At 41.7% G+C, this 72,089-nt stretch overlaps 1 protein-coding gene across 1 annotated transcript; it reads left to right on the forward strand.

The window, feature by feature from the left end:
• Positions 1-8,256: 8,256 nt before the first annotated feature.
• On the forward strand, positions 8,257-57,556 carry adck1 (aarF domain containing kinase 1). The gene is made up of 11 exons (XM_086128206.1): positions 8,257-8,325; positions 12,316-12,455; positions 13,759-13,842; positions 28,853-29,056; positions 33,620-33,778; positions 37,754-37,912; positions 40,662-40,778; positions 42,869-43,018; positions 45,686-45,883; positions 53,232-53,425; positions 55,906-57,556. Exons 2-11 carry the CDS (start codon positions 12,324-12,326, stop codon positions 56,063-56,065), a joined length of 1,557 nt encoding a protein of 518 aa, XP_085984332.1. The 5' UTR covers positions 8,257-8,325; positions 12,316-12,323; the 3' UTR covers positions 56,066-57,556.
• Positions 57,557-72,089: the final 14,533 nt, after the last annotated feature.

Raw genomic sequence — 72,089 nt, forward strand, 5'->3', positions numbered from 1 at the left:
ACATAATTTCTGTGAAAATAATTTTTGTTGAGTGCCTTTAACTCCATTGGATAGTATATTTTTTTTTAGGATAAAAGTGACGCAAAGGTTATACTGTAGACCTCCACGACAAAATTGGTAAAAATGGTAAGTGGTAAGACCCATTTTGCAGGCACAGAACATTTGACAAGTGTTTTGACAGTCATTTTTTTTTCCTTTAAGTGTTATGTTGGTTCGTATTTGTGTGTCCAGATTGCAAACAGGTGGGACCTGCTATTTCGACTGATTGACAACGTGGGCTTGGTCGGAGGAAGGATTCGGGGTTTTTGGTTTTTTTTTTTTTAAAATAAACCCATCAAGTGTTGGCAGTTGTCAGGCGTTTGTCTTTGATTTATATTTTTGTTTCTATTCACAATGTAGGGGTTAATAGATGTGTTGTCTTATTTCTCACTCTGGTGGCTGAAAAAAAAAACGCACTATCTATAATTATGAGTGGTCGAACTGGAGGAGAATTTAATTTAAAGTTACCTTGGGTTCACCTAGACCAGGAACATAGCAACTGGGTACATTGCATGCTTATATATTTTGGAGCCAAGGCAGTTGCTACACATTTTAATTATATACTTTCTGCACTCTGATAGAATATTATTGATTTGGCCTGTCTGTCTTGATAAATAGGTGTTTGAACAAAGGTATGTCATTTGTCATAAATAAATTAAAATTGATAACGTAATTTCCCACGGCACACCTTTTACGCAACACTAATTTGCCCCGGCACTCTGGGTGAGAATTACCGGATCAAACAAAGGTATTTAATACCTATTATACAGTCAAAGCCAGACATGCAAATCAAAATTAGTACCGATGTAAATTATAAATCTTCATACAACACAAACTGAGTAATCCAGGGTGCTGTGTACTTCTCTTTTTGTATGATAGTTTGTTTGTTTATTTATTCAACATATAAAACACAATCCAACAACAAATGACAAAAGTGAAAACAAGCAAAAATTGTAAAAAGAAAAAAACAGTCATCACAATTCTATGTTCAAAGGAGTAGGAAGAAGAAAGAAACGTATCTAGTCCTACCCCTTGTTATGTAGCAACATATAAGTTGATCCTTTTTCAATACAAAAATAAAGGAAAAATCAACATATCATCAATGCTTTTAACCTTATGTGTACTGTACTTATCTCTCTATAGAGCTCTCGGTTTGGGTATACATATTCACTCTTGCATATTTTTATATAAATTTTCTCATATTCATAATAAATACTACATTTCATTAATACATTTAATAAGTTGATCAATGTAATTCTGATGTTTTACTATATGTTATATCCATCCATCCATTTTCCGAACCGCTTGATCCTCACTAGGGTCACGGGGGGGTGCTGGAGCCTATCCCAGCCGTCTCGACACCCTGAATCAGTTGCCAGCCAATCGCAGGGCACACAGAGACGAACAACCATCCACGCCCACACTCACACCGAGGGACAATTTAGAGCATCCAATCAGCCTGCCATGCATGTTTTTGGAATGTGGGAGGAAACCGGAGCACCCGGAGAAAACCCACGCAGGCCCGGGGAGAACATGCAAACTCCACACAGGGAGGCCGGAGCTGGAATCGAACCCGGTACCTCTGCACTGTGAAGCCGACGTGCTAACCACTGGACTACTGGGCCGCCACTATATGTTATAGATATATCTAATTTATCATCTTAACTCTGATTTGTGTAGTTTTTTTGTACTAATCTTTTGAATTTGTTTTTGAACTCAATAAGCCATTTACTCATTTTCAGGTCCGTTTCGAAATTATTCCACAGATTGACACCTATGACTGATACACTCCTTTGCTTGATGTTTGTTCTTGTTTTGGATTTTTTGTATAGGTTAGTACCCCTTAAATTATAACAACTTTCTATAATTTCAAAATGCTTCTGGTTGGATAGCTATTAATGAGCACACAAGAAATAATTGCACATATTCAGAATGCAAATCAGTGGTGATGTGCATCTGTTGCCACCATATCTACCGTTTGGGGTTGACATCGATAGTGTATGGCTACCTGAAGGGACAAACTTAAACAAAACTACCACATAAAGTGTTAAAACGTGTGTAATATCACAGATTAGAAACAAAAAGTGTCAGGAATAGGCTAACAACTGCATGTACTACTATGTACAACATAGCATGAAAATGAAAGCGAGAGAGCTTTCAGACCAAGACTTGCTAGATGTTTAAATTTGTCCGGTTCAGACAAAAACGAATAATGTTTGAGGATTAAAAAATTTAAAAAATTGCAGACTGAGACAAAGAGCCATTACAAAAATATCTATTAAAGAAAATCACACCGACAAAGTACAAACTGAAATCACTGGTCAGAAGAAGCCAGGGGGGAAAAAAAACAAGGCATGAAACAAAAAGTGCTTGCAAATAGAACACCGAGAGTACACAAACGAAATATTCAAAAGTCCAATAACACAAAAACAAAGAGCAATAATAGAAAAACAAAAACACTGACAAACAAAGCTCTCTGAACAAAACAAGAGCAACCATCAATTGTGTCAAGATGTCTAAAATATCACGTCGGCTTCACAGTGCAGAGGTACCGGGTTCGATTCCAGCTCCGGCCTCCCTGTGTGGAGTTTGCATGTTCTCCCCGGGCTTGCGTGGGTTTTCTCCAGGTGCTCCGGTTTCCTCCCACATTCCAAAAACATGCATGGCAGGCTGATTGGACGCTCTAAATTGTCCCAAGGTGTGAGTGTGGGTGTGGATGGTTGTTCGTCTCTGTGCCCTGCGATTGGCTGGCAACTGATTCAGGGTGTCCCCCGCCTACTGCCCGAAGACGGCTGGGATAGGCTCCAGCACCCCCCGCGACCCTAGTGAGGATCAAGCGGTTCGGAAAATGGATGGATGGAAGCACAACAGTGAGCAAGGTCAATAATCCGACAAGGGCCAGCCAGCCTGTCAGCCCAGAAATACGGAGCCGTGCTTGATGGGGAAACGTGGCACAGATGCACTTGCTGGAGGGAATAACCCTCCACTCCAGCTGGAGCTGAAACACAATCAAGACAGAACATGACTGTATTCTACTGCGCATAGTTTCTTTGAAGCCATTTACAAACTATCCAAACAATAGATATAAACAATAATACATTTAAAATGTACCTGTATGTTAAAATACCATTGCTAAGCTTACAATTTTTGTCGCCAAAATGTACTGAGCAGGTCGCACCGGGCATCAGTGAATGGGAGCCATCAGTTCAAGATGATGGTTGTGAATATGACACAGTACACATGCAGAATCAAACATTTATTTATTGTATTCAAGCCATTCTTTCAGGGAAGAATTTAACCTGATCTGCAAAGAATCTACAATGCTGTAAAACGTCTTGATCAATTTAAATGGCTAAATTATGGTTGGCGAGGCTGATTACATTTACTCTAAAGTCCTGCTTTTTTTGGTCTGTGTGTGCAATTTTGTCACTTGGACAGTGACGTCCCTTCTGACACACATTTGTAGCTCTTTTGATGCATGCCCCCAAAGCCCCAATGAAGGTATTGAGTAATTTCTGCTGACTAAATATCATGGTACCGGTATCTGGTGCAACAATAGTCGCCAAGTCGGGACCCACTTTTATGTCCATTAAGACATTCGCGGGCCATATAAAATGATGTGGCAGACCAGATCTGGCCCCCGGGCCTTGTGTTTGACTCAGGTGATCTATGGTGTACCCAGCAGCATATGTCCCTGAAGGGCAAGAAGTCTCCTTACTACTCTTTTCGTCAGGAAAAAAAAAAAAAAAAAACGAAATCCACAATGCTGCGAGTCCAGACTAATTCCATGGTTTGGTTTGTCTTTTCGGAAGGAAAAAGAATATGGAGGCCATATCAAGACAGAGGACAGCACATGAGACAAAGTCATAAATCGGATGACACGGCAACTAAATCTATCATCAAACTGCATCCTCGGGTCTCATGGTGCCAAGTGCACATATGGACCCTTATGTTTACGCGTGTTGTTCATTATGGACAATCCGTGATGAGTACAGAAGTCCAGTAACAGAACACCACTCGGGTTCTGATTGGGCGTTCCTCCCAATCACGCCATTCCAGGCCTCACTCTTATTGCCCGCGTGAGCATTGAAGTCCCTCAGCAGAATGAGGGAGTCCATATGGGAGTGCTGTCCAGCATGCCCTTGTGTGCAGAGCTGGCATGCAATAATTAATGACACACTTAAACATATTTGTCGTTTTCAAGAGGAAACCAGTCTTTAACTTTTCCTAGTTAAAAAGTTATGAACCTTTTTTCACATTAAACTATGCTGAAATCCAAATGTATTCGTTTCCGACTGTTATAAGGCCTTGATTAACTGTCCATCTGAACAATATGCAGATAACAAATTGGGAAGAAATTGACAATAAGAGATAGTGTGGCTTCTGGATATTTTATACCGCCCCCCCCCCTCCCATGTTTACAGTCAACAGAGGCTTTCCAGTCTAATGGGATTTTATCCCATTGGATACTGTCTGATTGGAGAGGCGATTAATTGTCACAGCTGCACAGAAGAGTTGATGATAATACAAACTGCTTGTTGGGAGTGAGGGAGGGAATATTGATTGCATTCAGGAAAATACATATTACACACAAATCATCATTTCCTGCCCAGGAAGGGAAAAATACCCCCAAACATTCCTCTTTAATATTCAAGCCACAACACTACTGTGTCCTTCAACACATCCAAAATAGACAATTTACTTCCTATCTTAATTCCAGTGATTTTTCTGAAAAAAGCTGTGGATGTTTTATACGACTCCCTCCTCCAACTGATTCAAATGATCAGGATTATTGTACAGCTTCTGCAGAGCTTGCTCAAGGGCATATCAAACATGCAGGATCCTGGCCCTCGAGCACAGGAATCACCCTTACCTGCTGTTGACAAATTACATTGAAGTGGCGCAATTATGATTGCATGTGGTTCTGTTTGGGTATTGTTTTACTATGATAAAATGTTCAAGACCCTTAGGGCAAAAAAAAAAAAAAGTTTTAAATTAGACCTATTACAAGAGAAGTGTGTTGATAACAACCCTGCCAAGTGTTTTTTTTATGTATAATGGAAGTATGTATAATGGCATTAAAAAAATGTACAAACCTAATTGAATACACTACAAAGACAAGCTATTTAATGTTCGAACTCATAAATGTTATTGGTTTTAGCAAATAATCATTAACTTAGAATTTTATGACTGCAACACGTTCCAATAAAGCTGGGACAGGGTCATGTTTACCACTGTGTTACATCACCTTTTCTTTTTAACAACATTCAATAAATGTTTGGGGAGTTGAGCACACTCATTGTTGAAACTTTGTTGGTGGCATCATTTTCTCTTCCAATTTTCAAATCCCATTTTAAAACCCAGATTGTGTACTCCATTTAAATGACATATCTTCTTTTTTTTTTTTTACTGTGTGTAGTTTTAGCTGTGTTTTTATTGTGTTGTTCTGAGTTGTAAAGTGTTCTTGAGTGTTTTGAAAGGCGCTTATAATAAAATGTATTATTATTGTTATGATTATTATTATTATTATTCCCATTCTTGCTTGATCATAATCAGATTCATGAGCCAACTACAGGTATGTAAAACACACAAGAAATTTACCTTCCCAGTTACGACCTGTCCAGAGAAACATAAAAACAATGACAAAGAGAGAGAGAGACAGAGTGGGAAGCTTGTTCAGCGCCCCCGTATTTTAGATGTGAAAGGAAGACAATAGGGGTAACAGACAGAGCATGGCTTGAGCCTGAGGAAAAAAACCTCTGCACATGCAGCGTACATTTAAAAGACATGTACAACACATTTTGAGAGTTTACATGAATGGGGAAGATGGAAGGGGGTAGAGGGGAACACGAGGCAACCAGTGTGACGAGCAGCTCATTCCGTTCAATGGCTCCACAGGTCAGGTTTTATCTCGAGGAGCTATTTTGCCACTGTCAGGTTGGGGACCAAACCAAATAATTAGGATTCCAAAATGCAGGCTCAGTATGATTTGAAAAATAAAGAAAAATTACACCGACAAAGTATAAACTAAAATCCTTGGTCACAAAGTGCCAGGAAGAACAATGCATAAACATAAAGTGCTTGCAAAAAGTGTTCGACGGTCTTTACTTTATGATGTTGACCTAAATTGGGTCTGCTTTTCAAGCTAAGGCTCCAGGGGGGAAAAAAATCACCTCATTTCGTTTATACACCAGCAATAAGAGGCAGATGCTTTAAAAAAACAAAACAAAACAAAAAAAAAACAAAAAACAAAAAACAGGTCTCTAGTTTCTAATGCGTCTTCATTTTTTTCTGCCATTCCTGTTGGGAGGCAGACGGGAGGGCTGTGGGGTGGAGGGATAATTGATTGTTTGATTTTATCAATATTGTATTTATTTATTATTTTAATGTTCCTCTGAAGGAATGGTCTCTCAAAGTTATTTTTAAATTCATTTTATCTTTTAATAATGATAAATAATATACACATTGGTCTCTCAAAGTTATTTTTAAATTCATTTTATCTTTTAATAATGATAAATAATAACGAACTTTTTATATCAAAGTCTATTGTTTTAATTACACTAATGTATGCGGTAAAATAATATCTCCAACCCGACAAAGAAAGCCGTTTGAAATCTGTGAAGCCAATCTACACTGTCAATGTCTGGGCTCCATTGACTGGAATTGAATGAGTGATCCAGCAACTCTGTCCCAAGATGGCCACCCTATGGCGACAACACCTCGCCTCGGCTCACAGCGCGCATGTGCCATCTAGTGGCTGTAATTGTCGATGGCCGCATAAGATTAGGTCCTCGGAAGGACGCGTTCTCGGTTGTCTACGTCACTTCCTGCGCGACTCAACCGAGCGGAGCTCCACCATTCAAGTCAACTCTGTCTAAATTCGCAACGGTTTATGCGGTCCTCTTCAGGCTCCATGAAGAAGAGCCTTTGAAACGTCAATCCCGCCTGCGATTTTTTTTTCTAGAATTTGGAAACCACGTGAGGTCTGGTCGAGCTACAGAAGGGACGTCTAGCGGCCTTCTTAGGACGCAATCTATGCACTGTGAGATACCCTCTGATTGCAATGCGTTTCAATATGGCGGCGGGAGAACAACTTCCGGGACGCGGTCGACGGTTGAGATGTGTGTAAAAGACATCATTGCCGCCAGCATCGACTTGCGAGACAAACGGAACGTACCATGAGAAGACATCCTATATGTCTGCTCCTTGCTGGACAAAAATTGTTCGAGCAGACGTTAAAAGGAGTGGGTTGCAAGTCAAATGAGAAGATGCTTTTATAATCATAGGAAAACAATTCTTCGTATTCAATTATTCTGGAACTCTCAGTTAACCATTAAATTGGCATAAAACATGACTTGTGTCGTTTATTTATTTTTTGGAACAAAGTAAGAGAAATATATCAAAAAATATTAACATGAATGATATATTTAAATAGTTGTTTAATTACATGACAAATTTTGAATGACTGTTCAAGAAAGTAACTTTTCTGTGATGGCCTCTCAAGTGGCACGTTCTGGTAAAATGTAAAGAAATCCATCTTTCAAAAGACTGGTCATATGAATATCAAAGTTAATAAACAAAACAAACCACTATCACTTGTATTGCTAATTCATTGATGGTTTTATCCTGATATTCACACATCTATGCTTTATAATAAACAATTATTTATAAGGTATTTGAATTGATTGTTCTACGGAATCTCTTACATTTGTAGACAATAAGAAAGGCAAAACGTTTGTTGACAGATACACTGAGTCAAGGCTCACAGGGCACCACCAACGTGGTGGCTGCGGCACCAGGTAGCCCTCAAAGACCACATGAGTAACCTGCAGTTTTTTTGGGAAAAGCAGCTCACCGGTGATGGAACATTTTCGAGGAATGTACTTGGAGTGATCATTTCAAAATGTGAACACTGACTGATATTATTATTATTTTTTTATTTTAGAAATAGTGTTGCCTGTCGATACTTAGCTGTTTCCTAATTATTCGAAGTAATTATTAGACATCAACAGTGTTTCCCCAATCATTAATACAATTTATGCTCAATAATAATCAAAAACAATTCTAAAACGTAATTTGGGCGCAGCACCCACTGGCCCCGTGTAGTGCCACACCTGCAACCAGAAGGTGTCAGGAGAGCATAGAGGAAAGTACCACACGAAGAAGAAAAACGAGAACTACAGTAACCAGAGGTCTTTGCGAACGCATGTCGGAAGCCGGTGATGAGGTCAAAAACAAAACCGGCCGGCAAGTGGTAACCAGTCCACGCGTGGAGACCTGCTGAAGGTAGAATGTAATCTTTTTATTGACACTTTTGTTGAGTTTAGTAGCGCTTGCGGAGTCTCGCTTGTTGAGCTCCTGTTCTATTTTATTACAAAATTCGTTGCGTAACCATCGTGCACGTTTCTAGTGTTCTGAAGTAACAACCATTGAATTACGTATTCCAAGAAACGTAAACACTAAGAAATTAAATCGGCTTTTCCTTGCACGAAAGTGCAAATAAAGACATTAATTTCGTAAGTAATTAATGTTATCACCTTTCTGTTTAATTAAACTTATTGCCAGACGAAAGGTGATATTGAAACTACAGTCTGTCGGTCTAATTTTAAAAATGTATCTGCTTTTAGAGGAATTTACAAATCGGCGCACCTATTAGTGATCTATTTGATAAATATCGGCCTTAACTGATTTAGTGAACTCTAATGAAACATTAATTTTCTCTTCTATTCTGCAAACTGCACCAGGCTCTTCCCTCCTTAAAAATTTGCAACAGCGCCTCGATTATTGGAAGACAAATATTACCTATCAGTTTTGTATTTCAATGACAGTGACAGGCAGTATGGTTGGTGACTGGTTAGCACGTCGGCCTCGCAGCGCAGAGGTGCAGGGTTCGATTTTTGCTACAGCCTTCCTGTGTGGAGTTTGCATGTTCTCCCTGTGCCTTTGTGGGTTTTCTCCGGGTACTCCAGTTTCTTCCCACATTCCAAAAACATTCATGGCAGGTTAATGGAACACTCTAATTTGTCCCTAGGTGCTAGTGTGATCGCAAATGATTGTTTGTCTGTGTGTGCCCAGCAATTGGCTGGCAATTGCCTACTGCCTGTTGACAGCTGGGATTGGCTCCGTCATGCCTGTGACCATGGCGAGGATAAATGGATTGGGATTATTTTTACATGAAATCTACCAAATGAAAGAATGGACTCTCTTCATTCATCAGAATTTTTTTCCCTCTTTCCATTCTGTGGCAATCAGGAGTAGAACATTTCTGTAATTCAGCCACCCAAAATCCAAAGAGGTGTTACAAAAGCAAAAATGTTCACATCAAAGGCCACCTTTTTGCTTTAGTAACACCTCTAACATCTGAACAGTGGGTTCACTCTATAAAATTGGCTAATTCACCATGCTAAAATGGCTTTTTATTGCAACATAATGGTTTGTTTAGTGAAATACAGGGGCTCTGAATTACGGCAATTCACCAGAAGGCAGTGATCATTTTACAGTTTACCCCCAGCGAGTCCGAGGGACTCGCTAATCAGAAAAGTATGAGTCCCATTATGCATTTAGAGAGTCCCAAATTTCGAATTCTGAAATGGTCTACTTATTCAATTGCATATGATAATAACACAAACAACAACAATATACATTGATCCATCCATTCATTTCCTGAATCGCTTCAAGCTCACAAGGGTCGCGGGGCGTGCTGGAGCCTATCCCAGCCGTCTTCGGGCAGTAGGCGGGGGAAACCCTGAACCGGTCGCCAGCCAATCGCAGGGCACACAGAGACGAACAACCATCCGCGCTCACACTCACAGTTTGGGGCAATTTGACAGTCCAATCAGTCCGCCATGCAAGTTTTAGGAATGTGGGAGGAAACCGGAGGACCCTGAGAAAACCCACGCAGGCCTGGGGAGAACATGCAAACTCCACACAGAGAGGCAGGAGCCGGGATCGAACCCACGACCTCTGCACTGTGACGCACTAACCACTGGACCACCGGGCCGCCCATATACATTGATAATAGCTTTATTTCTTAGTAACAACTGCTGCAAAAATGTAAATTATTCAGGCATACAAGATTAACAATGAACATCGGCAGCTGTGTACTCCAGGTTTATTTAACAAAATAAATGGATCAAAATATGGTGTACTCATATGGCATCATGAATACAACATACCACAAAATCAGAGTATTTTTTCCAGTCTCACACTGCAAAGATTAATTTACTGGTAATCATTAATACAGGTAAGTATTGATGTGGCTTGACATCCTCTTCCCAAGACGATGCACGTGTAATCTATCAATTTGACGAAAGAATCTAACACACATCATCGTTAGTTCTACTGACAGTTAACATAACATTACTACACCTTGTGACGAATGGTTTATTCATAAAGTTACCCTGCTACAACCAGAAAATTATAGGATAACCAATACTGTTTCATAATATTTTTCATAGCGATTAGCCTAGAGATCTAATGACCAACTTGCCTCGTAATCGTGCCTCCCGTCGTATCTCGCTCTCGTGTTTTGTGCATACATCATAGGTGAGTTTAGTGATACGCCCTTCGGACGATTCATACGAAAAATCAGACTGGCATTCCCATTTCTTAAATGTCGTAATTAGTAGACCTTTGTGGGGGGGGGGGGGGCTATCTCAAACTGTCATCCGCGCGATTCCTCAGTTTCCACATAACGTTATCTGTTCCCCCCCCGCCAACACTGAAAACAAAACAAAATGAAAGTAAATTAGAAGAAACACACTCACACACCACACCACAAACACACATACAGGCACAGTGAAATCGCGAGAGATTCGATCGCGTACAGTCAACTCGTATGTGTTGACTTTTATGGGAAACCATTTTTCGGGACCGTCAAAATGACGCCACGGAAACGACATGCTAACCGGTAACGATCGTTACCGTGAAATCCTCAGGCTTGCCAAAGTTTTTTTTTTTTTTTTGACCGAGAAATTTCCTTGCGTCCCAAAAACGCACGTTATTTGGAACTGTGCGTCCCGCGGGAAAATTATGCGTCTCGGACGCGGGACGCAGAGGTAACGAGATGGCTGAGAAGGCCTCGTCATCCGTTAGTGGTTGTTCACAGGACGACCTCGTTATATTTCCAACATAGTTGTCATTTTTTTCAATCATGACCACACACACACACACACACACACACACACACACACACACACACACATACGTTTCCAACTCTCACAAGATATGTTCCCTGTTGGAATGTATGCTTTACATTGTCCGACAACAAGTCTGTTATACCAACACAGTGAATAAACACGTGCCCCGATTCTCACCAGAGATTTTCTATCTATGTATGATTGTACCTTGCTACCCTCTGCTGGCTCGTTGGCTCATTACCACTTCTCAAATAAAGGGCCAGCATGTCAGAACTTACATCAGAGTCTGATGTAAGTCTGATGATCAGACCAATTTTATGGTGGCTGACATGGGCAAACGGCCGAATGCTGCAAACAGAAGAATGCTCGAAACAAACAAACCAAAAAGGCAAGACGTTTGGCCGTTTGCAGCATTTCTTATTTGCAGCGTTTTTGATTTGGAGTTGTTATGTGTGGTTTTTAGTTTGTGTTTGTGTTTTTCTGTTTGAATCTTTTTTTGTCTGGAGCATTCTTGTGTTTGCAGCATTCGGCCGTTCGCAGTGTGGTTCCCCGTGTCAGCCACAGTACAATATGACCCCCCCCCGTATAAAATAACATAACATCGCCCTGTCATTGACTAGTTAAATGCAAATGGTTTTTTTTGAAGTCGCTTTTGGCATTTAATGGCTTAAGAGTATAATAGTGATTTGATCCAACTATTGTCTCTTTGTAAAATATTTATGTATGTATGAATGTATTTATTTATTTAATTTTGGGCATTTAATGAATTAACAGTCTGTATGTATGTTTGTACTTGTTTATTTATTTGACATTAATGTTGTTGGAAGACAGTTCATATATACAGTATATATACTGTGTGTGTGTATATATATATATATATATATATATATATATATATACAGTATATATATTAATAGTGTTCATTTTAATATGTTTTTTGGTGTTTTTCAAAACAAAATGCAATAATAACAATACTGTTTAAGTGCTGAGTTGATAAGGAGTGTCCTAAGAGTAGTAGTGTCATTAAAATCTTAACAATACCGATTCCAAGTGAGGATTGCACTGAAATCTGTGAACAGTATTGTCATGATCAAAAATGAAACGGCTTACATACATTTTTTTCCCCCCAATCTCACAGTGCCACGAATGGCTCTCCAGCTGCTCAAAGTCCCCACTCTGGCAACAGCAGTGTTTGCCTCTTCTGGATTTTACCTCTACAATAGACGACTTGATTTCAATGATCTAAGTTTGATCCGCTTTGGACGAGCTGCTGCAACTGTAAGATATTGCATTTATTGAGTGTGTTTTGGAAACATGAAATGAATTTCAACCGCTCAGTGAATAACTTTTAATTGTATGCATGTTATAATGAAAATGGCTTGTTGTATGTTTTAATCTAGTTGTATGTTAGCTTAGCCTGGAGTATTTAGCCTGACATTTTGTCGACAGATAAGTAAATTTTTACTGATTTTGGAAATATAATTCAGGAAAGCTGTGTACCAGAGCTTATCAGTCCGCACGTTGCTGGGTTCATTCATTTCAATGGACCCATTCAAGGAATGATCTGGTGACGTACGCGCTGCTCGCGAACATTTTCACCACAAACTTCACTATTACATCCATTGTAATTTGGTACTTATGAAATTTTAAGTATGGTTATGTGTTGTTGTAAAACACTAAATGCGTACTGTGTGTACTATAACTAGGCGGCGACAGCCGGCGGGTGGCTCTATCCCGCTTAAAACCAGGAAATGGACACGTGAGATGGAGTTTATTGCTGCATCGCTTCAAGAAACACCTACGTCTATTGACCAATCGGATGACAGTGATATCTCAGCCCTCCTCAATCTGTGTTCTAGAACCAGGTTGGAACGGGTTCTGAGGAACGGTTTCATTGAAACCGTTCGGCCTCGAAAAAGTGTCATGCAAAAGCGACCACACAGGGCGGAACCAGGCTATTTGGGATCGAGCCAGTACAATAGAAAATTGGCTCAGGATGATTGAAAATGTGCTCTTTCATTTCTGAAAAATAAACAGCACTGGTGGACACTTTGTAGCAGATGATAAATTAGAACATGCTTCATGTTGGCATTTTCTCGAATGATTCTCCAAATTAGGGGCGGCCTGGTAGTCCAGTGGTTAGCACGTCGACTTCGCAGTGCAGAGGTACCGGGTTCAATTCCAGCTCCAGCCTCCCTGTGTGGAGTTTGCATGTTCTCCCCGGGCCTGCGTGGGTTTTCTCCGGGTACTCTGGTTTCCTCCCACATTCCAAAAACATGCATGGCAGGCTGATTGAACGCTCTAAATTGTCCCTAGGTGTGAATGTGAGCGTGGATGGTTGTTCGTCTGTGTGTGCCCTGCGATTGGCTGGCAACCGATTCGGGGTGTCCCCCGCCTACTGCCCGAAGACAGCTGGGATAGGCTCCAGCACCCCCCGCGACCCTAGTGAGGATCAAGCGGTTCGGAAAATGGATGGATGGATGGATGGATTCTCCAAATTACTGATATAAACCCTACTAAAATTGTGTGTATCCTACTAATTTCTTTACAAGTTTACACGTTTTTTTTTGTTTTTCTGCAGACTGCTGTCATCAGCTATGACTATCTGACTGCTTTCAAATATGTGGAATATGGCACAGAGGAATATTGGGCCCTCAAGTCCAAGGTACAGTAGATACATTAACAACATTTTGCATTTGACCAGTAATGAAGTGTGATCATGAAAAGAGCCAAGCTGAACAATAAGCTTAAAAATGTCAGACCGGTACCGGGTCACGGCCAATCTGTTACTGGGCTGCACAGAAACAGACCTGTGAGCTGTCATCTTTTAGACGTGGTGGAAATGTGCACGACTCTAGCCAATCAGAGTGTTTCTTCTAACATTGGTTTGCAAGTCTTTGGGCCCACTGGTGGCAAAACAAGTGTTGGAAGAAACCTGACACCAAACAGATAGCGATAGGCCCAGGGAAGGGGGCATGTAGCACGGCAGACACTAGAGGGAAGTGTGAAAACCCACGTGGAAAGCTGAAATGCTGCGGGCAGGAGAGAGGATGCAATCCTGCAGCTGAAGCACACAGCGATTAACAAGGCAAGCCTGCTGGGGAAAGTCGGCAGTAGAAAAGGAGACAGAGGTACGTGACACCCTAAACTAGGAGAAGGGGCGAAAACCGCAGCCATCACTAGCAGAGGCCCAACATGACAGACTGCCCTGCAAAAACGGTAATGGTAGTTGTTACGCTACATCAAGGCAACATGCCGGCGAAAACATGGCAGCGCTATCCTTTATGACTCAGCAACAGGGCTGGGAGGACATGAGGATGACGCAAGCGAACGTGTGCAGAAAACCACATAGCATCTCTGCCAGAGAAAAGCCAACGGCGGCGGTGGAGCCCATTGCCGGACGGCGTTAGCAAGCACGCAAATCCACACTGTGACATGCAGCAAACAAAAGTGAGATGAGATCATCGAACCAGCACCTCACCTTGTGAAATCCCGTCGCACAGAGCAATGAACATACAGAAGTTCACCTCGGCGAACACAAACAAAGCCGTCGCAACTGTAGGACGGTGGGAAAACACATCTTCAACTCCAACCAACGTTTTCTGATGGCTGCAATGTACAAAAAAGCCAAAGAGAAGAAGCAACTGTGGTCCGGAGGAAAAAGGGAAACCCAGTGGCACGCAAGCCAACTCGTGAGAAAGTTCTGAGCGACTGTCTTCCAGTGCCACAAGCTTTCATCCACACCCTGAATCACCCGGGTCATTCAAGATGTTTCTTGATATTCATTCTCATTTTGCGCCTGCGCGAAGATGAATTCACTGCTTTCGGCACTGCCCCTAGTGGTCTGGAAGGACTTGGTTTTCAGAACGTTTTTGTTTGTTTGCAGCATTTCGCCGTTAGCAGCACGTTGGCCCCTGTCGGCCACCGGTCAGTTTATGTTGTAAAACACAATATATGGGTACGGTATGTACTTGATGGCACTTGGCTGTGTCTCACAAGTCTCACTAACGTGGAAGTGGATTTCTTCGCCGCATGCGTCTCCCTCCTTCATTCTCTCTCCCTCCGCAAGATGATTGCCGTCGGCTGGCTTTAGCTGTTCACCGACACCGACCTCACACATTGGTTAGCACTAGCGCTAGCGCTGGGCAATGTATCATTATCGTATCATCGAGATATGAACATGGTGGCGCGGGCACCTGCAGCGGCTCCTCTTGTTGTCTGTTGTCTGTTTAAGAGGGAGGAAATTTCATCTGTGCTGACACAGTACATTTGACAATAAAGTTGTTCTTGATACTTGATTCAACATGTTAATATTGAAATGAAGGAGAAAAATACTATGAAAGAAAAGTCTGGAAAAAGTCTCCCTTATTCCCAGGTAGTCTTTTATTACAGCGCATTCATTTTTAGATGATTTATCATATCATTTTAATATCATACAAATCCGGCATTTGAAGAGGTGTATGTAAATGTTTTCATATCCACCATATGCACACGCATACGCACATTCATGCGCGCGCACACGCCTAAGAGGGCATATCTCAAGCTTTATGAAGAGAGACGAGATCCACTTTTTCTTCAAAGCATATGCTTATTTCAGCGGGAGGGCGAGAGGGCGAGTCAGCGGCATTGGGGGACAAATAGATACTGATGTCTAATGAGCCCTTTGCTTCCTCAGCTGCATAAGAAAACGGCGAGCGTGAGCGCACAGGCAGTTCGGCGGGGGGAAGCGGCCATTTTGTAAAGTGTCCTTTCATTACAAGGGAGAACAAGATGCCGATTCACTCTGTGCATCTGCACGGTATCATGCAAATTTTCTTGCGACGGTCCCCCAAGATTGAATATAGACAAGTCGTCTTCATCAGGGATATTCACATATGTTGAAATTGTACTGAATGAAACGGTGATCGAAAGGCATGGTGGGAAAAGGTTTCAAAGCCTGTGAGGATGGTGATTAGTCCCTCATTAGTGTGTTCTCTGTTGATACAATCTTCACGGCATCGGCTCATGCGTACATGTGTGCTATTTTAAATAAACGGCACATTGTTTAGCAGATGTACGGGTTTGTATTTAGATCAAGCCTCAGATGATTTGCTTCCTTTAATGACATTGGCGGGTCTTGTAAATTCACGATTTTCTTTTGACGATGATGAATTCTGGATAGCTTTTGTGTTTTGGTTTTGCCTCCTGACAAGAAGAAAACATTTTCAATAAATAACTGTAAATAACATGGTGACTTGGCGGGCTACAAGAACTTAACTCTTGAGTTGCCACCGGTAGCGATGCCGCTGTTACTTTTAATCCATCTATTTTTTATTAAAAAGATAATTGTAAAGGCTATAAAGAAGTTATCCCAATATAACAATTATTCCTTAAAATGTTTCTCTTATCTTTTTTCATTCATAAAATACATATTTGTATAAAACACACAGTAATGTGAATTTAAATAAATACAAAAAGAAAAAGTACCAACAGCATGTACAACTTATTTTCAGGGAATACTGTGACATGCAAAGATTTACATTTAATTCAAGAGTGTCTTAAGTAACATCTCGGAGTTTATTTCAACTGTGGTGTCTCATTTTAAACACTGGGAGGAAATGACATACTGTACATGATTCAAACAGAAAAAGAGGAAGGAGGAACGAAGAAGTCTGACATTAGGTACTGCAAATGAAGTAAATTTAAAAAAAAAAGACTAATTGCTCAGGATACGACACACTGTCCAGTACATGTGTTACTTATGTCACAACAGAGACCCTTGATAATCCACTTTTATTTATTTTTTAATGGCTGCTGATTTTATTGCATATCCTCTTAGAATCCGTTTTAATCGATCAATTGGGGGATAAAAAAAAAAAGAAATTCCTTCAGTTAAGAAGTCTGATTTTGTTGTCCCTCTCCTAAAAGGTCGTCAACAGTTTTAACGAACGACAGGTCAATATGAAATGTGTGCGTTTTATCAAAAGTTCTTGAATCGCTTGTGTGTGATCAACTTTTTAAAAAAAAATCTATCCTCAAATTACCTTCTTTCAAAACTGCAATCAGGCTTAAAGAGAAAGCGCAGTACACAGTTCGGTGCTGATACAGAAGTGACATCATCAGGGGTGTCGTGGGCGTGGTACGCGGGGGTACGCCGTCCACCCACTTCTCCCGACGCCACATTCAATTTTTATTTCGGTTTTAGCCCTAATGCGAGTTATGCTTAATAACGTTGGCCTGTGATTATTTTGGTGTAGTAAAACATTACATTTAATGTTAGTTCAACTGGTGTTGTAGCCTATGATTGATGTTCTGTATGTATATATAGAACATCCCAGAATCGCGTACACCCACTTAAAAAATCCCCACTACACCACTGGACATCATCCAGATACTTGTTGCTCTTGATAAAAAGCAACTATCGTGCTGTTACACTTTTTCGTTTATCTGTAAGAGGCTTTAACACTGTGGACCGGACAGTTTTTAAAGTGCAGCATTATCCGTTTTGGTTTGTCACATCATGCGGTCTCCTGGTTTACAAATCATTTGAGTGACAGGACCCAACGTCTTGATTTTGTACACACACTTGTGCAGCTTAAACTAGTCCTTAGAATGAAGCTGTTGTTTTCAAATTCCAGCAAGGGTCTGCAAGTATTTCTCACAGTGTCCACTCTTGAGAGAAATTAAAACTTTTTTTTTTTCAGAAATAAATTGTCTTGCTTTTTGATATTAAATAGCGACTTGTCACTGCTATTTAAAAAAAATATTATCGATTACGGACACCTGTTATATACAAAGCTTGACTCTGTGTAGCATACTCCTCTGAGGTTTATTACTAAATGTTGGTCCTTAACCCATCGCTGTGAACTATACTTCAAAGTGGGATGGCATTCTTTGTCCACCACTGGTCCACTTTTATTTCCGAGGCCATTCTTGGCCATCTTATATTTGTAAATTAGTCAAAAGGAAAAGCGTTACTTCTTACAGTTTGCACTCAAATAACTTTTTTTTGCGAACTGTCTGCCCGCACTGAGTTTTTTTTGGGGGGGGGGGGGTCTTCTGTCTTCTCTACCCTTTCTACGGGAAAGTTGTTACAAAAGGAAGGGAAATTAATGATGGAACTTGATGATTTTAAATCCACACAAAGAACACTTGAGACAAACTCTTTAACCTGTAACTGTTTCATCAAATGTATGCAATTTTAAACTTTGTTGAAACTGAAACTTGACCAGGACTCCCTTGAAAAAGGCTTTTAATCTCACATTTCTGATAAAATAAAGTTTTTAAACAAAATTAAGGGCATGCGGGATAATTGACATGGATACACTTCACTTACAAGTCCAAAAACATTGTCAGCCATGCATGCTTTTTAGATGCTGCTAGTAAAACGGCCACTAGGGGGCGGCCTATAACAGTATCGACCTCTATAAGAAGTACAGTACCTGATACAAGGAAATAATAATAATAATAATAATAGATTTTATTTATAAGCGCCTTTCAAGACACCCAAGGACACTTTGCAATAACAAAAAACACAAAACAATACGGGTTGAGCAGCGGCAGCCAAAACGCGCCAGCGTTCACTCAACCCGAAAGTCAGAAAGAAACAATAAGGGTGGTATTGGCCTGAAACTGATATTACTCGTCCATCCCTAGTGATTTGCTTGGATGTTACTTACTTATGTTACTTACTTACTTACTTATGTTACTTAGATGTTACTTACTGATCTGACAATACAAATAGAAGGTGTTGGGTGAAGATGATGAGCACAGTAATTGATGATGCACAGTCCTGAGCAGTGCTTTGGCTTGATTGATGGGCCTATGGTGTACATAAAATGAAATGACTAATTGTGAATAATCAAAAATGCAACCCTGCAACCACTATCAAGAGCCCTCCTACATTTAAAACCAGTAGATTGTGATCACACTATACAATACAATACATGCTGATTTATATAGCGCTTTCACAACAGCGACAGCTGTAACAAAGCGCTTCACAAAACAGTTAACATAAAGTAAAATAATAAACACAACACATAACATAAAACACGGACAGTCGTGCAGTCCTAACCACTTTTCCGTCACACGCTTTGTTGTTTGAAGCAGTTTGAGATGAAAGAGGAGAGAATCAGAGTGTCCTTTAACCAGTGGATCAGAGACGTCATGCTCAAAATGTGCACACGTCGGCTACAAGCTAAGTTTCAAAGTCAACAAGAAGCTGTAGCATCCATTGAGGAAAAAAGAGATTGGTTCACTTCTCCTGTCCCATGGAAATCCATTTCAATTCCAAGCGGCGACTCTCAGTTCCAAATACGCATCGGCGCTCTGCGCCGACGCTCCTCTCTCCTCATCCTCAACTTCAGCAGCCATCCATCCAGCCGCACTAACGCCGACTGTCCAACAGCGCCGACATAGCCACTGAACAAAACGGGGTTGTGAAAAATGCTGCCCATTACAGGCGCGAAAAACACAAGCACCCCAGGTCTGTCCAGCACCGACAGTCAATGGCGCCCACATTCCTCCCAATCAACATCCGTGCTGCTACAGGCGTGCTGCCGAGAAGGCGCAACCACCAAGCACAGATACTTCTCCTTTGACGAATGTCGTGGCCAAAAAGCGCTGAAAACAGTGTTTTACCCAGGAAGATGATGTTATTTGCCAAGAAAAGATAACATACCTTATGTAAGTCACGCATTGAATTTCTGCTTGTAACAAGTAACCTGACCTCAATTGAGCAAAAGCATAACGTGCCTGATTGCCCTCCGTTGTTGTGAACATTGTACTCTCCAACCAGCAGATGCCAGCATTTACTGATTCCTGACAAGCTCAGCAGTGCAGTTCTGCCACCAGACGGATGAGCGTGCTTAGCCTAGATAAAGGAGCCGTCTTCACTTCTTTGCTCCTTTGAGGGGAAGATGTACAAAGAAGGGTGGCGCATGATAAATGCTGACAGTCGTGTGCTGCAGTTTAACAGTCAAACGAGTCTGAGGCGAGGAAATCCTTGAGGGATATGGCGGGATGTGGAATACATTTCACTTTGGCTTCCAAGCAGCTGTGACAGGGAGATCATTATTGAAAAGCTGATTGCAGCAGCAGCTGCTGCAGTACTTGCTTTTTGTGTGTCATTGATGTGATAGCCGGTGGTGGTAGACTCTGCGTTGTATTTGAAGAATGCACATCAGGATTTCTTCAGGTTTGAGACGGGTTTAATTTCCGATGAAGTTTGCACAAAAAAAGAAATCCGCCAGTCAAATGTGGTCTTGTCAAGTGCCTTTCTACTGAGGAGAGCAGCAGTAAAAGGGTGCAGGATGTATTATAGATTACAGAAAACATATTAACAACCACATATAGCATATCTGACAAAGAAAAATATTAAAATTTAGTCAAATAACATGCCTCTACATCAGGGGTAGGGAACTCCGGCTCCTCGAGAGCCATATCGCGCCTGTTTTGGAACTCTCCCTACCCCACGCACCTGATTCAATTGATGATTGTTTCAGGCTTTGACAAAGCGAGCTGATGAGCTAATCGTATGAATCGGGTGTGTGGCTCTTGAGGGACCAGAGTGCCCTACCCCTGCTCTACATAGATGAAAAAGACACTAACATTACTAAGTATAAGGAGAGAAGTAGAGATGAAGTCGGGAGACACACTGGACATAATGTCCCACATATGGACCCTGGAGGCGACATTCAGGAAACCTGTAAGGTTGTTATTATTCCGAGTTACACAGATTTCATATAATTTAATGCATCAACTATGTACAATGCAGCGAGGAGGTTTAAATACAGTCAACAACCCTTTCAAAACTCAAATATTAGCAATATTACGTAGTCTCTCCAGCGCGTTCCTTCTTTCTGATGTTTCCATCACTTGGGACCGCTACATCCACTACAACGGCTTTCCTCTGCCCTTTATCTTTGATCACGATATCTGGTTGGTTCGCCATTACCATCTTGTCAGTCTGGATCTGGAAGTCCCACAGGATCTTCGCTCTGTCATTCTCCACCACCTTCAGAGGTGTTTCCCATTTTGACCTTGGGGTTTCCAGTCCATACTCCGCACAGATGTTTCGGTAGACTATGCCAGCCACCTGGTTATGGCGTTCCATGTAGGCTTTCCCTGCCAGCATCTTACACCCATCCATGTGTCCACTTATCTTAGCCGCAATGATGCCTGACATGAGCTTCCATGTTGTGGAGAGACAGGTTATTGGCCGATAGTTGGATGGGACTGCACCCTTTGAGGGATCCTTCATGATCAGGATCGTTTGCCCTTTGGTTAGCCATCCTGGGTGAGTCCCATCCCTCAGCAGCTGGTTCATTTGTGCTGCTAGGCGCTCATGGAGTGCTGTGAGTTTCTTTAGCCAGTAGGTGTGGACCATGTCCGGGCCTGGTGCTGTCCAGTTCTTCATATCTGAGACTCTTTCCTGTATGTCTGCCACTGTTATGGTAACTGGGTTCTGTTCAGGGAGGTTGCTGTGCTCCTCTCTCAGGGTCACCAGCCATTGTGCACTGCTGTTATGTGCAACCTCCTTCTCCCATATGCCTTTCCAGTACCTTTCAGTTTCCAGTCTTGGTGGGTCAGCTCTGTTGTTAGGACCCTGCCACTGAGCGTACACTTTCGCAGGTTGTGTTGCGAACAGCCTGTTTATTCGTCTGGCCTCATTCTCTTTCGTGTACCGCTTTAGGCGGCTGGACAAGGCTTGGAGCCTTTGTTTGGCAGTTTCGAGTGCTTCATCTGGTCATCTGGATGTGCCTCTCGGGTATCGGCCTTTTCATCACACCTCTCTGGGCCTCCGTCAATTGACTCACATCTTTCCGAGCCGCCTTGATCTTAGCCTCCAACCGTCTTTTCCATGGTGGGTAACGTATCTCATGGCTTCCATGGTTGCTCTTATAGCCAAGCATCTCAAGGATCACTGATGCTGAAGCGTATATCAGCTCATTGGTTTCCGTGATCGTTACGGTAGGGATCGCCCTCAGTGCTGCATTCACACTTTCCATGAGACTTTCAGGTGGTACTTCACATAGCCGTTGTAATCGGTTTCTAGGTTGCCCAGCTTTATATATACATATATATATATATATATATATATATATGTATATGTATTTATTTATGTTATACATGTATGTGTATATGTGTATATATATATAAATTATATGTATATATACTGTAAATATAATATATATACAGCATGTATATATATATATATATGTATATGTGGTTCTATTTTTTTTTCCACTATCAACGAATTCTAGCGAATGTAATCTACCCCATTTTAGCACCGCTGGTAAACTGTATTGCTATAGGACTTAGAAACATGCGCACAAACACTAAGCATGCGTGCCATTCCCCACCCCCTTTTTTTGTGCTTGGCAGTCCGACTTGCCTCAGTGAGCCGAAAAATGACCTAATCATGGGCACCCTAATCATAAAATGGGGCTTGTTCACCGTCTTCTAATCCTCGCCATTAAATCCCGGTGTTGCAACAGAAATCATTTACTGCAGCTGTGCTCTCAATATAGGAACAGCTGCCCAAACAGCATACAATGAGCTCACCTTTGACTCTTTTTCAAGAAGTCAGTACTGAATATCCATTGTTGTCTCCTCTATTTGCTGCACACACTGTTTAACATCCAGGAGCCACCCTCTCTCTTGCAAAATGATTCTTTTTAAACAGGATGTAATTATTTTTGCCTGTTCTGTTATTAATTGTTGTTGACTGTTCTTTGAATTGTGATTCATTCACAATTGGTTTACCACAGTTACTAAGATGTCACCAGCGAATACATTTATATTTTTTAGATATTTTAGAAACCCACTTTTATTTCTTTGCTTTACTTTTAAATGTTTTTAAAGTTTTCTGTTGATGTGTTTCAATGTCAACCAATGTACGTTCTAATATTTTTTGTAAGCTACTTTTCTCTGCTTTGCTTTTGAATGTCGTTCACTGTTCCTTGTCAATGCTTGTAGTTGTTTTGGCTCTGCTTGTGTGACGCACATACAGTACATTTGACAATAAAGCTTATCCAATCCAATCCACATTGAGTTGACTTGTGTTTGAAATGTGCCATATAATTAAAAATGCCTTGCGTTGCATTGCCTTGCTTTGCCTCCCAGCGAATATAGGCCTAGATTCTCAACTCGACTCAACTGTATTTATAGAGCACTTTCAAACAGCCATTGCTGCATACAAAGTGCTGTACATGGAGCAACTAACATACAGTATGTACAGCAATAAATCAATTACAAAGATGGTAGAAGGCACCAAACAGTAAAACTAAGATCAAATCTGAGTCATGCTGAGTCAAATGCCAAAGAATACAAGTGAGTTTTGAGGCGGGTTTTAAAGATGGGCAGCAAGAAGGGTTGCCGAATGTTCAGTGGGAGGTCATTCCAGAGAGAGAGACCAGCAACGGAAAAGGCTTGATCCCCTCTGAGCCTCCGTTTAGTTCTTGGTACTTCTAGTAATAATAATAATAATGTCTGGTCCGCAGACCTGAGGCGTGGGGCAGTTGTGTAGGGGCGGATGAGCTCAGAAAGGTAAGGTGGTGCAAGGTCATTTAAAGATTTGAAAACAAATAGGATCTTGAAAACAACTCCAAAATGTATAGGGAGCCAGTGAAGGGATGCCAGAGTAGGAGTTATGTGCTCCATCTTACGAGTACCAGTCAAGAGGCGAGCAGCAGCGTTCTGGTTTTGAAACCAACATTTACTGAATGGGCTATTCATGATCATTTACATGTAACTGTTTGGCGTCTGGAATTGAAATTGTTTTCATGATTTATAAATTGTCTCATAACTTCAGGGTTACCGCTGGATTCCTCGTTCCCTGTGAGTCCCTAAAATAAGAATGTTTTTAAAAGATGTGTCTTAAATATCCCATGTATATACTTCATGTTGTTTTGTGTTTAGTTTTACAATAAAATCCAACGGAGATTTCATTGAACCGCTGAACACACTCTCAAGGAGGGCAGAGTAATTGTTGCAAGCAAAGTGCTTGGTGCATGAAAGGTGCTTTCACAACACTGCGACTTTTGTAAACACACACTTTGACTTTCAGCACATACATTATATTCCTTAATGCTTTTTGTGAGTGTGAAAAACTAAAATCTAAAACACTGTTAAATGTTGTTATTTTGCACAGTGCTAAGTTACAGTCCTCTCTATTGTTTGTTTTCATGCTTGTCATTCCACAAATGTATCCAGTCTGCTTTATTTGTTTACCAGTTTGAGGATTCTATGATGCATGAATTTTTGGTGCGTGGTGGCTAGCGTCAGCCTATGCCAGAAAAGAGTCATTTCAAGCTTTCAGAAAACATTATTTCCATGGTGATGTCATTATTGAGCTGTGAGCCGGCCTCTGTGGAACAAAACATACTGATTGCTTGGAAGAGAGGAGTGATGATGAATCAAATGATTAGGCTCCAAGCAGGAGGAAAAGCGATGTCAGCCTTGCTTCCAGATTGCTTTCAGACGATATTATGCCAGAAATAGAGACTTGACTGAGTCGAGTGACATGTCCGTTCAAAGACAGACGGGAACTGTTTTATTATATTATTGCAATCGTGTGTGAATGCTCAAAACTAAGCACAAAGTTGCACAATGGGAAAAAAAAACATCCATACTGTACATGTATTTGTGTTCCGTTAAAATGAACAATTTTTCTCATGAATCTTTCACTTTCTGTTTTGGTGTTGACTGAAGAACATGCAGAATGTCAATGTGGTGGGTTGCAACGGTTCACCGGAGCCAATTTCACGGCTTTTTATTTGCTCTTGTCTCAGGAGAGGAGCTCTCCATAATCATTATCAGATGGTCAGTCAGACTGGGGGGCACCATATATATTATCTGTCTCTCAATGTACTTTGTGATAGACCAATATACAGGTATATATATACTGTATGTGTATATATATATATATATCCATTTTCAGAACTGCTTGATCCTCACTAGGGTCGCGGGGGGTGCTGGAGCCTATCCCAGCCGTCTTCGGGCAGTAGGCGGGGGACACCCTGAATCAGTTGCCAGCCAATCGCAGATATATATATATATATACAGTATATATACTGTATATGTGTGTGTGTGTGTGTGTGTATATGTATGTATATATATATATATGTACTGTATGTATATATATATGTATATGTATATGTGTATATATGTATATATGTACCTGTATATGTGTGTGTGTGTATGTATGTATATATATATGTATATGTGTATATATACTGTATGTATGTACAGTATGTATGTGTATACATATGTGTATGTATGTATGTGTACATATGTGCATGTATGTATATATATACAGTATATAAAATGTGTGTGTACTGTTTTTAAAAAAAGAAATACGGCTGATCCTGACACTGATTATTCGTAGTCAAGGAGGCTGATAGCCTATATTTGGAGGCGATATTCATTTGCAATACAGTGGACTCTTGTATACTCGCCGCTCAGAACGCGGGGATTCGTATACTGGCAGACTTTTTTTCAAAAATGTGATTTAAAAAAATATATACTGTATATATATATATATATCTTTCAGTATATTTTTTTGGGGTGGCGTTTGTGTTTTGGGCGTTTCTGCCATTCCCATTTTTAATAGAAAAGGAAAAAAACGTTTGGGTTTTTATCTTTTTTGTTTTGTTTTTTCTTAATTTGGGGGTTTAACTTACCCCACCTCAAACAACAACAAATTTATACATAGTTTGTCTTCCGCGCTCAGGCTTCTTGTTTGTCTAAAAGCGCTGCTCAAATCAACTGCACTCATTGTAAGAATGGCGGAAGTGGAATATTTAAAATATATGAAATTAATTAATTTTATAATATATAAAATTTTGGGTGGGGGCGTGATTTGATTTCCAATCTTCCCTTCCGACTTTGTGGTTCCATTATTGTGGCTTCAGTCTTTTGTGGGGTTTTCATTTGTGAGCACAACATCATCTGGGGTTTTTTTTTGGGGGGGGGCTGTGTTGCCTCTTAACATTTCATCTTCAACATCTCTCTCTCTCTCTCTCAGTACAATACAAGTACAATCATTTGGTAGTGTGTTTGTATGTTGCCTGATAAAGCAAAATATTATGTAATGGTTTAATAGGTGCAATAATTTGTAACATTCAAAAAGTCAACCTCTACTCTGCAGAAATTCACACATTATCGGGGGAGGGGGGGGGGGGGGTCATGGAACATACTGTGTCTCATTAGCTCAAAATTAGTAAATTGCTATTCAATTGAAGTCATTGATTAGCAAAATTGTTCCCCATCAAAAAATGTAAATATATATTTCTCGCCTTGTGCTGTAATGTTCCTGGCAGTATTTTAAACGTGATCATTCAAATAAATTGTTCAGGAAGTTCAGGCAGCTATTTATATTTACATAATTCTATCACTCTAACCCAGTGATTATCAACCACTGTGCCGCGGCACACTAGTGTGCCGTGAGAGATCGTCAGGTGTGCCGTGATAAATTATCGAATGTCACTTTTTTTAAAATTTAAAATTTTATGAAACATTGATTAATCATTTTATGCAAATATTATGTCATTGTCCGGTGTCCGTGCTGTAAAGACAGGGCGGGTAATTTAATATTCGTCCGTGTGGCCACACGTAGCTGATTGCCTCGTTCCTCCAAGAGACTTAATGATGCACGTGAGAGGTCGTGGTGACAGTCATGGATACGTTTTTAAAAAGGACAACTGCAAACTCCGAATTAGGCTCTGTACAAGATTCTGCCCCGGATGAAGGCCCTAGTGTGAGTGGTGGGAAAAAGAAAGCAAAGACAGTGAGCTCAAGGCAATATAGTGAAAGCTATCTTTCGTATGGATTTACTTTCACCCGGGATGAGACGACACCGACGCCATTATGCCTGGTGTGTGGCGAGAAGCTATCCAACAGCGCCATGGTGCCCAGCAAGCTTAAACGCCATCTCCAAACGAGACACCCGTCGCTTCAAAACAAGCCGGCAGACAATTTTGTTCGCCTGTGTGTAAATACAGACAAACAGGCAACCTTTATGAGAAAAACCACAAAGGTAAATGAAAAAGCGCTAAAAGCTAGTTACCTAGGAGCCGAACCCGTTGCTAAATCAAAAAAGCCGCACACTGTGGCAGAGACATTAATACTACCTGCCTGTATAGCCATTGTCAATGAGATGCTCGGCCCCGACGCAGTTAAAGAGATAGTTAAAGTCCCGCTCTCTGATAACACAATTGCCAGACGTATTGATGACATGTCTGCAGACATCGAAAGCCATGTTTTGGAGAAGATACGCATCAGTAGGAAATTTCCGTTGCAAGTTGATGAGTCTACGGATATTAGTGGCCATTCTCATCTCTTGGCTAATGTTCGTTTTGTGGATGGAGATGCCATTAGAGAAAACTTCCTATTTTGCAAGGCACTGCCAGAAAAAAACAACCGGTGAAGAAATGTTTCGGGTCACATTGCAATATCTGGACCAGGGAGGACTTACATGGCAAAACTGCACAAGTGTTTGCACTGATGGAGCTGCAGCCATGGTCGGGCGCACCAAAGGCTTTGTGAGCAGAGTGAAGGAAAGAAACCCAGACCTGATTGTTACGCACTGTTTTTTGCACCGTGAAGCCCTCATTGCTAAGACTTTACCAGCAGAACTGGTTCCTGTGTTGGACGATGTGGAGTTTGTGAACTTTGTGAAGACATGACCTCCGAAAAGCCGTATATTCGCATCTCTGTGTGAGGAAATGGGAGCGGAGCATAAGGCCTTATTGCTCCATACGGAGATCCGATGGTTGTCGCGCGGTAAGATGCTGGCCCGTGTGTATGAGCTGCGAGAGGAACTTAAAATGTTTCTGACAAATGAGAGGTCTGATTACTCAAATCAGTTTTCAAGTGATGAGTGGTGCGCAAAGATGGCATACCTGGCTGATATATTTCATCATCTGAATGAACTTAACACAAAAATGCAGGGCCGAAATGAAAAGATGTTCCCACTCACAGAGAAATGGCAAAGTCCCACTGCTGCACTGTGTGAGGTAATATGTAAACATTTGAAAAGTCCTGAGGAGACGCTGTCATTTTATTTCTCTTCAGCCTCCACTGAATGCTTTGACTGGGTTCGGGACCCATACAGCTCAGCATCAGCTGTTGGAAAGGACATGACTTTACAAGAGCAGGAGGAACTAACCGAACTGAAACAGGATCGGGGTTTAAAACTAAGATTTGCTGATCTTCCTTTGGACAGTTTTTGGTTGACTGCTGCCAAGGAGATCCCCATTCTGGCCAACAAAGCTGTTCTGACATTACTCCCATTTTCCACAATATATCTGTGTGAGCTGAGCTTTTCAAGCTTAACTTCTATAAAAACTAAAAACAGAGAGTCTGAGAGCTGTTAAAGAAGAGCTTCGTTTGTGTCTTTCTTCTATTCCTGCCAGGATATCGGTTTTGTGTTCATCTAAACAGGCCCAGGTTTCACACTGATTGAGTATAAATACACTGAGAAATTGTATTTTAATTAAATATACTGTTCAGAGTGTCATTTTATAGCATTTTTGGTTAGTGGTGTGACACAAAATGTTTTTAATGTAAAAAAAAACGTGCCCTGGCTCAAAAAATTTTGAAAAACTCTAACCATCCATCCACAAAAATACATATTTTAAATACATGCATATTAAATACATAAATACATACTCTGTTTTCCTCACCACTTATAGGTACATCGACGTTCAGCAGAGCGTCTTCGAGATCTGTGCTGTGCAAATCGTGGTACCTTTATCAAGGTCGGACAGCACCTTGGTGCACTGGATTATCTCCTTCCGGAAGAGTACACATCCACGCTGAAAGTACTCCATAGTCAAGCTCCTCAAAGCAGCATGGAAGAGATCGAGCAGGTCATCAGAGAGGACCTTGGCAAAGAGGTACAAAAGAAGAAAGTTGTAAGGCAGGGATAACCAACAATGTGCCTGCGACCACATGAGTAATGCACGGACCAAAAATAGCCCACCTGTGATGGGACATTTTATACAAGCAGGTTGTAGAAATCATCTAGAGTGTTGCATATGGTACTTATTTTCTTATCGTGTGAAATCATTCATATGATCGTTGTTTTCACATACATTGATATAATTGATGAATAAGACGATAATGGTAATTTTGGCATATGTCTTATATCATAAGTGTGTATCAAACTGGTATCCTTTTGTTGCTGACGCCTGTTTTAATTTTTGAACACAACTTAGTTGGGGGTACCGGGTCTTCACCAAAGGTAAACCTTTGACCTGTCTGTTGCAGTAATTTCCCTCATCTTATATGAATCAGCATTTCCATTGCTAAATATAACAAGTCCAACAAGTCCCTCAAACTTCCTGGCCTCTAGTAGAGGACCCGAGCTGAATGGGGGACAGACACCACCCGAGGGGTGAGACGAGGATTTTTTTTTTCATATATGCATATACCATATTGGCCCGAATATAAGACGGCCCTGATTATAAGACGACCCCCTCTTTTACAAGACTCAAGTTTGAAAAGAGACTTTTTGAACACCAAATTAATTTTTATACAGAAAATAATTACAGTACATCTGAAGCAAATGATTATAACAATCTATTTGAGAGAAAAAGCATGTTATTTTGCCTCATTCAAATCTTAATATCTGAACATTTAAATATGTAAATTAAGGTGCAATCACATTTCTAAATGAATGGCTTCTGGTTTTTGAAATGGAAATGACATCATAACTTCTCCTCAGCTGCCCGTTAACCTGGCCGATCATATAAACATAAACACTAAACACTATCCCAAATAAAATAAGCTTGTGTTCATCCTAGGTCTACTTCTCTCTTTTGATCTAACTGCAGGAAATCAAGAATATTTGTCTGTTTCGAAAAAGAATTTGTGGCGAAACCTCTTATTTTCATCCCTTGATTGCACCTCGTGTTGCAGTGTCGTGATTTATGGCTTCCTCCAGCTGGGGCTGTGGTGAGCAGCCAAAATGGCTATCTTGGAATGCTGACACAGACGCCCAAGTGTTGCCATCCAACTGTGAAGCATCAGGAGCCATTTTATTTGTGCCATAACTCATTTCAGTGAGCCTATTCAATGAGCGCATGTTGTTGCGGTTATGCCTTTTGGGAACAGAGTCCCGATGAATATATTACCATATTTAGTACCGTTAACAGCGAGAATTTCCATTAGCAGTGACCATGTACAAGTAGAGTATTTGAACCAGAGGCTAGAAAGCAGTCCCTCATGACACAAGCTTCAGGAAGAAGTTGTTGCTATACATCATTTTGCATTAGCCTCTCAAATGACACAACATTGTTGTTGTTTTTTTTAATTGTTTATTTTAAATTCCATTGGGACAGTGCACATTAATCAACATAAGAATAAACAGTGTGACATGCGCTGGACTTAGCATAAATGCTAGTTTTCAGCCATAGTCCCAAGGCAGGTTTCTAAAATGGCACAGTGAGACACAAAACTTTCAGACCACAACGGCAGAAATAAATACATCATAGCTCAAAACCTTTGTGACCAGTTGTTGAATTTCGATTTGGTCAGATTTCAAAAGGACATTTTTATTTATAGTAATGAAATACATTAATTACAGCTCCTCTCTGTTTCTCGACATAAAAGCTCTCTTCTTCTCCTTCAGGAGGGCCTTTATGTCGGGATTAATCCATGGTTTGTTGTTGGAAAAACACCGCACAGTTCTGGTGGGTACGGTGTTCTCCTCACAGAAGTTTATGTAGTCCGTGATGGTGTCAGTGAGTGCATCAATGTCCTCCCCATGAACCTCGCTGAAGAGTCCCCACCTGGTTGTGTCGAAGCAGTCCCACAGAGCATCTTCAGCTTCCGTGGACCATTTCCTGACCATTCTGGTCACAGTTGGCTGTCTGTGCACCAGGGGTTTGTACACAGGCTCGAGAAATACCAAGTTGTGGTCTGCTCTTCCAAGAGGGGGGAGGGGGAGGAGTTTATATGCCTCCTTGGTATTGGCATAAAACAAGTCCAAAATTTTATTGTCTCTAGTGGCACAGGTTACATATTGCGTAAACACACACACACACTCCATCCGTTTTCCGATCCGCTTATCCTCAAGGGTCGTGGGGGGTGCTGAAGCCTATCCCAGCTGTCTTCGGGCAGTAGGCGGGGGACACCCTGAACCGGTTGCCAGCCAATCGCAGGGCACACACAGACGAACAACCATCCATGCTCACACTCACACCTAGGCACAATTTTAGAGTGTTCAATCAGCCTGCCCTGCATGTTTTTGGAATGTGGGAGGAAACTGGAGTACCCGGAGAAAACCCACACAGGCCCGGGGAGAACATGCAAACTCCACACAAGGAGGCCGGAGCTGGAATTGAACCCTGTACCTCTGCACTGTGAGGTCGACGAGCTAGCCACAGGATCACCGGGTCGTCAATATAATATAATATAGTATAATATAATATATATATATATATATATATATATATATATATGCAAGGAACATATAAGAAAAGAACATGATATAGGGATGCTTTGGAAAAAGACCTATTTTCAAAGTTGACTCCAGGGGGGAAATCAATCAGCAGTTGGAAAAGAGAAACTTTGTCAAGGTGAAGGTTTAATTTAGTTTGACCCGGGGTTGTATCTGGAGCTGTTTATCAAAGAACTGTGTCGAAAGAGAACTGAGTAGTGAAAAATAAAGAAATCAAATTATCTTTTTAGATTTTCCTTCGACGATATGTTGAAAGGTTGAGTCATCAAATTTGTAGCTACAGTATTTGTCATGTACTACAAAAGACGCATTTATAGACAGAGTTGTCAACTGTTACGGAATGTCCGTATTTTGTTCGGGAAATCACTGAATGATTACTTATTATGTTGAACGTTCTGGATATCTAAAAAAAAAAAATCATGGATCAGAGTGCTCAAACAAGTTGAAAACAAGCAAAAAAAAATCTGAGTAGATAATTGTTAGGTATGTATCAAACCTCACCCCTCCCTTTGTTTGTGTCCCCCAATGATCCTGGGAGCTAAGTTGTCAGGGCACAATTCCTCGGTGCAGAAACAAACAAAGCACGTCATAAAAGACCCCATATGACAGGGGTGCCCATTGCCTCGTTCGCAATCAACCAGAAGCTTGCGAAGGGGGATGCCGGTCGATCGCGTGGCATTAACTCGATCACTATCAGCCCTCCCAGTTTATGCTATCGATGTAGCTGCCTGTCAATGGCAGTGAATGGGTTAAAAACAAGAAAAAAAAAGACTTCCTCCTGTCATCCACTGTGAAATTTGTCACTTGATTGACATACAGGGTAGTTGCACATGAGCACACGAGGGCGCTAACTGGCAAAATTAGCCGTTTCCATATTGTTTCGTCTGCTCTAAAGTTAATTTTAAAGCCTAAAAATAATCAGGGTTCCAAGTAAGCCAAGTATTTCCACACAGTGAGGGAAGGATTTTTGTTTTGTGACCGGATCTGTGATGGGGTGTCTCGGACGACATGCAAGCAGGCAATGCACTTGGGCCAGTGTTGGGCATGCTCCGGTCAAAAAGCATTTCGTTATAATGTAGTTCCAAATTTCTTCTTCCTAAAAGTAATTGAGTTACAAATTTGGTTATGAATGCGAGTGCCTGATCGCCGGGCCTGCACCCATGGGGCCAGGCTGGACTCAGCCCAAAAAGACAATGGGCTCACCATTTGTGGGACGGACCATAGGGGTCAGGTGCAATGGGAGCTGTCTGGCAGCCATAGGAAGAAATCTTGGCGGCCTGATCTCCGGCTAGTGGTCCAATGCCCAAATCACCTCTCTGACAGGGAAGGGGCCCGAGCTGGTGTGCGAGGTCAAGAAGTTTAGAAAAGGCCCTTTCAATCTTCCCCCATTTATCCTTATTTGTCTTTGTACATTTGTTCTCAATTTTATCGCAAAGTTGAATGATAGTTTGTTTCCCTCAAATCTTATTTTGAATTTGTTTCTTGATTGTGATTTCACACAATAAGTCAGTTAAAATCTCCCCAGAAAAGGTAGATCATTTGTTCATTCTTTTTTTTTCCAAAACAAAACAAAATTGAAACTAACAGCGAGAGCAATTAAAGGCCCTCACAGACCAGGCCACTTTGGGGTACTTTGACTTTTGGAGACTGGCACATTGGGATTGTTTTTTTTTGTTTTTTTTTTTTTTACAATGGCACAATAAAATGACAGTATATTAATATTTTTTTCATCAGACCTGAGTTTTTATCTTCAGTCTGTAATTGGGGGTTTGAATCAGAGCAGGTCACCAGTTTCTCAAGTGGGGGCGTGTGAAGACTCGTTGGTAAAGGCTATACAAATAAAATTACTTGACTTAACGGGAAATGACGTCAACAGCCCTCCTCGTTAGGATTCCCGCCAGCGCTCAGAGAGTTACTCGCTGACTGTACACCTCACTTTCATGGTATCATACCCTCAGTGACTCTTTTTCTTTTCATCCCTACTATTGTCTTCCAGCTGTCCGAGCTGTTTGCTTTCTTTGATGAGACGCCTCAGGGAGCTGCCTCTTTAGCCCAGGTCCATAAAGCAGTGCTGCATGATGGGAGGACGGTGGCTGTTAAGGTCCAACACCCCAAAGTCCAACAACAAAGTTCCAAAGACATATTGGTGATGGAGGTGAGTTGTAATGCTCCATAAACATAGCACAAAAAAGTAAGATTGAAATGAAGTTGGGATGTTGAGTAAAATGTCAAGAAAAGCAAAATACGATGATTTGCAAATTATTTTCGGAACTACTCAATTGAATACACTACAAAGCCAATCTTTAATGTTCAAACTGATAAACATTTTTTTGTTTATTTATTGATGTATTTGTTCGTTTTGTCAAATTTTCTCTCATTTTGAATTTGGTGAAACCTGCTACATATTCCAAAAAAGCTGGGAAAAGGTTGTTTTATGTTGTCTTGAGAGGGAAGAAAAATCATCTATGCTGCACATCCAGCACATTTGACAATAAAGTTGTACTTGACTTGACTTGACTTGGATGTCTAAAGAGGTGCAGAACCTGCCCCGGGAGAGGAAGGTCGCCTTCAGGTTTTGTGATGGGGTGCTGTACAGTGCTGCTAGAGCCAACCTAAAGAAAGGCACCAGAGAGGCCATGGCTGCCTATAAGAGGAAGATCGAGGACTGCCTCCAGAACAATGATTCCAGTCAGGTTTGGTATGGCAGGGTGCCCAGCACATCACAAACTACAGACTCAGCTGCCTGACAAGTGGACCGCAGAGCGCCTCATTAGGAAAGAAGCTCAACACGTTCTTTGCTCACTTTGAGCTGCAGCCACCAGAGACCGATATCCTACACCTACCAGTCCACAGCAGCTGCATACTGACATTGAAGGAGCAGCATGTGAGGCATGTACTGAGGACAGAAAACCTAAGAAAGGCCACAGGTCCTGACAGCATTTCAAGACAGATGCTGAGTGACTGCTGAACAGCTGGCTGGGGTCTTCACCACCTTGTTCAACTGGTCCTTAAACTGGGCTACTGTTCCTCCCTGCCTGAAGTCCATTATCGGCCCCAAGAAAAACACCATCACTGGACTGAATGACTATCGCCCAGTGGCATTGACAAAAACTAGTCCGGGGCCACATCGGTTCCTGTCCCTGCAAGTTTGCTTATCAAGCTAACAGGTCCACTGAGGATGCTGTGGCTGTGGAGAGCTCTACTCAGCTGTGTCCGACCTGGAACAGTCAGGGAACCAAACCTGGCTGCTCTTTGTGGAGTTAAGCGCAACATTAAACACCATTCTCTTCAACTGGTTGGTAAATAAACAGTCATACCTGGGAGTGTCTCAATTGATCTGACTGATTTTGGAGTTCCTGATGGACTGCTCCCAGAGGGTGAAAGTAGGCCACCCTCTTCTCCGTGCCTATTAGCCTGAGCACCGAATCCCCACAGGGCTGTGGACTGAGCCCTCTGCTGTTCACCCTCTATACTCAGAAAACAACCAAAACAAATTGGACTATCGAAGGAAGAAGACAGATATTCACCCACTGCTCATCCGTGGGGACTCTGTGGAGAGGGTTTCTGAGGTTTGCTTCTTAGGTGTACAAATTACAGATAACCTGACTTGGATCACAAACACAACAACCATTGTGAAGAAGGCACAGCAGAGACTGCACTGAGGGTGTGGTTCTTCAGCAAAGCTGCCACAGACCATCACACTGCCACCAATGTGTTTCGCTGTTGGGATGATGTTCTTTTTACCAAATGCTGTGCCATTTTTATCCCAGATGTAACGGGCTGCACATCTTCCCAAAAGTTCTATTTTTGACTCATCTCTCCAAACAAGGTTTTTCCAAAAGTCTTGAGGATCATCACGGTGTGTTTTGGCAAATGTGAGACTAGCCTTTGTGTTCTTTTTGGACAGCAGTGGTTTTCGCCTGGGAAGTCTCCCATGAATGCTACTTTTGACCAGTGTCTTTCTTATGATAGAGTCGTGAACTGACACGAACTAAGGCCAGCAAGGTCTGGAGTTCTTCGGCAGTTGTTGAAGGTTATTTTGCAACCTCCTGTATGAGTCGTTGCACTCTTGGAGTAATTTTAGCTTGCTTACCACTCCTGGGAATGCTTGCCACTGTTGCCAGTTTTATCCATTTGTGGATAATGGCTTTGACAGTCCTTTGCTGAAGCCCAGAGTCTTGGAAATGGCTTTGTATCCTTTGCTATACTGATTATTTTCTAATTTCTTCTTAAATTTCTTCGAATTGTGGCATGATGTGTTTCTTTCTTGAGATCTTGTAGCCTACTTCACTTTGTCTGACAGATTTTATTCATGTGGTTTCTTGATTCAACAAATGGGGTGCTTGGGTTTTGCCGATGAAATTGAACTCTGCTTAACTGTCATTAGTCACAGTTACTTTGTGATTTAACAACGGGGTGTGGGGGACAATTACTTTTTTACATAGGGGCAGGTGGTTTTCGATTTTTCTTTGCGCCTTAATAAATTAAACTGGCATTTAGAAACTGCATTTTGTATTTTCTTGGGTAGTCTCTCTGTGATATTAAAATTGGTTCGATGAACTGAAAACGTTCAATGTGATAAATATGCAAAGAACACAGAAATCAGGAAGGGGGCAAATACTATTTTATAGCACTGTATGTGTATCTATGTTTGTGTATTTGTTATTGACAAATGCTTTGAGAGACTGTGATTTTGCACTGTAAAAATCAATAAGCTTTCATTTTAAAACATTTCTTATGTAATCATTTTACATAATGAGTTCACAGTTCCTCAGCATTATGCTAAATTATACTAGTTATTCTGCTGTCTCGTTTGCAGCACTTGGTGGGCATTGGCGGCAGTGCTCTTGAGTGGTTTAGGTCCTATTTAGCTGACAGAACCTTCTGTGTCAGCCTTGGCTGCTCTGAGTCACGCACTGCTCCCCTGTCATGTGGTGTTCCACAGGGCTCAATTCTGGGGCCTCTGCTGTTCTCGCTGTATCTGCTCCCATTGGGTTCCATCTTAAGGAAACATGGTATTCCCTTCCACTGCTATGCAGATGACTGCCAGATCTATGTCCCACTGAGCAAGAAAGACGCCTTCTCATTAAGGCCACTCCTATCCTGTCTGGAAGAAATCAAAACCTGGATGGCACAAAATTTCTTGAGATTCAATGAAAAGAAGACAGAGGTGATATTGTTTGGTCCCAGTGGCCCTTGTACATTCCATCCTGTAGACTTGGGCCCCCTGTCTCCTTATCTTAAGTCAACAGTCTCAAACTTGGGCCTTAAACTGGACAGTGATTTCAAACTCGATCGGCAAATTGGTGCCGTTGTTAAATCCAGCTTCTTTCACCTTAGACAGCTGGCCAAAATAAAACCTCTCCTCTCACATGAACACTTTGAGATGGTAATTCATGCCTTTGTCACATCCCGGCTCGATTACTGCAATGCCCTTTACTTTGGAGTCAGCCAGTCCTCCATTAAGCGCCTTCAGCTGGTCCAGAATGCCGCCGCTCGCCTCTTGACTGGTACTCGTAAGAGGGAGCACATAACTCCTACTCTGGCATCCCTTCACTGGCTCCCCATTCATTTTAGAGTTATTTTCAAGATCCTCTTATTTGTTTTCAAATCTCTGAATAATCTCGCGCCACCTTACCTCTCTGAGCTCATCCGCCCCTACACACCTGCCCGGCGCCTCAGGTCTGTGGACCAGACTTTATTAGAAGTACCAAGAACTAAACTGAGGCTCAGAGGGGATCGAGCCTTTTCTGTTGCTGGTCCCTCTCTCTGGAATGACCTCCCACTAAACATTCGGCAAGCCTCCTCGCTGCCCATCTTCAAAACCCTCCTCAAAACTCACTTGTATTCTTTGGCATTCGACTCAGCATGACTTAGATTTGTTCTTGGTTTTACTGTTTGGTGCTTTCTACCGCCTTTATTACCGATTTGTCTTACTGTTTATTGTGCATGTTAAATTGCTCCATGTACAGCACTTTGTATGCAGCGATGGCTGTTTGAAAGTGCTCTATAAATACTGTTGACTTGACTTGACTTGACTTGACTAGTTAATATCAGGACAAAAACATCTACTAACTACCCTTGTTTTCCCAGTAATGTATACTGATTTTAGTTCTGCTCTACTTTTAAGATGTTGGTCAGAGGAGTCCATTGGCTTTTCCCTGACTTTGCCTTTATGTGGTTGGTAGAAGAGGCGAAGAAAAACATGCCACTGGAGCTGAACTTCCTTAATGAAGGACACAATTCAGAAATTGTTTCAAACAAGCTGGCCCACTTGACCTTTCTCAAGGTAAACACATTTGATTTTCCTTTTTCTCATTTGTGGATCATGGCTATGGGGTTATTTTTAATACTTATCTGGTATGTAACCATGTTCTCTTTACGGGAATAGGTGATTGCAAACTGGAAAGGTGTGTTTGAATTTAAGACCATTGTACTTAATATTTTACCGGTATTTTTTAATAGTGTCTAATAATGTTAAATGTCTTCAACATGCAGTACTTGTGTTGATTTCCTTCCCCCCCCCCCCCACACACATTTATAATTTGATTGAGTGCACAGAAATAACTAACGAAAAACTATTCCATGTCCATTATTATTTAATTTCACAGTGTATCGTGCCTGTTTGAGATAGGCCATTTACCAAATTGTCATAACGTCCGCGATAACAGTATTTTTTCAAATATTATCAAAACTATTATGCTGTGATATTAAAGGTTACTGATGGAACTCTAGTTCTCACATCTACAATAGTAACTACCGTATTTTCCACTCTAAATGGCGCACTTAAAAGCTCACAGCGCGCCTTAAAATCCGATGCGCCTTGTGTATAGTCATTACGGTAATATGTCAACCCCAAAATGGCTCCTTGCTAGAGACATGCTTACAACGCAGAGTTCAAACTTAAGGTGATCGGTTTTGCAGTTGAACACGGAAATCGAGCAGCGGCAAGAGAGTTCAGCGTTAACGAGTCAATGTTGTAACTTGCTGTTGGTTAAGTGAACGGTGTTGCTGCTTTATTAAATAAGTTTGACTGGCATCTGATCATCGCTATATAAATCAGGGTGCAGTGTTCTGTTGGCATTTCCTTGAGTGTAGTTCCATCTAGTGGATGCATCGTAGATTGCGTCTGATAATGCGGTGCGTCCAATATATGAAAAAAATTACAAAATAGGCCATTCATTGAAGGTGTGTCTCACAATCCAGTGTGCCTTTCAGTGTGGAAATACGGTAGTCATAATATATATATATATATATATATATGCATTTTCTTCACTGTCAATTTGAAATAACGCCATGTTTTTGTGTAATAAAGGGATGTAAATCTTTGTAGAATTTTTTCAATCAAATTCATCAATTCATTTTGAATTCATTTTTAAAAGAATCTGTAGTGAGAATTTGATATCTAACAGTGCTAAAATGTATCTTATAACTGTTTGTACCATTAAATGCTGACCAGTTATTTGCAGATAAGCAAAGTTGCTTGCTCATGCACTCGACTTCGTTGTTATCTGAAGGAGTCGCTGTCCATGGTGCTGATTGCGCTCTCCTCCCAAGAAGAGTATAAAAAAAGAATGTCCGACTGAGGGGGGGACTCCGTTGACAGTTTTGTGAATGGTGTCTCTCCATGTTTTTTTTTTTTTGTAGCTGAAATGAATATCATTATTTTTTACAAATACTTTCATTGTCTTGGCTTCCCTGGACAAAACAAATTGTTGGTGAGCAACTCTGAAATTGAAAAATGTGCAGCTAATCTATGTGAGCATCATCATCATCGTTGGCCATTCTCTCTTGGATGATTTTATCGAAATCAGCAACAATTATTCCTTGGTGGTAGCCATTTTGCAAAGCAACTCAAAAATCCCAATCCCCTTGCGATTGGATTGATTAGTCACATGACTCTGAGTGTTTATCGCTCATCCCACACCAAATAAAAAGATCGGCAGCTTGTTCACTCCCAATTCACTTGCTCCCATCTGCTGAATTTTGCGATAGATCAGTAAACCACCACATCCAAAAAGCAGGATACCAGTGTTCAGAATTCCAATAGTGTACATGTCCTCCACATCCATAACAGACAGAATTGATAGCCATAATTTTCCACTTATTCCAGGAATCGTGAGTGTACTGAGCAGCAATGTTCTTGAGAGGCAAGACGGCTCCCTTCTGCCTGCTCTTCTCGTCAAGAGAATGTTGACAATGGTGTAGAGAGTCCACCTGACCAATTCTATGGTTAGATTTTCAGAGCAGAAATACAGTAGGATGCTAAGTGGGGCCGCAAAGAACTTAAAGTAAAGAAAGTGTCATGATACCTTGTTAATAATTTGAATTGAAAAATGCTTGGAGCAAGTGACATGCTCTTACAGGAAAACGGTCTGCTGAAAAATAAATTGGCAGACAAAGAACACACATATGGTGCTGGGATTTCAGATATTTATTACATCCATCCATTTTCTGTACCTCTTAAACTGAGTAGGGACACGTGAGATGGATCCTATCGCAGCTGCCTTTGGGCGAAAGGAGGATGAAACCATGAACTACATAGAAACAAATACTCATTCACACTTTTGGGTAATTTTGAGTCTTCAGTAAAAGACATGTTTTTGGGAAGTGGGACAAAGCCGGAGTATCCGAAGAAACCCCACGCAAGCATGGAGAGAACATGCAAACTCTCTGCAGGAAAGCCGAAGCCCTGGTTCAAACTACAAACCTCAGAACTGTGAGATGGACGTCAAGCTGTTTTGTTTTAGTTACATTTTAGTTTATGCAGTGTTGGACTGATGGGCTAAAAAAAAATGTGGATTGTAGAAACAACATTTGTACCAGTGGATTTAAGCTTCTTGGGGCTGTGGCCTCAAATCTGGGTGAGTTGTTCAAGCAGAATCAACAAACATCCTCGACACTCATGCAGGATAGCGTAATCCTGGAACTGGTCGGGGACTTGAAGAAAGAAACGGAACACCACCCGAATGGATCTTGATTGATTCATCTATTTCCATATCCCCTTTAATAATAAATCAGTTTGCCGTTCTTTTTAGGTTCCTTTAATCCACTGGGACTTGTCCACGAAGAGGGTTCTGACCATGGAATTTGCTGACGGAGGGCAAGTCAATGACAGGGAGTACATGAAGGCGCATGGCATCAATGTCAATGAGGTAACGCAAGCAGTGGTACAGATCACCGTGAGACTGAGAATGCTGGAAGAGTTAGTTTGGGCGATTTTTCAAGAGCAGATAGACATCAAGTGAAACTAATTACTGAGTTACTCTAACACGGCGGTCTCCAACCCAAAATGTTGAAAGAGCCATATTGGACCAAAAAAAAATAAATAAAAAAAAATGTCTGGAACCGCAAAAAATTTAAAGCCTTATAATGAAGGCAACACATGCCGTATGTATCTATACGAGCTAAATTAGCCTCCTATCAAAATGACTAAGTTGGCTACAAATACACAATGGGCCTTCATGTTAAAATGTTTTTTTCCCCCCCGTAGCGCAGGGGTGCCCAACCTTTTTTAACGGAAGATCTACTTTTCGATCAACCAGCCTCCCGAGATCGACGCGTGACAACACACGCGTGCCATAATGAGCAACGGCCATAACGGCCCCTAAGATAAACGAGGCATGGGACGCACTTTTGCAGCGTGTTAACTATCATAGCTGGTGTGTACCGTTGCAATGCTTCTCTCGGCCCTCCACATTCCCATTCTTTGCCAGGACCTCGGGTGAATTGTACGTGAACCACTTTTTTTGGGGTTCTTTTTACAACAGCCACCTGCATCCCGTCCTGCTAAACGTGTGTCACAAACTAAGATGCTAATCCTCGTTGACCCAAATGTTGAAATTTAACATTTGTTCGACACATTTTTACAGCATTGGAAAACGTTAAGAATATTTGTGTCATGTTTGTCCTCCTACAGAAACCACATTAAAACAAAAAATATATTTCCCTGCCCCATCTTCTTCCATTTTCAAACATTTTTAAAAAAGCTTCAGGGAACCACTCGCGTGGCGCAAAAGCGACGCATGCGGTTGCCGATCCCCTCGCTAACATAACAGGCTGGATGTTTGTACAGGAGTGCGGGACTTTTGTCATTGATTTTAATGTTAATTTGTACATTTTATGCGCTGCTCGTTCAAGTCTCGAATGTGAAATGGCCGTACGTGCTGTCAATAACATTTTAAAGTGAAAGCAGACAATTGAGATGAGATCTACTCAAATGTTTAAGCTATTGTGGTGACTGCAAAAGTCCATCCATCTATTTTCTTCATCCTATTAGAGATTAGGTGAGCTGGATTTTCAGACTATTTTGGATGAGTGCAGCGTTCAACTCTGGACACACTGTTAGTCACTTAAGGGCGTGCATTGTACAGACAGACAATTTACACATCCACTTACATTTGTAATGAGTGTATCCAAGCATGCTTGTTTAGGAATGTGTGGGGCACCATCATTTGCACAGAAAATTCACACAAGCAGGGGAGACTGCCAGCTTCACACAGAAAAGTCAGAACTGGGATTCAAACCAAAGACCTTTGACTGTGAGGCAGATGTGCTAACCATATGCTGCCCCGTTTAGGAAAAATCTTCGATGTTTAACTCCTTAAACCGAGGGCAACTTTGCCGAAAACGCCTGCGGAAAGGTGCACCCAAAGTCAAATTTTAGCTATTCTTGAACCATTTGGAGTCTCGGCATAGTTTTGGTCACTTTTTTAAATATTCAAAATGTCACATTATGAATATTTCTCCCCTACAGTAAGAATTTGTGTAAGTGCTCCTGTCACCGAACTATGGATGTTTGAAAACAGAAGAAAAGGGCAAATCTTATGTTCGTCTAATTTATTTTCACAATATCTACCTTGGATTTAGAATGTTGATTAGGACTTGAAAACACTACAGGATCAAAGATTAAGTCTCCCCAAGCTCCGGTTCAAATTTGACAATTCAAATCTCAAGAAACTCCGCTTTTAAAAGATGGATAACATCTTCACACATTTACTGGGCTGACGACGTAAATCATCAATTTGTATTGACAGATGATGGAGGGCCCTTCGGCGGGCCCTCCTAGCTTTACTGTATTTTAACATGCAAAAGGCAGGAAAAACAAAGTGGGTGCAACAAGCTGTGGGAACAGCAGATTGTGCTTGCGATTGTGTTTGGGTTTGTTTGTTTTTTTTTGATACGTCGAAAGGTCTTTCAATTTTGTTCGGCAAAAACCTTTCTTTTGCAATGTGTTTTTCAACAGATTTCAGAAAACCTGGGCAAAATGTACAGTGAAATGATTTTCATCCACGGCTTTGTTCACTGTGACCCCCACCCTGGCAATGTGTTGGTTCGAAAGTGTCAAAAAAGCAAGAAGACCGAGATCATCCTACTCGATCATGGCCTTTATCAGGTTAGAAATCTTGAAGCGTCACAAAGCACACATAACAGAAAAACGTTTCAATTTTGTTGTCCATTTTTCATGTGCTGACTGGGGCCTTGGCGTAAAAAAGAATTATCAGCAAACACACATACGTTCACTGTGGGATGCACGTAAAAATCTGTTGCTGTCGCACACACTTACGCGCCGGCCGAGAGACAGACAGACAGACACGTTTATTGGAGCCCCAACAGACTAAAAGCTTTTTGATAAACAACTCCTTTGATGTGTTCTTTAGCAGAGCTGCTGTGTTCAAATTGGACACAACCGCTGTGTGCTCTTAAGACACGCAATGCACAAATGCTTTTAAATTGACAGCATTCATTAACAAAAAAAAGAAGCATGCAATCAGAATTTGTTCTTGGAGAACAGACGTGACCATTGTGTGGCTTTGTGTCTCACAGTGTGATTGATTCAAAATGTTGCGGTCAGAATACCAGTACGGACAGTTTGTTTGTTGCCCTTACGTCACGACTAGCTTCTACCTGCGATATCAAACTATGGATTTAACCAGTAATTAAGACTTTGCCAGACAAACACATTTGTGAGAAATTTTGAATTTTAAAGATGCAATTATGTATTCTGGCGCACCAGTCCCTCCAAATTGCCAGAAGCATAATATAAAATGTTTGTATATACAGTGAATTTCCCAATTCTGCACAGTTTCAAAGAATGTAAAGATTAGACATCTTGCCGGCCACAGAGCAGAAATGCCGAAGTAAAATTTCAACATTTTTGGAAAACAAGAAAAAGCGCCATTTTTAGACCATGCCTTGGGGTTTTTTTTTTGTTGTTTTTTTGATTGATACAGGTTTTGTAACAAAACACTCAACCAGATGTGTGAACAAGTTAGCAAAAAGAAAAAGACCCTTCGTTAATTGCTTAACAAATAAAAGTGATTTTGGCCGTTTTTTTCCTCCGACATAAGCAAACAGCATAACCAATGTTGGATCACTCGACTAAATATGACAAAGTGTAACTTGTCAAGACTTAACCAAGGTCTTTCTTCATGTTTAACCGCTGTTGTCCTTTCCCACCGTTAGAGGGACACATGATTGGGCAGAACATTGGCACCTATATAAGAGGTCTATGTAAAAATTATTTCGGCATTAAAATTACCGCAATTTTCCACACTATAAGGCGCTCCGGAGGCGCAGCTTCAATGAATGTCCTGTTTTAGCACAGTTTTCAGATATAGGCTGCACTGCATTATAAGGCACATAGAATAGAAGCTACAATCGTGGCTGCAGTTGCGTTATGGATCCTCTAGATGGAGCTACGCCAAAGTGAATACAATACAATTCAGCTTTATTTATATAGAGTCCTGGCTGCGGTTGTTATGCATCCACTAGATGGCGCTACGCTAAAGGGAATACAATACAATGCAGCTTTATTTATATCGAGCCTTCACAATCGCTGCAGCTGGAAGAAGCGCTTTTCAGAACATTTAAAATACTACCTCTAAGAAATCAGAATATTGATCCATATGTAGCTCCCTCAGGATGTAGCATGAAGAACGACACGGAGTCCATAAAAATAAAGGGTTTATTTAGTGGTGTTAGCTCCTTTTCTGCAGGTGGCGAAAAACTTTATATTTTCATTAAATATCTGAAAACTCCAAACAATCACCACCAAAATTGATCTGCACATTCCTCATCCGGTTCACTTCAACCTGTAAAAATATTAAAACGATCAACACAGTACAATAGGGGCCGCAGGTCGCGGTCGCCCTCCCACGGGACCTCCGTGTCAGGGACGCCACTCAGGCAGCCGAGGAGCTCCACCGTGTTCCCATCGTTCATGCCCCCATAGAACGTTGTCATTCTCTCTTAAGTTACCAATGGAGATGCTAATCATTTGTGATATTTTCAGAGGCTGAAGTGGGCGTAAGTAGATATGTCCACATACATTTTGTTGCCATTTGAACGCAATTTTTGGACATTATTTACAATGTATGTCTAACAATGTTGAATGGCTAAATTGTGTCTGGTTCCTCCGCTGAAAATGCAAGCTCATATCATTTTCCCGATAGAGGCTTTGAGTGAAAAACGGGCCATCCCAGCTGGATGATCCCAGTGTTTACTTGTCGTTGCTAGCTACTTGCTAGCAAAAAATGCAAAAATTATGGTTTACAGTTTAAATACATAGTTAATAATCCAATTAATGGACTGAAATTACATTTAGTGTCTGTTTGAAGTGTCTGTCTTTTTTGAAATCTGAACTCTTAGCATATGAAAGCGAATCAAAGACAAGCACTAATGCTTCACTCGCTATTAGAGTAAAGCTCAAATCCTTTTTACGATGTTCACCTAATTCCGCAAACTCCAATAAGTAATAAAATCCAAGCAGTGATTCAAGAAAATGTGAAAAAATAAAGACACATTTTGTGTCTTATATGTTGTGTTGTATTAATTTGTCATTTTATGTTTACTGTTCTTTTGATGGCGGCGCGGGCACCCGCAGCGGCTCCTCTTGTTGTTTTGTCCGGTTGAGAGGGAAGAACTTTCATCTGTGCTGTATGTTGCACATACGGCGCATTTGACAATAAAGTTGACTTGACTTGGTTGCAATGCAATATATACTGTACTATGTATTTTATTTAACAAGCAATTGCCACTTTGAATACTTTTTTGTACCCAGGTCTTACAACCAGACTTCAGAGTAAACTACTGCCGGCTCTGGCAGTCTCTGATTCAACAGGACATGCCTGGGGTGGAGCGTTACAGTCGCAAACTGGGAGCTGGTGACCTATATCCACTGTTTGCTTGTGTACTCACCGCTCGTTCCTGGACTGCCGTCAACTCTGGTATCAGTTCTGTGCCTGTCACACTCTCAGAGGTAGGATTTCTATTGGTTGGACAGATTTCCAACAGGCAAGAGGTTTCGAAGACTGAAACCGCTCAACTGAGTTTTAATTATATAACATTTTATACAGGACTTGGCTCTTGGCACAAATTCTGGTTACTTCCCACTTTTTTTTTTTTCGCTCACTATCTCAGGTGGACAGCATTCGACTGGTTACATTTGATTGCACAGCATATTTCTCGGTTGCTCTTAAAATGAGGCACTCTTGCTCCGTCATTGGGTCTTATAACGATGCCAGGAGATTAAAAAGATCAATGTTTCTTTTGGATTCCAAAGATAATTATGCACCAGGGCCGGGAGATATTCACAGCATGGTTACTGTAAGTGCAATAGAGCCAAGCATTTTTCTCACTCTTAACTTAAACAGCTTCTTCGGAAATGTTTTCTGACATCACTAGAGCGCTGCTATAAATGTTATTATTCAAGCTGATTTGCCATCGTGGTAGACATCTGAGTCGTACAGAGACCCTCAGTGCCACTCAGCAACGCTCCATTCCATGGTCACCTCCCTTCACCACCTACACAATGAATGGGGTTGACAATAGGGGTGTTCACACGGCATCGGTGCTGCACCGATGTATTTTGTTGCGATATATCTTAAACCGGTGTAAATTTTTTGGAGTGTTCACACGTATAAAGCCGCTTACTAAAGAGAAGTGCGTTAACCCCGGTGCAGCCGGCAGTTTCTCCGGCCGCGCAATAGTAATAATACGGAAATGAAACATGCGCATGCGTAAAGTGGACTTCCTTTTCCCCGCCTTGTTTGTGACATATTGAAAAACCATGGTCTGTACGTTTCCAAAAAAAATCAACGCTGCGGTCTATCAGACACCGTAAAGGGATGAGAGAGAGAGAAACAACAACAAAGGAACAAACTACACAAACAACTCCATGACAGTCCAGTCTCCTACAAAAGGAAAGATGACGGACGTACAACAGAGCACGAAAGCAACGCCTTCTACCCGTATGTGATCAACTCTTCTCACGCGTAGCGAGTCTGCCCCTGTAGCGTTCACACACCCCATTTTATATATCGGTGCTGCCCCGCAAACTAGCATTTACTCCGGAGTAAATTTTTAAACCACCTCCTGAGCAGGGTTAAATTTGCTCCGGTTTAAACTGTTTTCAGAGTCTACACTGGTATAACTTTGTACATGTGAACGCTCTACGGAGGGCAGCCCCGGTGCCACACTGGAGTCAAAGTTGCCGTGTGAACACCCCTAAAGGCGCGCTAAGTTCAGAATTTAAAGGGTTCTAAGAGTGTGCACTAACGAGACAAAAGTTTTTGGAAGGTGTATATCTTGTTACAATTGGAGTTAATGTTACACCCCATTTCAGAAAAAGAACAGCATACCAAAAATCTAACATTGTGCTGGTTGTGTGGCTGCTTTGTAAAGGGCAAAATTCAGTCATCAGTACATCACTTCGAGTGGAAGTGCACCTGGCTTATGCAGCAGGACAATGATCGGAAATACACTACAACGTTGACTTCCAAATGTCTTAAAAACAAATTGTCGCTGTCTTAATAAAAGCGTGTCTGTCCATTTTTGTCACTTTTACTGGAATGGGGCGTGAGCATTTCGAACATGCCATTAACGTAAACATCCATCCATCCGTTTTCCGAACCGCTTAATCCTCACTAGGGTCGCGGGGGGTGCTGGGGCCTATCCCAGCCGTCTTTGGGCAGTAGGTGGGGGACACCCTGAACCGGTTGCCAGCCAATCGCAGGGCACACAGAGACGAACAAGCATGTGCGCTCACACTCACACCGAGGGACAATTTAGTGTGTTCAATCAGCCTGCCATGCATGTTTTTGGAACGTGGGAGGAAACCGGAGTACCCGGAGAAAACCCACGCAGGCCCGGGGAGAACATGTAAACTCCACACAGGGAGGCCGGAGCTGGAATTGAACCCGGTACCCCTGCACTGTGAAGTCGACGTCCGCCCTTAATGTAAACATTTTTTTTAAATGACAGAAATGGACATACGTGCTTTTCACAGTACAGTGACAAAACCAAGGTTTAGGTGTCACCTAGTTCAAGGACAGACTTGAATCCGATTGAAATGCTGTGGCATAACCCCAAAAAACCCTCCAGGGTTGCTGAATTAAAAAAATATTTCCACACGGATGTGAGTCATTCATCGTGAGTTAGAGAAAATGCTTGATCTCAGTTGGCGCTGCTGAGGTTGGCCCAACCAATTTTTAGGTGTAGGGGTCAATTACTTTTTCACATAGAGCCAGGTACCTGCAGCTTTGAATATTTTTTCTCCTTTCATAAAACTATCCATTGAAAACTGCAGTTTGTGTTTACTTGGTTGATCTTTATCTGATATATACAGTACTGTGAAACAGTATTTACCCCTTTCTCATTTCTGTTCTTGGCATATTTTTCACCTATAAGGGTTTCAGTTCATCAAATCAATTTTAATATCACACAGCGACTCCGCGGACGGCCCAGTGGCCAACTGGGTAGCGCCGGCCTCACAGTGCAGAGGTGCAGGATTTGATTCCGGCTTCGACCTTCCTCTGTGGAGTTTGCATGTTCTTCCCGTGCCTGCGTGGATTTTCTCCGGGGACTCCGATTTCCTCCCACATTCCAAAAACCTGCGTGGCAGGCTGATTGAACACTCAAGATTGTCCCCAGGTGTGGGTCTGAGCGCAGATGGTTGTTCGTGTCTGTGTGCCCTTCGATGGGCTGGCAGCCGGTTCAGGGTGTTCCCCGCCTTCTACCTGAAGACGGCTGGGATAGGCTCCAGCGCTCCCCATGACCCTTGTGAGGATAAAGCGATTCAGAAAATAGATGGATGGATGGATCTTAAGTGAGGTACCTAATATTGATAAGGTTTTACCTGGAAAATGTTCTTTTCTGAGATTGCTGTTTCCCAACAAAAGTGCTGAGAACCATTTTGTGATAAAAGCAAATTACTTTTTCAGACATTTTACTCGCTCAGGCCACCACTACCCCACGTCTCTTGCATAAAATAACTTGGATCTATCCATTAGAGAGGAAAACCTGAAATTGCTCGCACCAATTTCCCCTCCTGCTGGCTGCGTTCCCTTTGTCTTGTGCACTTCCTATTATTGCTGCACTTGCTATGAAATTCCTTATTGTCGCTTTGCAGATGCAAATGAGAACAGTTCTCTCAGTCCCACTGACAGCTGTGAGGCTTGCTATATTTCCTCCCATAATTGCGACTAATTGTTATTCTTCAAGCAGAGCACAAACTGCTGCTGTTGTGACTGTGGTGACTGTTTATCACGCGCTTAGGATGGCATGTTGTCTTTTGATCCTGATGTGTATCCTGCATGTTTTTCTATAGTGGCGGGGAATGCCTGTTTACTCAATTGCAGCGATGACCAGGCGTAAGTTGAAGGCCTTTATTTAATGCATGTTTATAATGCCAATAAGTCATGTTTGATAGTTTATTAGTTGATATCTGTGGAGAAGAGTCTCTAAATCACAAATTGGTGACGAATTGTGAAAAAGTGCATCATCCGTCCTTGGGTGTCTTGAAAGGCGCTTATAAATAAAATCTATTATAATTATTATTATTATCTAAATGATTCATCCATCCATTTTCCAATCCACTTATCCTCACAGGGGTCGCGGGGCATGCTGGAGACTATGCCAGCCGTATTCGAGCAGCAGGCGGGTACACCCTGAACCGGTTGCCAGCCAATCGCAGGGCACACACAGACGAACAACCATCCGTGCTCACACGCACACCTTGAGACAATTTAGAGTGTTAACCTGCCATGCATGTTTTTGGAATGTGGGGGGAAACCGGAGTACCCGGAGAAAACCCACGGAAGCACAGGGAGAACATGCAATCTCCACACAAGAAGGCTGAAGCCGGAATCGAACCCTGCACCTCGACACTGTGAGGCCAACGCGCGAACCATTCAACCACCGATGTATGATTGATTATATTCTTGATATATTATTAATCTTACATATTGTGAAATGAATATGAATTATTAGCCTATAGTATCTATGACAGTAATTAATAACCAGGGTGTCATCAACAAAAGAATAGATAATTGAAACACGTCAGCAACAACTTTCATTATTATGTCAGTCAGCCGCTGCGTCGTGCTTTTGTCGTCACGTCACGGAGCTCACTTGAGTTGAGCAGGCTACAGAAATCCTACTTTATTCTGTTTTGAAGTGAGACAATGTAACACTCTCTCTTGGTGCTGCTGTGTATTCATTATCCAGTTTAACAAACATCAAAACGTGAAGCGTTAGATAGTTTGCCGAGCTGGACAAAAGACACATTTTTGGATTCACTTGTTGTTGTTTTTTTGCCTTTTCAACTGTTTATTATGTGGTCATGTATGTAGTATGGCATTTGTGCCATATTGTTGATCATGGAATATATTGTGTTGTCGAGCTGCGCCATGATGTACAGTACATAGTCAGAGATTGTCATTGCCGTTCATCTGCGAACGACAGTCATGTTGCAGTTGTCATCGAAGGGCAGATTTTTCAGTGTTTACCGGGTTGCACGATAAAGCAGTAAATTGCCTTCAAAGACAGGATGTCTTGTTAGTACCCCCCCCCACCCCCCACACACACACTCGCACACAGTGTGAGCGTGCACTTCACAAACATTTAACAAATGATTCCGTAAATAAGAGCCAAAACGTTGTTACTTCAAGTTATTTGCGATTCCCAGATGTGAAGCAAATGATTAAACAGCGAATGTTCGATACCTAAATGCTACCACACAGCTAAAGGCAAACAATCAAAATGAACATCAGTGTCAAGATAAATTATAAACCTTGAAACAACACATGCAGCAGTACAGGCTGTTGTATACTTTGCTGCTTGTGTGATTACTGTTTATGACAACACGGTAAGCAATTGCGCACCTGCGTTTAATGCAGTGTTTCTCAAATAGTGGGGCGCGCCTCCCTGGGGGGGCGCGAGCCTCCGTCAAGGGGGGCGCGTTTGCCCTCGGGGAACATGCATTTTTATTTTTTTATTTTGTCCTAAAATAACGTGCAGTTGCACCTCCACTACGTTAGGGGGCAGTGGTGCTCTCATTGGCAGAGTTTGCGCAGGGAGTATTCTCCGGGAGGAAATATGACCAGGCGTATGTAGCGCTTGGCTTCAATGTGACTGCGGTGGCAGACGAGGGAACGTCGATGTGCTTACTGTGTCTAAAACATTTGGTAGCGGACAGCATGAAGCCAAATAAATTAAGGCGTCACTTAAAGACATTACACCCCAATCACGCTGATAAGCTGCTTGAGTTTTTTTCAGTGAAAACGTGCCGAATATTGCCAACAATCATGCCGCTTTGTGACTGCTACTTCAGTATAATAATACAGGTCCCGGCTACACATTGAGCAGGAGCCGAGAGTTGCTGTGTCCTGCTTCAAACCTCGCTTCGAAAAGCTGTGCATTGCAAAACGTGCTCACTGTAGCCATTAATCCAGACATCATCTTTGATTTAAAAAAAAAAAAAAAAAAAAAAAGCACAAATTATTTTATGTATTTTTGTTTTCCTGGTTAAAGTTTTTTAAAATATTGTTATTCTGAGATAACGTTGGTGATTAGTTTGAATGCATTATTAGTTATTGATTTTATGTAATTGTAATTTTTGAATTTCAGATGCACTTTAAATCTTTTCTGTTCCAGTTACTAAAGCTATTCTTTGTTGTAAGTTGGTCCATTATGTTGGTCCATATTTCTTTCTTTTTTTATTCTCTGATACGTTCATAAGGATACAGTGTTATGCAAAGGTGTACTTATAACAATTTTATAGACAAATGATACTATTTATAGTCATGCGGGGGGGGGGGGGGGGATGTTTTCCTCTTCCCTGGGGGGGCATGACAGAAAATTGAGAACCACTGGTTTAATGTAACGCTGTTTAAATGCAACGGCGATGTGCGTTCATAGCAAATAGTTTTGGAGGAAGCAGAGGAGTGGTGTGGACAGCCAGGGCTATGTTGAAGGGCCAAACTTAGTTGTACACAAACACGTGTTTTGATTAAACCGGGAGAGCCCAATCAGTCGATGTCCCACTGCTCCCAAGTCAAATGCGAGGTGTATAGGGGAGGAAAAAAAAACTGTAGAAAACACAATGCATGCTCTCTTATTGGGGTTGAATTTGCCTGTGTTAAGAGTGGTGTCATTCTTGAACCTTGAGGTATTTTGGGAGGAAAAACGCATTGGAGAACTGTTAACCCATTCAGAGGCAGCTGTTACTACAGTGAAGAGCTTATATTATCAGGTTACAGTGTGTATGAAAGGGTTCAATTGAAAAGACACACACACACTGTGCCTCCATTAATTTGTCTTTCCATTACTCAGTTTCTTAATGTGCATTTATGTTTTTAAAAGATGACGATACAGTGGTACCTCTACTTACGAACGTCTCTTCATATGAAATTTTCAAGTTCCGAAACGCCTCAACAGGAAAATATTGCCTCTTGTTACGAAAGAAATTTCAAGATATGAAGGCTAAAAATACAGTATGGGCTGCTACTCGCAGCTACGAGTTTCCTGAACGCAACATATTTATAGCTGCTCTGCCATTGGCTATTACCAAGCATCTTCCTGTCATCCTATTGGCTAAGAGGGACCTCCACCCAACGTGTCTATGTGTGTAGAATAGATATTTGTCTCTGCAGAGTCCTCGTCATTCACCCCACGGGCCATGAGACGTTCCGATAGTTTGACGTAAATGTGAATCACCCCAAAAAAAAGTGTTCACCAGTGGGACAATCGCTCACGATGCTGATGTTTGCCTCGGACATTTTCGAAGGATTGTTAAAAGCCGACAAAAGCAAATGTCCTTGGATCAGTTCTTTACAAAACGCCAGACAAAAACCACTTCTGAGAGAGAACATGAACTAAAGAAGGCAAAAAAACGACGAGGACGCAGTTAAAAATTAAACGACCATCATTTTTATTCTTGACTCTATTCTTTGTTTTTTTTTACATTGTGCACAACTCTCATTTATCGTGCAGTCATCTTATTATAACATGTATTTGTTATGTATTTTGATGAATTATTATGCTTTAGAAAACATTTCTGTCTGAATTTTAGGGGGCTTGGAACAAATTAGGGCATTTAAATGGAAAACGCATCTCTACAAACAAAATGTTCTTTTGAAGAAATGTCTTCCAGAACCAATTAATGTCGTAAGTGGCGGTACCTCTGCACATTATTTTTCAAAGACGATTTTTCAAATGTGTTTGTGTTTTGTATAATTCTATCTCTGCTGATCCCAGACATTTTAGACCATCTTAGCAAAAACATTGAGCTTGGACCATCGGTAACTATAACTCTCTTTTCCTGTCAGGATGTCGAAATACGGACCAACGCAGCTCTTTACCTGCCCCAAATCAATGACCTGTTGAACAGAGTTCCCCGGCAGATGTTGCTGTTATTGAAGACCAATGACCTATTGAGAGGAATTGAAACCACTCTACAAACAAGAGCGTCGTCGTCCTCCTTCATCAATATGTCGCGGTGCTGCATACGTGCTTTGGCCAGGTACAAAAAGAAAGAAAGAAAGAAAATAATAACAATAAATCACAGTTAACTAACTTGCAATATTCCTATATTTTGGTTATCTCGGCTCCTTTCCAATTTTATAATGATGCTACAATTAATCAGCATGTGGGGAAAAAATCAAGTGTTAAAGTTAACTTGTCAGTTCCGTTTTTCTTGCAGCAGTTAATTGGTATTATTTTGGCCCATTTTTTGTTCAAATATCTGAACCAATGGCTGGGTTCTGTTCTTGATTTGATGCTCAACAAAGACTTTAAACTTTCTTTTTAGAGGATAACGTCACTGTGAGATACTGTCCGAGTAAGCCTGTATCAACGTTCAATATCAACTCAAATAGACAAATTGTTTTTCCAGAATATTTTTCAAGGACAACTTACTTTTATAGAGAATACAAAGCAAGAATCCTTTTTTTATATAGAGCACTTTCACAAGACCTGCAGCTGTAACAAAACACTTTCCAGAACAATAACAATGACACAACAGAACACAAAACATCGACAGTAATCAAATCGTAGGTTAATAACTATTCTACATACGCCTTGTTATTCGAAGTGGTTATAGCTAAAAGAGGAGAAAGAGCTCTTGAAGACGCAGTGCCATCATGGAAAAAAAATGCATTGTGTTCAATCAAACATCAATGTGTTTCAGATTAGAATTGATTTTCTCCCTAAGAATTCACACATATAGAATCCATACCACACAATGTTTCGCCATAAAAATAAACAGCTGTCGCAAAAAAACAGTCCTCACCGGCACCGATGAACATCCAGGGTATGGACATAGAGAGGGTGACCTCCTACAAGTACCTAGGTGTTCTTCTGAACAACAAACTGGACTGGTCTACAAACACGGACAACCTGATTAGGAAAGGACAGAGCCGACTCTTCCTACTCAGGAAACTGAGGTCTTTTGGGGTTCAGGGGTCGCTCCTTAAAACTTTCTATAACTCGGTGGTGGCCTCGGCCATCCATTATGGCATTGTCTGCTGGTCAGGCAGCATCTCAGCCCGGGACAGAAAGAGACTGGAGCGACTGGTCAGGAGGGCCAGTTCTGTCCTGGGTTGCTCCCTTGACACTCTGGAGGAGGTGGGCAACAGAAGGATGCTAACTAAGCTAAAAGCTATGATGGACAGTCCCTCCCACCCTCTCCAGCCCGCCCTGACAGCACTAGGTAGCTCCTTCAGCCAGAGACTGTTACACCCGCGCTGCAAGAAGGAGAGATACAGACGCTCGTTCCTACCAACTGCTGTCAGGCTGCTGAATAAAAAATAGCAACAATAATATTTAATAATTGAATGATGTGGAAAACAACTGTAAATAGCACTGCGATTAATCCATTTTGTATTTATATTGCACTTAATTGGACGGTGTTTGTTTGTTTTTTCTTCTTCTTTCTGCCTACATTCTTGCTGCTGGAGGCTGTAAATTTCCCCAGTGTGGGACTAATAAAGGATATCTTATCTTATCTTAAATGTGGCTCCACCACAATGCAAGTTGTGCTTTTTTTTCCCCCACTTCAAAACAAGCTATGTTAGGACCCAGGGATGTAGACGATAGATCAGTGACAATTGTTCAAGTATGTACAGAGCTGGCGCTTCAACGATGATTGCGGTCATGCTGTTCGACGGAGGTGGTGGACAGGATCTGGAGGGTCTGTGCCTGTAGAGCACTGTGGGTCACATACACCCAGACAGATTTGCTGCCACAGCATTTATCAAAAATGTAATCTACCTAAAGTGTCTCTTTGTTATGTGGACTTACACATGCCGTACCATAGGCCGTGACGGTGACTCTACGGTCGACGCTAACGCTAGTCTGGCTAGCTCGCAGGATCATGCATGACCTTGTTAGCGCACTTGCTCGTTACCTCGTGGTTTAGCAGACATAATAAACTGCCTACTTACCTTTGAGTGTCCCTGTCCTGTGGATCCGTACATGAAGCGAGTTGAACGGCCCCAACAGCGGTGTGCTGGTTCACTGATGGCTAATAGCGGATAATAGCAACTAGCCGGCGACGGACAAGAGTGGGCCGAGGGAAGAAACTTGTATCGGGGATTCATATACAAGTTTATAGAAATCAACCACACTGTTGTGTCTTTATCTGGCAAAATTGAGAACAGCTTGCTCACAGACACATTTTTCGAAATCCATGTTCACCTAACAAATAATGGCATGCTAATAGAAGTGACTGAGAAGTACATTTTACAATCTATCTCCCGCATTAATGTGTACATACATTATTCTGCAACTCATTTGAGCTCCTTAATAACGTGATGTGAATTTATAACCCATTAATTCAACGCAACTTTATTTTTGAGTCGACTGTCCGAGGACAGCTGGGATAGGCTCCATCACGCTCTCGTGAGGAGGAAGCGGTTCAGATCATAGATAAATAAATATAAACCTGTTGTTTGATTTAGACTTTTTCTAACTTTGGGTGTTTTTCTCTGCTTTGACTGACAGACATAAAAGGAGTAAGATTGAATCCAGAAGGAGACGTCTGCAAATCACACTGACGGAGTGCTTCAACCTCTGGAGACTTAGTATGTATGAGTTGTTTCTATGGTTGAAGGGTTCTCTTTTTGGACGAAGGGTTTCTAATCTACTAGCATTTTTACACTGAGACATATTGAAATTCTACAACTTGTAGATGCACACCAAACCTCTATCTGCTTGTCTACTTGTCTCACAAACTACTTAGTGGTTTACAGTGTCTATGTTAATGTTGGAAAATGAAGTCAATACTATATCCAGTACTGTAAGTACCGGCACATGTTTGAGTATTTGGATCAAACCAACCTTTGGACCATTGATGCGGTGCAATCATATCATACCTCAGGATGCTACAGTTATGTCCAGTATTTGCTGTAAACACAAGGTAGTAATTATTTGTTTAACAAACGCGAGTTACTGAGTCAATCATTCCACTAATCACATTCTTGTGGAAATTTTTGGAAGTTGTGGAATCATTAACACACGCACACACACTCACACACACACACACACACACAATTCTGCTTAATCATAATTTCCTTTTAACATCAAATTTTTAATTAGAAGCCATGTATAAATGGGTTGTTATGCTGTTTGTCAACTGCTCAGGGCTGGGATTTCATGCCAGGCACTGCAGTTAGATTATATTTTCACAATAAAACTGTCCCTGTAAGCATTTTTGGCAGTGTTATTTTTTAAAAGTTGTATCTTCCTGTGCTGCCATTGAAGAAGACACAATTGTAATCCCATTATGTGCTGAGATAAAATTACCCAAATTAGAAATGAAAACATCCTGGCATATTTCAAAATGGCACTTCTTTCAAAGAGGCAGTCAGAAATGTTTCCTGAATTGGTGTCTTACCTACCATGAATATGTTTGCATGCGATCAATATTTATGTTAAATTTCAGATTGTAAAACCTTTGGAAAACCATTTACATGCGTGAATGGAGAGTTACCTCGCGCATTTGAATAACCACATTTAAGCGGCAACTCACGGACATCGTAATGCAAATAGACCTAATTTCCGCCTGTTAATTTTTAGATTTTATTTTATCTGATGTTCATGTCAGCCACCACAGTAATAAAGCAATCGTTTTTTTTTTTTTTTTTAATATAAATTTCCAAAATTGGGCTTTTGAGCTGTGTCACTGAGCTTCGCCATGATTATTTACCTCTGCTTGTGTATTTCGTCCGCGTTGCACGTCAGACGTGCGGACTTATACACTCCACACGTTTATGTGCGTCTGTATACACACACAGTCATGTTGGCCGTAGAGACACAAAATAACGTGAAAACACCTCGGAGAAGTAAATGTATTCCAAGTTCGGCAGGGATGATGAGCATAAAATTACTTACTGAACTAAAAGACCAAGATTCCATGCGGACAGAGCAAGAGCATGCGCAGAACGCAAACCAAGGCTTCAGTCAAAGGAGGATATTTGCGCGGGTTTACATGGGCTTTAAGAACCAGAAAAGTGCCAATATTAGTTGTTGTTTTTTTTTTTTTTTTTATTGACTGCTTGCAAATGTAATCTATAAGAACAAACTGTATGTATGCTGTTATGAAAGTTGTTGTGGTGATTATTTTACATCTTACCATAATAAACACTCAAAAACACTGAGTTTTGTCTTTGTCATTCCATACATAGAAGAAGAGAAGAATAGATCAGGGTGCACAATATAAGACTTTTCTCAATATAAGATGAATTAATAGACTAATCAAGTGGATCGAGAGTAGATTAAAAATGATAAATGATTGAGAGATATTGTAGTTTGAGCAAATGGGAACTCGACTAAGCATCGCGGCATCACAGAAGGACGCGTAGAGGACGTTACCTCCCATTTCAGAAGCCTGTGCCGCACACAAAATGGCAGACAATCCAGAGACTACATTTCCCAGCCTGCCTCTTAATCCCAACAAATGTGGCTCCTTGAGCCACTTGATGAAAGCAAGGGGGGCTGCGTATAGAAGAGAGGAATAAAGGAGCAGAAGGAGAGTGAAGTGAGAAGAGGAAGCAAAAGGGCTGGAAGAGAAGCCCACGCAACGTGGAGGAAAGTTGTTTTTGAATTTTGTGAACAGACTTGAGTTGGAACTTCACATTTTTAAACATCTTTTTAAACATTCATGCACTTTGCAAAAGAAAATACTGTAATAATAATAATAATAATTTTGATTTTGCTGATACTTCGACCTGAAGAGACTCCTGTTGCCCATCTCTCTCTCTCACACACACACACACACACACAGAGGATAAGTATGTGTAAAAAAAATCAATTTTTTGTTTTTCACTAATAAAGGGTTCGGTGAACGTGCATATGAACTGGTTGGGTTCGGTACCTCTTCGAAGGTTAAGAACCACAGATCTACAGTGTGTCGACTTTTGTCTGGCTCATTCTGAGATTTTTGATATTTACATGACAAGTACAAGAAAATGTGAGTGCAGTAATAAATAAATCAACAATAATAAATTGTCATTCTAAGTTTATTGACATATTTTAATCTCAATATCAGAACAATTCAGACATCGAAAAGATAATGTGTTTTAATTCATTTCCCTCCAGTCTCAGAAGTCACCGTTCCAGTTTTACATGCTCTAATTCCTTAAACAGAAGCTGCCAATCTCTCGCATACACACTCACTTGTCAGGCTGCTGATAATGTCCTTCTCTCCGAGTCTCATCCTGGCGAAGTGCCGGAATGCAAATATATCCAAGAGAACGAAGGTATTTTTTTTTTTTTTAGCCCACGGTGGACTTGCAATGAGTCTAACAGGATACTTCCTGAGCTTATTTGCAATGCCTCATCAGGTGAGTTGAAATTAGAATGTATTTGTCGCACAGTGCTTCCTGCAAGCTGTTCTGCAGCTATGCCATTTATTTGACCAGGATTGGCCAACGCAAATATCCATAGTTGTTGCATGGGAACAAAATGTATATTTCAAATACCGTACAACCTTAAAAATAAAAGTGATAAACAGTTTATGGTGTTGCACGATATGCGAGTGGCTCGTACATCACCTCAAAGTCCCGAGGTTGAGGGTTTGAGAAATTTCATGCACCAATAATGATAACCTGTAACCTGATAACATGATAGGTTGTCCACTCTAGTAACTGCTGTCCCTGAAAGGGTTAAGCCATGCACCCATGTAATAAAGATATGTTTTTCTATTCAGCCATTAAAAGTAGAATTGGTAAAACACACACACACACACACACACGCACACTGTTTGTCGCATATTAAAACTGGATGGCTTGACAGTAGAATATTATTAAAATCATCTTTGGAAATATCATCTTTCGCTGACCCCACCTTATGCCTCTAATTTATTTTTAATCATTATTTCTAAACTTGTCATGGTGCGCCAAAACTGGCAAATCAGACACTTTTTTGAGAGAAAGGGCATGACCGAATGAACAGACGATGCACATGAACCCTCATGTGCACTCAGTCTGACAGTTCCAGCTGCAGCACAAAGCCCCGTCACGCTGATAGTGTTCTTGGGCAGATTACAGAACTCAGGTTTGCAAGAAAAAAAGAAGTAATTGAATATCCCTTGAGACAAAAAAAGGGAAAATTTATATCATGATGATATCCTATGCAGATAGAAAAACACCATTTAAGTCATTATTCTCACTGGGTGCACGCATATTTTGAATTGATTGTACATTCCAAAAAAATACAACATCAAACCAGTGACATTTCATGTTTGGTAATTTTCCAACATGAATAGGCCATGCTACCAACACAGAGGCCTTGGCGAGTGGTATCTCAAAGTTCACGCTGAACGCGGCGCCTGCTTTGGTCATGGGCTCAAGGACATGAAGGAGAGGAGTGGAGTAAGACTACATTCAAATCTTGCTAGCATCTTAAACATTCCAGACTTGATCTTTAGAAAAAAAGGTTCCTTTGTACAGAAAAAGAATATAAAACTGTGTGGTACAGCTGATAGCAAGCGACATTTAAAAAAAAACAACGTTTGTCATCTTCAAATTGCTTTTTGATACTCGAAATTGTAGGTATAGATCAGGGGTGTTCAATTAATTTTGTAAAGGGGCACACCTAAAAAAAACTGAAACATTTGCCGAGAGCAAAGCTAACATGGTAACTTCAACGTTGTCACGTTACGCTCGAAACGAAAAAGGAATCGCTTCGTGCGCAACATAAAAACGAGAATAAGTGGATCACCGAAACAGCAGGCACTGAAAGGGACTTCGTCACAAAATAATATTTATTATAAACAAAAACCCCGTCTCATCGGAAAACAGAAAACGCTGGTTAATAACGAAAACCAGGAAATAAATATAACGAGACAACGAAAAGCGCTTGCAAAAAACGGCAAGGGATAAGATTAGGCAAATACTATAATTATACACAAGAGACGCCGAAGAATGTAACAATCATCAATAGTATTAAAGTAGCGTTTTCAAAAATGTATGGGCAACAGCAGTGGCACGGCATGGAATACTCCGGCAATGAGTCGACCGCCGGAGCGCCTAGATATAGCAGGTGCAATCACCGACAAATAGGCAGCAGGTGTGCAGGCGGCAGAAATGAACGCCTGCCACCTGCTGCCAAATACGGAACATGACAAACGTTGTCCGTATTATTTTGAATGTATTTACTTGTAGAGCACATCTTGTCTTGTTTCAATAAATTGCTCCGTGTGTAGATGCGGTGTGCGTTGTTGTAAATTTGGAGATTATGATCATTTTTAATAATAAATGGTCATTAAAATTACATATTTACTTTGTAAAAAATTCTAACAATAATGTTGTACGCTAAACCGCTGTCTCATGTTAGCCATTCCGAGTCAGGGCTCCCAAATACATAAATAGGAGGGAAGTATATCATTGACAGTGATGTAGCTTCACTCCATTTGTCTTAAGTCAGTTCTTTAAAAGAATTTTTAAAATGATAATAATTAAATCACTGAAAGGAGGTTAAATATGCTCAGAAGCTAAGTTAAGACACATCATGCTAATATAGCTAGCCTTCTTACCGTTAAAAAAATAAATAAACATCTGTTAAGACGAGGTCTTCAGATAGTCATTGTTAATTTTATTTCCGAACCGCTTGATCCTCACTAGGGTCACGGGGGGTGTTGGAACCTATCCCAGCTGTCTTCGGGCAGTAGGCGGGGGACACCCTGAATCGGTTGCCAGCCAATCGCAGGGCACACAGAGACCAACAACCATCCACGCTCACATTCACACCTAGGGACAATTTAGAGCGTTCAATCAGCCTGCCATGCATGTTTTTGGAATGTGGGAGGAAACCGGAGCACCCGGAGAAAACCCACGCAGGCCCGGGGAGAACATGCAAACTCCACACAGGGAGGCCGGAGCTGGAATCGAACCCGGTACCTCTGCACTGTGAAGCCGACGTGCTAACCACTGGACTACCGGGCCGCCCTTGTTAATTTTAGATTGCCTCAAAGTTTGTTCCAACGGTGTGCGCAACGCAATGCTCAATACCTGTATTACAACAACATGCGAGTCTGCAGTCGATTTAGGTAATCCCGTCGCTGTATAAACCTGGTCGTTTCTTGCGTGTTAAAAAAAAAAAAAAAAAATCAACAGAATGAACTGCTGCGTGGGCGATGCCAAAGTCACTGTCGGTCCGTTCCACTGTGTTCAAGGTAATAAATGAGGTGTCAATGCTATTCACATCCCAGAAAACGCTGGCTCTCACATCCAAGCTAAGTAGAAGTTTTTTTTCTTTCCGCCTTTACTTTCACCATCTTCTATTTGTCCCCTTGTTATACTCCAAAGAGAACATTCACTTAGTCTGACATATTGTTGATGTTTTCTGTGTTTCACCGAGGCTAATATTTTGTGCACACATAGAGAAAAAGGATGCCATTCATCATGATCATCTGTATGATAGATTAGACACACTTTGTTTAGGACCGAACATTTATAGCACGATGAACAAACACGACGTAAAGATTTATACCCTTCGCTTTCCTCCCACATTGCAAAAAGATTCATACTAGGTTGATTGAACACTCTAAATTGTCCTGAGGTATGGCTGTGAGTGTGAATAGTTGTCTACTGTATGTGTGCCTTGCGATTGGCTGGCAAACAGTTCAGGGTGTTCCCCCGCCTACTGCCCGAAGACAGCTGGGATAGGCTCCCACGTGGCCCCGTCCCTCGTGAAGATAAGCGGCTCGGATAATGCATGAATGGATGGATGAACCTGGTTGAATTGATCGAAAGCTCACCTAAGCTCCGCCTATTTAAAACGTTTAAAACTTACATCACTGATAAGTACTGTTGACCTTGCTAATGGCCAATAAAAACTCTTTTTCGTTCTTCTTTTCCAAACATACGCAGTAGCAAAAGAAAATAAAAAAATTGCCATCATAAAATAAAAAAATAAAAGCACAGTAAGATTAAGTTAAGTTAAAATATCCTTTATTTGCCCCACACTGGGGAAATTTACAGTCTACAGCAGCAAGATTTTGGGTAGAAAAATGCCGACCTGTTTTGGCACAAATGTTTGTATACCAATCAAAACTACAGCTGTGCGCAGCTATAAAGGGCCCTCACAGCCCTTGGCCACGTAGGGAAACAGTACTGGCACATTGGAATTGGAATTGTTTGAAAAGGGAGTAGAATAGATTAAAAGATACTTTGATTCAATATAACCTCTAAAAAGACTTAAAATAAGTCAAAATTTGAAAAGAAATTCAAAATGGCCAACCTCCAAAACACTATTTTAACTCTTGGGCCTCCAACCTTGCGTATGTATATCTTGGTGAAACATATAACCAGAGCTGGTTTGTTAAATTTTCTAACGGGCGATTCTGAGCCATTTAAAAAAAAAAAAAAAAAAAAAATGTTGAGAGTCTAAACATGGGTGTCAAACTCATTTTTTGTCATGGGCCAATTCGGAGTTATGGCCAGTGCAAAATCTTAACGTTATTTATTACCCATGACAATTTGACATTTCGGTACAGATTTCAGCAAGAATCATGAAAGTTGACATGCATCATTTGCTCCTGCAGGCCACATAAAATGATGGTGTAGACCAGGGGTGGCCAACCCGCGGCTCACGAGCCGCATGCGGCTCTTTGGCCGGTTCAATGCGGCTCCCGGGCTCTCACACGACAAGCGTCGAAAACGCCTCGGCAGCGGCGATGCCATTCAAACAAGGCGCCAACTTCACAGCGTACTCCGTCAGCCTATCATCAATCCCGTTACTTGATTGACATAGAGAGCAACCAATCAGATGACTGCATCACCGCTCATGCGCAAACAACGGCGCTAAGCGCTAAGCTAGTCATCCATCCATCCATCTTCCGAACCGCCTTATCCTCACTAGGATCGTGGGGGAGCTGGAGCCTATCCCAGCCGTCTTCGGGCAGTAGGTGGGGCACACCCCGAATTGTTTGCCAGCCAATTGCAGGGCACACAGAGACAAACAACCACGCACGCCCACACTCACACCTAGGGACAATTTAGAGTGATCAATCAGCCTGCCATGCATGTTTTTGGAATGTGGGAGGAAACCGGAGTACCCACAGAAAACCCAAGCAGGCCCGGGGAGAACATGCAAACTCCACACAGGGAGGCCGGAGCTGGAATCGAACCCGGTACCTCTGCACTGTGAAGCCGACGTGCTAACCACTGGACGACCGGGCCGCCCCTAAGTTAGTCAGCCTATCATCAATCCCATTACTTGATTGACATAGAGGGCAACCAATCAGATGACTGCATCACCGCTCATGCGCAAACAACGGCGCTAAGCGCTAAGCTAGTCAGCGAATTACCTCGATTTTAAGGCAGGGGGGCCCAATACGTCAATCAGAATCGACCGGGAGCCAGCGAGCTGGTCCCAAGTCGACCGCAAGGGGTGGGAGGAGGAAATGCGTGGGGAAAAAAGGTTTGTATCTTGAGCTTTCATTCATTTTCGACCCGTTCCGACTGTTGCTCATCGTGTTGTGCGTGCATATGTGCGTGAGTGCACTGGTGGGCACCCACGTGAGTGCGTGCATGCGAGCGTGTGTGTGTGTGTGTGTGTATGCTTGCACGTGCGCGATCGGGTCGTTGGTCGTTTCAAAAGTCAGTTACGGCCCTTATACAGTATGTGCAAGCATACCAGGTGAGGCATGCAGCAAGTGTTTGACGGACTGGTCTTTGTCTAAAGTGTGCGTGTATGCGTGTGTGTGCACGGGCATGTACGAGGAAGGGTATGATGTGGCTCTTTGCAGTGACTCAGTAAAAAAATTGGCCCTTCGTCTCTGACTGGTTGGCCACCCCTGGTGTAGACCATCAAAATCGGTGTCATTTTTCTTGGCAAACAATGCATCGCAACAGCAACAGGGTTCGCCCAAATCAAAAGCTTTGCTTTTACTTCTCATTTTTAAAATGTTAAGATGATAGATATACCCAGAGTGTCAAGACACTCAGATAAAGTCTCTAGGAGAAATAGATTAAAGCTAACTTATGTAAAAGGCTAAAAATAGCACCCAATTCCATAATAAATTCAACAGGGCAGATTCCTGTTAGGTTTGACATATGGCTCCCAGCGATATTTTTGTAGATCTTAGGCTTTTAGACATCACTTTTCTTAGATCTTGGTGAACTGTACAACCGAGTCTGTTCCGTTCAAATATTTTAGGTGACGCTAATGAAATATTTTTGAAAAATCTCACATTTAGCTAATAAAATATTGTTTTGCCCGGCCTGATGTGTGTGAAAACATTGAATGAGCTGTGATGCATGCGTAAACCCTCACAATTTGGTGTATTTTATTGGAAAACAGCACATTGCCATGGCAACATTCTTTCATGAAAAATCACAAACTTCGCATTTCGACACCATCCATCCATTTTGTAATCCGCTTATCCTCACGAGGGTCGCGGACGTGACGGAGCATATCCCAGCTGTCTTCAGGCGGTAGGCGGAGGACACCCTGAACCGGTTGCCAGCCAATCGCAGGGCACACAGAGACGAATAAGGTGCTCACGCTCACACCTACGGACAGTTTAAAGTGTTTCATTAACCTGCCACGCATGTTTTTGGAATATGGGGAAAAAAACAGAGTACTTGGAAAAAACATACAAAGACACGGGGAGAACATGCAAACGCCACACAGGAAAGATTTGAACGCTGCACCTCTGCACTGTGAGACCGACAAGGTAACCAGTCGACCACCCGGCATCTACCAGCATTCCAGGAGAGACTTTTAACGTTCCACTGCTCAACAATTGTGTTGTCTCGATGTCTATCTTTTGACCATTCAAGGAGACAACGTACCGTGTATGTATGTAGAAATATTGCAACCGAGTGAATAATTAATGCTGATAAGTACAGCTGGCCACAAGATTATTTCTTCTTCTTTTGTGAATAGCAAGATAGACGATATTGCAAATTATTGTTCTGTTCTCAGAGGTCACGAGGATGCATATGTCTACCTGTGCAGTCGAAGAAGTACTCAGAACACATTGTAAATCAGTTGTGTGCGGAGGAGTGTTGGGAAAAAAAACGCCGAGCTGCTTGATATGCCGGCGTCCTGCAACGTCAGGGTATTGAGTTTCTCCATAATGCAGAGTGATTACACAGCAATGTTAATTCACAAGTTAAATGCTAACAATGTCACCCTCAACAAATGGACACAATATTTCCTCTTTCTTTCAGTCCATCACATACACACAAAGCCACACACACACACACACACACACAACTTATTTATTTATTTTTTAATCTGGGCACATTCTCCACAGATTCATAATGCCCCCCCCCCCCCCCACACACACACACACATATACTTCCTTCTCCACATAAGGTGACAAAAATCTCGGGTAAAATAGAGGACTAATGTTCTGTGTATGCTGGGATGGGCATTGAACCAGCATAGCATGTTATGAGATTCGTTCATGCAGGCTGGAAAAGACGTGTGGGTTTGCAATGAACTGGTGAATTTTAGGAGGTTGGCTGCTTGAAAAGTAGATCTTGGGTCCAAAAAAAAAATTGTGCACCCAAAAGTGCTGTCCGTGTGTTGTGAATATGCTCAATTGCAGTTAAGCACGTGGTGTCGTTAGTGATCGAAAAGTAGCTAGCAAAGGGGGTGTCGGTTGATAGCATGGCTTTAAACCAATCACTGTCAGCCCTCCGCTTTTTATGCTATTGATATAGCTGCCTGTCAATGGCAGTGAACGCGTTTTTAAAAAGTAGGTAGACTCCCTCTTTTCATCCGTCGTGAAATTTAAGGGGAAGCCAGTCCGTCAAACACTTGCCTCACCTGGTCCGCATGCACATACTGTATAAGGACCGTAACTGGCAAAACTAGCAGTTTCCATTTTGCTCCGTCTTCTCTGAACTTAAAGGTATACTAACCTTTTATTTTTCCCATTTTTAGTACTAAAAAGTTGATTTTGTCTATAATGAATTTGACCCAGGGCGGCCCGGTTGTCCAGTGGTTAGCACGTCGACTTCACAGTGCAGAGGTACCGGGTTCAATTCCGGCTCCGGCCTCCCTGTGTGGAGTTTGCATGTTCTCCCCGGGCCTGCGTGGGTTTTCTCCGGGTACTCCGGTTTCCTCCCACATTCTAAAAACATGCATGGCAGGCTGTTTGAACACTCTAAATTGTCCCTAGGTCTGAGTGTGAGCGTGGATGGTTGTTCGTCTCTGTGTGCCCTGCGATTGGCTGGCAACCAATTCGGGGTGTCCCCTGCCTACTGCCCGAAGACAGCTGGGATAGGCTCCAGCACCCCCCGCGACCCTCGTGAGGATAAAGCGGTTCGGAAGATGAATGAATGAATGAATGAATTTGACCCTAGAAAAATGATTAGACGAACAAGAATTTCCTTAAAGAGTGAGAGATGGATTTTTGTTTTGCGATGGGCTTCAACGCGGGACTTGCTGCAGAGCAGGTGGGCCAGGGGGAAGCGGGCAATGTGTTCGGAATGACCCACGTGACGGAGGCGCCAACCGCCTGAACACGGGAACAGTGGTGGTTGGTGTCCATATGCTGACATGAAAGTGTTGTGCACGTACTCCACTCAGGGCAGATGGGTGGCCCATGACGTAGGCTAGTGGAGACACACACAGCGGAACACGGATTCCAAGTCCTGTTTTCTATTTGGCCGTTAGATTGGGCATGATAGCCGGCTGAAAGGCTAGCTGTGGCTCCCAGGGCTCGGCAGAACTGCTTCTTGAGAAACGAATTGTGGACCCCGGTCGGACACACTGACCGCCGAGATCCAATGCATACGGAAGACGTGGTGAATGAGAAGATTGGTGGTTTATAATGTGGATGGAAGCTTGGGCAGAGCAATGAAGTGAGTGGATTTGAAGAAGCGCTCGACAATGCCTCATGATGAAGGTAGGCCAGTGATGAAGTCCATTGATACGGGGAACCATGGTCGAGGTAGAGCCGGTAATGGTCAAAGTAACTCAGCAGGAGGTTGATAGGACGCCATTATTATTACACTGGTGTCAAACTCAAGGCCCGGGGGCCAAATCTGGCCCGCCAAATAATTACATGTGGCCCACGAAAGCAAAAAAAACACATATACAGAACTTCCATGATGCTTGCTAAAATCTGCACCACAATTTCAGACTCTCCTATAATAAGAGATGTAAGCATTTTCTTGTTATCAAACCCCTCATTACAATAACTTAACCCTTTCGTGCACCCTGTAACCTGATAACATGATACGCTGTCCACTGTAGTAGCCGCTGTCCATGAAAAACTTAAACAATAGTCGAGTAAACCGTTATTCTTTTTGGGCTTCACAGTCATAACAGCCCTCAAGGGGAAACAGTCACTACAACGTGGCCCGTGACAAAAATGAGTTTGACACCCTTGCTGGAGACCTACTGAGTCAAATGGAAAAAACCCTCGAGATGTGGCGAACTCAATATTCACATAACTAGTGAGTGAAACCTTGCCTTCCAGACTGGAGCAGAGACACTTGGCTTTTCATATCGTCTCATTTATACTTTACATTTTGGATCATAGGCATAATGTTTCAGCTGACAAATGACACTCATTCGCGTGAATGGTGTCAGTTGGGCTACTGATCAGGCCAAGGTGGACGCGGTAGAGGGTTCATACAAGTTTACACATACACAGAATTTAATATGAACCGTGAAAAGTCACAGAACTAAGTTTGGATAATTACTCTAGCCGCCTACACCTGCTTGAACCAAATCATGCTGAATACCGTGTTAATTAACCCGATTGGCCGTGTAATCCATGTGATCACGTGACGTCACAGAATGTGACTATGATTAGCCACGTGACCGATGTGACCGATACACATGTATACTTTAAGGTACTTTAAACATGTAAACATGACATGGAATTTTAATTGTTGGCTAATTAGCGCGCTCTGTTTAAACACCGTCAACCAGAAAATTCAAGTGAAAACCAAGTTATTCGGCAGAATCTTTTTTTTTTCATCAAACACCATCATTGAGAGTTTTGCCTGCCTTAGGGAAGTTTGCATTTCCATCATTACTTAACAGCCGAGTTTCAATTTCAAATCGGAAACACTGGTCGATTTGCAGTGACATCGTCAAAATATGCCATCATAAATATGACAGAATGGCTCTTTTATTGCTGTTATGTTGTTATGGCAACCTGATTTATGGCTTCCACACCAAAGGAGTAACATATGTGTCACTCCCCATGACACACACACACACACACACACACACACACACACACACACACACACACACACACACTCAGTGCATTAACTACTGAAGTATGTGAACCAACAGTGTCTGTGAGCACAATGGTGTCACCAGCTGGTGTCTAATAAATGCTTACAACTGTGAAATAAACACCAATGAGCTGTGCTTCCTTCAGGAAATTGAAGGAGGAAGCAAGAGTGAAAGTGAGGTGAACTCAGTGAAGCAATCAAACTGGATTTCTCTCTCTCATTTGATTTGTACGTGGTTACGTCAGTGTTGATGACTCTCACACTTATGGCGTGGCATGTGCTTTCATCTTGAGTGTCACGCTATGCTGTCCCAACAATTTTCACATCAAAACGCTATGATAGCACGAGAGAACAGATGGGCAGAGCAATACCTGCACATTTGATGGCTGGTTGCATCACTCCTCTCCATCCTGCCACGGAAATGTTGAAGTGCCCTTTGGAACATCTTGAGTAACCGCAGATGTGGCTGAGGAAAATACTGCTTCCATTGGGATCCTGGTCCACATCCGTGGCTCTGGTACCCCTCAGAGAGGCAATAAAACCCTAAAGCAGTGGTCCCCAAGCTGCGGTCCGCGGACTGGTCCCGGGCCGCAACCCATTTGGTACCTGGCCGCACACAGAGAGCCCAAGATCTTTTTTTGGTTGTTTTTGTTAAGCGTCAGGTCCGCGAACAGCGTGTGCTTTTCTCAACTGGTCCGTGACACAAAAAAGGTTGGGGACCACTGCCCTAAAGTTCTCTTTTGGCACTGAAGTTAGGCCCAATACAGACAAGAATTTTTGAAATCTTAAAAGATTCTTTATCTGTTACAAATCTCTCGCATGAAGATTAAAAAAAGGCAAGCTTTTAACAGTTTTGGTCATACTGTGAGCGGTGCGCTCTGATAATCTCAACACAAAACACACAAAGATTCTATGTGTGTGTGTGTGTGTGTGTGGTATACATGTATATAGACATAAACACAGGCATTACTCTCATGGGGCCGGCATGGCTCGCAGAGTATCCTCTGGAGTAGAGTAGATACCAGAGATGTGATCAATAGTACTTTGCCGGCAACCATTCCCTGTTCCCTTTGGATATATACTCATTGCGGGTAGTAAAAGTCCTAATGGTTTCAGCCTTTCTCTTTCACACTATCTTTATCACCATCACCAACCGCCAGTGTTCCATTCCGTATTGTCATTTCTTTCCTTCCCAAGGGCAAATATGCTCTAGTAAGCAAATGTTGCGATTCCAAAGATAAAATATGTTCAAGATTTCTCATCACTTCACGCGAACCCTTATTCCCGGTCTTAATGTTTCTCCCATGGGAGTGAAAAGATTTCCCAGGCCAAATATACTGTATGTGATCCTCCATGACCTCGTGTCAATTCTAGGAATCTCTGTTCGCTGTTTTACATACCCCTAAGACATTTTGGCTAATTTTACATTCATTATGTTTTTACTAAGTGAGGGCAAAACATCCATCCATCCATCCATCGCGGGCGTACTGGAGCTGGGATAGGTCCCATTTGTCTCCAAACAATAGGTGATGTACAGACACCCTGAACTGGTTGCCAGCCAATCGCAGGACACACATACTGTAGACCAGCAGTCCCCAAACTTTTTTGCCCCACGGGCCGGTTTAATGTCAGGCAATATTTTCAGGGACCGGCCTTTTAGGTGTGACAGATAAATAAGAATAAGAATAAGAAAACCTTTATTCATCTCACAATGGAGACATTCCCAATTTACAGCAGCAAACATATGAAATGAAGAAAGTAGAAGAACAGAAAGTGTAGGAGCTGCTGTAAAGGCAGCCACTCTCGCGGTGTCATCTTGAAATCAATGATACAATACAATATGATATAATAAATGTAATACAAATACAATCAAATAATATTCTATGACCTACATGAAAACGGTGGTATTTTCAAATCATAATAAACACGAATCATGACACAAGGAGCATCCTATCTGACCACAACACTCTCTGGATGCTATGGCAGCGCGCCTTGACCTGCATCAAGAGTGACATACTGTAGACGGATGTAACAGAAGATCCGGTAATTTTTCAAAATAAACCATCTTTTAGAGTCCGAAATTAATAAAAAGGAAGTCATGTAAGTTACTTATTCTTTCTGTACGGCCCGGCACCAAATGACCTGCTGTCCGCGACCCGGGGGTTGGAGACCGCTGCTGTCGACAAACAACCATTCACACTTTCAATCACACTTGGGGACAATTTGGAGCATTCAGTTAATATACCATCCATCCATCCATTTTCCGAACCGCTTAATCCTCACTAGGGTCGCGGGGGGTGCTGGAGCCTATCCCAGCTGTCTTCGGGCAGTAGGCGGGGGACACCCTGAATCGGTTGCCAGCCAATCGCAGAGTTAATATACCATGCGTGATTTTGGAATGTCGGAGGAAACCAATGTCATGGTTCTGTTTGTGGCTAACAGGTGGCACTGTAGTACTCCGCCTGCAGCTGCACACTTGTTCTGTTGGTCATTGTGTTATTATTTGTCTGTTTTAAAAGGACGCCCGGCACGACCACTCGATGTCGGGTCATTGTTTGTTCTGTCATGTTTCTGTTACTGTTCAGTTTTTTTTTTTTTTGCTTCAGCCATGGTTTTTGTTTGTTACTTTGGATTCTTTTTGTTTCCATGACTTTGTTTGTTTGGATTTATTTTCCCTCAATATTTTGTTAACACCCTGCTCCTCCTTCCTGCCTGCTTTTTGGGGTCCTCCACCACCACGCATCGTGACAACCAGAGACAAATTGATTCAAGAAAAAGGCACACAAACCTTGTGCGCTCACATCCACGAGGGGCTGAATATCCTTAGAAGTTTTGCTTGTCTCCTTCTTCCTTCGGTTAGTCAGCAGCTAAATATGCTTTTGGTATTATCTTAATTTCCTCGTGACTGCGCAGAGCTGACAAACAATTATACAGTGACCAGTGACCTCACAGATGCCATTTTTTAACAGAAACTCTTCAGCAAAGAGTAGGAGTTGTGATAGTAAGAAAGGGAGCCCATATCCATCCCCTGCCCCCATTAGCTTGCGGTATCTGATATGAAAATTCATGAAAAATACATTTTTGTCTCTATTCTTCTAATGGTGGGGGGGGGGGGCTATAGAAGAAACATTAACACCTGCTAACCGATCAAACAAAATGAGGATTGCACAAGCATTCAGAAACCTGAAAGTGTTTGAGGAGCGATAAAGGACATCAAAGCTGAGAGCAAGTGCCACAACAAGCTTATTAGCAGACATATCAGCTGGGAAGATAAGAGTCACTTCACACTGGAAGTCAGCAATGTTCTCACGATGACAAAGCAAAAAGGAAAAAAATAATGAAGTACTCTTCCATGATATGAAACACAAACTCACTGGCTGATTTCAAAACATAATATCACATTATAAAATATAATGCAACTGGGTTGCAAGGAATCATCATTCATATAATGATATTTCTATTGCTTTTTTT

This window comes from Hippocampus guttulatus, chromosome 13, assembly GCF_054856545.1.
Source record: "Hippocampus guttulatus isolate MCC_2025c chromosome 13, RoL_Hgut_1.0, whole genome shotgun sequence".
Classification (NCBI taxonomy): domain Eukaryota; kingdom Metazoa; phylum Chordata; class Actinopteri; order Syngnathiformes; family Syngnathidae; genus Hippocampus; species Hippocampus guttulatus.

Excerpts from the sequence above, each read along its gene's own strand:
- adck1 (XM_086128206.1), top strand. The coding sequence starts at position 12,324 with ATGGCTCTCCAGCTGCTCAAAGTCCCCACTCTGGCAACAGCAGTGTTT. Across the intron at positions 13,843-28,852 it reads ATTGGGCCCTCAAGTCCAAG|GTACATCGACGTTCAGCAGA; the intron begins GTACAGTAGATA and ends CACCACTTATAG. Across the intron at positions 40,779-42,868 it reads ATGGCATCAATGTCAATGAG|ATTTCAGAAAACCTGGGCAA; the intron begins GTAACGCAAGCA and ends GTTTTTCAACAG.